This window comes from Bos mutus, chromosome 17 (assembly GCF_027580195.1).
Source record: "Bos mutus isolate GX-2022 chromosome 17, NWIPB_WYAK_1.1, whole genome shotgun sequence".
In the NCBI taxonomy this organism is placed as follows: Eukaryota; Metazoa; Chordata; class Mammalia; order Artiodactyla; family Bovidae; genus Bos; species Bos mutus.
The window spans coordinates 3,255,449-3,323,704 of NC_091633.1; the positions used below are offsets into that span (position 1 = coordinate 3,255,449).

Genomic DNA, 68,256 nt, shown 5'->3' on the forward strand with positions numbered 1-68,256 from the left:
TGCAGAGAAAGGGCTGGTTTTTCAATGTTGGAGAGGGGTTTGCAGATAAGCACAGGGAGGAGGCTGGGATGATCCGTGTGGTGATGGGTTAGAGGTGGTTACATCAGTATGAGTTCAGGGTTAGCTTAATACAGACGTAGATGGTTGCATCCAGAGCTAATGACAAGCACATGTGTACACAGCAAAACAGTATACACGAACATAACGTTTTGCTCTGTCAGCTGAGAGGGTCTAGAAGCAAAGATGCCACAGTGGCAATAAGATTACCAAGTGCCTAGGTTTTGGTTTATAAAAATGGCAGCCCACTCCAGTGTTCTTGCCTGGAGAATCCCAGGGACGCGGGAGCCTGATGGGCTGCTGTCTACGCGGTCGCACAGAGTCGAACACAACTGAAGTGACTTAGCAGTAGCAACCATTCTCCAACTAAAGAAACCAAGTTCCCCTGGTATATAAAAGGAACCAGGCTGATTCCAGGTTGGAATATTTTGAACGATAAAATAAAGTGATGTTAGACTATAACCAGGTCTTCCCTGATAGCTCAGCTGGTAAAGAATCCACCTGCAATGCGGGAGACCTGGGTTCGATCCCTGGGTTGGGAAGATCCCCTGGAGAAGGGAAAGGCTACCTACTCCAGTATTCTGGCCTGGAGAATTCCATGGACTGTATAGTCCATAGGGTTGCAAAGAGTTGGAATGACTGAGCGACTTGCACTCACTTTCACTTTCACTTCCCCTAGTATGGCTGACACCAGGACTAGGACAAGAAATATGCAAGATGAGTCTGGTGCATCTTATAAAGCTAGAAGGTAAGGAAGTGCGTGCACTCGTGCGCGCGTGCGCGCGCACACACACACACACACACACACAGGGATAATGTCAAAAAGATACAAAAGCAAACAGAAAGGGCCCCCTAGTGGCCAAAGCTGGAATATTTTGAACAAAAAAATAAAGTGATGTTAGACTATGGGAGAAGGCAATGGCACCCCACTCCAGTACTCTTGCCTGGAAAATCCCATGGATGGAGGAGCCTGGTAGGCTGCAGTCCATGGGGTCTCGAAGAGTCGGACATGACTGAGAAACTTCACTTTCACTTCTCACTTTCATACATTAGAGAAGGAAATGGCAACCCACTCCAGTATTCTTGCCTGGAGAATCCCAGGGACGGGGGAGCCTGTTGGACTGCTGTCTATGGGGTCGCACAGAATCGGACACAAGTGAAGCGACTTAGCAGCAGCAGCAGCAGACTATAACCAGGTCTTCCCTGATAGCTCCGTTGGTAAAGAATCCTCCTGCAATGCAGGAGACCCCGATTCGATTCCTGGGTTGGGAAGATCCCCTGGAGAAGGGATAGGCTACCCACTCCAGTATTCTTGGGCTTCCCTTGTGGCTCAACTGGTAAAGAATCTGCCTGCAATGTGGGAGATCTGGGTTTGACCCCTGGGTGGGGAAGATTCCCCTGGAGGAAGAAATGGCAACCCATTCCAGTATTCTTGCCGGGAGAAGCCCATGGACAGAGGAGACTTTCGGGCTACAGCCCATAGGGTTGCAAAGAGTCAGACACAACTGAAGCAACTTAGCAGACACGCATGCAGACTATGACCCAAAGTAAAAAATAAATAGCCATGAGTACATACTGATACAAATAAATGATTCAGTACATAAATTCTGACATACACTGAATGTTTGCATGTCCCCCACCCCCCGCAATTCATGTGTTGAAAACTGATACCTAATGCCACGGGTTTTGGAGGTGGGGCCTTTGGGAGGTAATCAGGAGCCATCATGAAAGGGATTAGACCCCTTATAAAAGAGATCCCAATAGATAAACAACAAGGACCCAGTGTACGGCACAGGGAACTACACTCAATATCTTGTAATAACCTATAATGGAAGAGGATGTTAAAAAGAATATATTAAAAAAGAATACACACACATAATAACTATGTATATATTTTACACATACATGTAAAATAACTGGGGTCTTCCCCCAAGTGGCTCAGGGGGAAAGAATCTGCCTGCAAATGCAAGATATGCAGGAGACAAGGGTTTGATCTCTGGGTCAGGAAGATCCCGAGGAGGAGGAAACAGCAACCCACTCCAATATTCTTGCCTGGAGCATCCCATGGACAGTGGAGCCCGATGGGCTACAGTCTGTGGGGTCGCAAAGAGTCAGACATGACTGAGCACATGAGTAAGATATAACTGAATCACTTTATTACACACCTGAAACTAATACATTGTAAAACAACTATATTTCAACTAAAAAAAATTTTTTTTTAGAAAGAGACAGCCCTCACTCCTTTAGCTCTGTGAGGACACAGTGAAAAGGTGGCTGTCTATAAACCAGAAAGCTGGCCTTCTCCAGACGCCAAATCTGTCCGCCCCTCGGTCGTGGACTTTCCAGCCTCCAGAATTGTGAGCAGTAAATTTTTGTTGTTTATAAGCTACTAATGGGATTTTGTTATACCCTTTGGACAGACTAAGACAAATGGGTGAGAGACAAATCTCTCACGCAGAACAATTTCCAGTAACGAACATAGATACTCTGCCTTCAAGGAGGGGAAGCGTAAGTGTGGGCTGTTCCGAGTGACTGCCTTCCAAAAATTACAGTGTGAAAAGGGGGTGGGAGGAACAGCATCTTTACCGGGGAGAAACTTGACAAGCACTGCCTTGACCAAATGACCAAAGCCAGCATGAACAGCGATAAATCATGTTGACAGCGCACACCCTCTTCAGGATGTAATGAGAATAGCACTTTGCCTCTGTGGTCCTCCTCCAACCCACAGTTTAACCATGAGTTAAAAAAAACAAAACAAATTCCAAAGACGGCACATCTACAAAATACCTGACCACGACTCCTCAAAACTGTCAAGGTCATCACAAACAAAGAAGATCTTAGAAACTGTCACAGCCAAGAGGAGACAGGACAACTAAATGTAACACGATGTCTTGGAATAGAAGGGAAAAAAAGGATAATAGGTTAAATTAAGGAAATCTGAGTAACGTATATTAATAATAAAGTATTGATATTGGTTCATTAATTGTAACACATACACCATACTGTTAGGTGTTACTATTAAGAGATTCTATGCTCTCGCTTCTGCTGCCGTGAAGGATCCAGGTTTGGTCCCTGGTCAGGGAACTAACATCCCACAAGTTTTAAAAAATAGTAATAACAATAAGAGAAACTGACTCTGGGGTACGTGGGAACTCTTTGTACTATCTACTCAATTTTTATGTAAAGCTAAAGCTGTTCTAAGGCTTCGCTGGTGGTTCAGTGGTAAAGAATCCACCTGCTAATTCAGGAGACGCAGTTTCCATCCCTGGGTCTGGAAGATCCCCTAGAGAAGGAAATGGCAACCCACTCCAGTATTCTTCCGGGGAAATTCCATGGACAGAGGAGCCTGGTGGGCTACAGTCATGGGGTCGCATAAGAGTCAGACATGACTGAGCGACTAGACAACAAAGTTGTTGTAAAAAAATAAAGCCTATTTTTTTAAAGGAGGAATTTCTTTAAAATGATCATCTCATCACTTGTGTGGACTTTGCAGGTACTTTTGCTCGTGCTCTTAAATAAGTCATGCCATGCTCTGGAGGGTCTACTGATTTTAAGCCACTTGGGGGTCTTCTGGGAGACTAGGTTAAAAGTGAAGCTATTTTACCAGTTGCTCAAAGACTCACTCACATCTTAATTTTAATTGTTCTTAGTGGAAACCAAAATCTTAGTATCATCTTTTTGAAGGTTTATCAAGTATCATAGTTGATTGATTTCTATTTTGTCTCAACCAGCCCTGTAATACTAATTTTATGCTTTATTTTACAAATTTAAATTGACCTCTGCTGGATCCATTTACTTTTATGCCTTGGTCCAAAAGAATCCAACTTATATTTGGCAGTTCTGTACTTGGCCCCCCAAACCCAACTGTTTTCTACCAGGGCTCAGTGACAAGCCAGGAGGGCTTTCTTCAATGGTGTATACATCTCTGCAGTAGATGGCATGACCTGCCTGAGAATTCCAGAGTTCTGCCTTGTGATTCACGCACTGGGGCTTGCCATAAGCTCCACACTGCCTCTTTCCCTCCACTGACTCCACCAACAGCACGGTGTCGGCTGGATCGGGTGGTCCAAGTGGGGGCACTGTTTGCTCTGCAGGCAGGACCTGCTTCAGAGCCCTGTCTTTACTTATCCTGCCTGATCAGCATGATATCAGTATAACAGATCAGTGTAACGCCTGTGGGCTGTTCCCATGATCGAGATCTCTTCAGACTAATATTATGACGGAAAGCAGGACAGTAAACATACCCCAACATGAAACTAGATGAATATTACTGTCCATGAAGATGAGAACTGTTTCTGATCCTCTTTTTTTGGGCTCAAGGTATGCAGGATCTTAGTTCCCCAACCTGGGATCGAATCCGCCTCCTGCAATAGCAGCACGGAGTCTTAACCACTGGACGGCCAGAGAAGTCTCTGATTCTCTTGTCTAAGGAAAATAATGCACTTGCTTAATCAATTTCAGGAAACCATATACCTAGGGCTTCCTGGTGGCTCAATCAGTAAAGAATCCACCTGCCGATACAGGAGACCCTGGTTTGATCCCTGTATTGGGAAGATCCCCTGGAGAAGGGAATGGCAACTCGCTCCAGTATTCTTGCTGATTTGCTCTAGCAATGAAACAATTTCAAGCACAGCAATTGTGATCAGGGCTATTACTTGCTTGAGTACACAGTAATCTACAGTCATTCTCTATAATCAATTCAGTTTCTGCAAATATCAGACTGATGAATTAAACAGAGATGTGATAGAGACTGGGCTTCCCTGATGGCTCAGCGGGTAAAGACTCCGCTTGCAATGCAGGAGACTCAGGAGACAGGTCAGGAAGATCCCTTGGAGGAGGGCATGGCAATCCACTCCAGTAGTCCTGGCTGGAGAATCCCATGGACAGAGGAGCCTGGTGGGCCATAATCTAACACACACTTGTGATAGAGACCGCCGCCTCTGCACCCTTTAGATCCTTCATAGTGGCACCAATCTCTGTCATTCTTCCCTCTCTCTTGCCCCCTTACTGGAACACTCCTCAGTCTTCTGCTGTGAGCACCACATCACTCTGGTTTTCCTCACACCTGTCTGGCAATTTCCTGCAAAATCTTTGAGTCACCTTTCCCTATCCAGTTTTCATTCATTTTCTGCTGTTTGTAGAATAACTAGATTTTTACTTTATTTTAGCTTTAATTAAAAGTATATATTAGGGCTTCCCTGGTAGCTCAGTGGTAAGGAACACCGCCTGCCAACGCAGGAGATATGGGTTCTATCCCTGACCCTGGAAGATCCCACATGCTGCGAAACAACTAAGCCCATGTACCACAACTATTGAGCCTGTGCTCTAGAGCCCTGGAGACACAACTGCGGAAGCCCGGGAGACCCTAGGGCCCATGCTCCACAAGAGAAGCCACGGAAATGAGAAGCACATGCACCACGGTTGGAGAGTAGCCCCTACTCACCACAACTAGAGAAAAGCCCATGCAGCAATGAAGATCCAGCACAGCCAAAAATAAATAAAATTATATTTTTCAAAAAGTACATGATAGAGGACTTCCCTGGTGGTCCAGTGGTTAAGACTCCACGCTCATGATGCAGGGGACACAAGTTTGAATCTTGGTCAGGGACTAATATCCCGTGTGCCTCAGGGCAACTAAACCTATGGCGCCACAACTAGAGAGAAGCCTACGAGCAACAACTAAGACCCAATGCAGCCCAAAGTAAATACAATTTAAAAAGAAAGTACATAATAAAACACACAGTTTTCAAAACAAGCACTGGCCCCTGCCTAATGTCTGTATTTACCTTTAAAGGGTGACTTCTACGACCAGGATGGTGCAGTGATAAAGAATCTGCCTGCCAATGCAGGAGATGCAGGAGACACGGGTTGGACCCCTGGGTCAGGAAGATTCCCTGAAGGAGGAAATGGCAAGCCACTCCAGTATTCTTGCCTGGAAAATTTCATGGGCAGAGGAGCCTGGTGGGCTACAGTCTATGGGGTCGCAAACAGTTGGACCCGATTGACCATCTATAACCACGACCTTGGGTCACGTCATATTCACAGGGCCTCAAATTTAAAATTTTGAGGCAAAATCCAAATGGAGTTTAGAAGCTTGAAGAAAGAAAACATCAAATTTTACAAATTTTATCTATTTCCCAGACCACACCACTTGGTATATTTGTATAAATCTTGTAATTATCCTGTGAGAACACAATACGAAATTTGTGTATACATATTAAAAGCTCAAACGTGTTAAATGTGCGTTTTATTTTTATTTTTTGGTGGCACCCCCTGGCATAAGGGATCTTAGCTCCTCGACCAGGGATCGAACCTGCGTCCGGTGCTGAGGAATTGTGGAGTCTTAACAACTGGGCCGCCAGGGAGGTCCCTAAATGGGCATTTAAAATATACAGAACACGAGTTCTGTAACTCTGCTTGGGCTTTCGTCATTTTTCAACCCTCTTCTAAGGCTCAGAAAGTATAAGCGGCCTCTCGAATCTCTCCACCTTTGTGAGGAAAAAAGTCGGCTTGTGTTCTACGTATACCCGGTAACAGCCGCTGGACACAAGGCAAAGCCAATAGCGGAGAGCAGCCTCATTTACCGCCCAGGCACCCTCTCAGACTACCGAGACTAGTTCCGACGACGCCCAGCAACCGCTACCATAACAACGCAACCCGCTCCCTCACCACAGAAAGCAGTTCCCCTCTGCATCCCAGAAGGCGCTGCGCCGCCTCTAAGCCTTCCGCCCCCTTCCATCCCAACATGCAACGGGGCTCTAAACGTCAGCGCGCGTCATCAGGATGGTTATAAAAACGCCCGAATATCCGCCTTTACTTAAACATTAAAAATGCCTGTAAGAGGCTCATAGATAGGAAAGAGGCCGAAAGATCAGTCTTAGCGATTTTTTTTCAGACGGTTTAGTTGTAAATTTCAGGAGAAATGTTCCATCTTTCCCTAGATTCGCTCAGGCACCTCGTTGGGCAGCCCGTGAAGGCCGGCGGCGTGGGGGCCTCGGGGCCCTACTCGGGGCACGTGTGGGAGGAAGTGGCGGTGTCTGTCCGCGCGGCGCCTGTAGACCATCCAGCGTGGAGCTATGGGAGGCCTGGAGAAGAAGAAGGTGATGGGCGAGAGGCCGGGGCAGGGGGCTGGGGCTGCCCTAGGAGGTGGGGGACGGGAGCGATGGAGCCTGGGGATTCCCCGGCCTTGGACCCTCGTGGGTGCAGAAGCGGCTGGGATCAACACGACAGGAGACAGCAGCCAGAAGGGATCCAATGATGGGCCGGGACGGCAGTACTCGCTGTGAAATCTGAAAAAGAAACCTGGGGTAGAGCTGCGAAAGAGAGTTGAGGTTACCAGGCAAAGCTCCACCCCAAAACAGGCCGAGCTGGCCTTTTCATTACTGAAAGTGATGAGCCGTATATAGAGCTCACCGTTTTGTCGAGTTCATCGTCTCTGAGACTAGTGACTCCCTTTTTTCGTTGAATCAGGCCTTGTTCTAGATATTGGGGATGGAGATATAAACAACCAGATGTGGTCCCTGCCTTGCCGGAGTTCAGTTTCTTGTGGGGAAGTTGGACAGTAAAGTAAACGATCAAATGAAATGGTCACAAACAAGCCTGGCAGGGGAAGTCTAAGTGCCAAGGTCCTTAGATGGAAAGGGTTCATTGTGTGCAAGAAATCAAACGATATCAGGATGGCCCAGGAATAAGTAAACCGAGGGAGGAGTGGGGCATCCGGTGAAGTTGGGGTTGAACGGGGACCGGGTCATGCAAGGCTGTCAGGCACAGTGAGGAAACGATTTTATTCAAAGTGCAGTAAGAATCAACTAAAGGGAGAGAATGTGATTTATTTTTCAAGGAGTTGTTCTTGTTTCTGTATGGAGAATCGTCTTGGTTGTAGGAAGAGATTAGAGAGGGGATGAGGAAGATATAGTTGCCTCAATTGTTTCTTTCAGCTTGAAAGTTTCTACCACAGATTTGTTGTTGTTTGACTGCACCTGGTCTCAGTTGCAACTTGAGGAATCTTCTTTATGGAATGTGATATCTTTAGTTGCCGCATGGCAACCCACTCCAGTACTCTTGCCTGGAAAATCCCATGGATGGAGGGGCCTGGTGGGCTGCAGTCCATGGGGTCGCTAGGAGTCAGACACGACTGAGTGACTACACTTTCACTTTTCAGTTTCATGCATTGGAGAAGGAAATGGCAACCCACTCCAGTGTTCTTGCCTGGAGAATCCCAGGGACGGGGGAGCCTGGTGGGCTGCCGTCCACCAGGGGCCGCACAGAGTCGGACGAGACTAAATCGACTTAGCATCAGCAGCAGTGAACTCTTAGTTGCATGTGGGATCTAGTCCCCTGACCAGGGATCGAACCTGGGCCCCCTGCATTGGGAGCATGGAGCCTTAACCATGGGACCACCCAGGCAGGTCCTGACTGCCAATTTGTTTTTAACCCAGCAGGCCTTGAACACCTAGAAAGTGCTTGCAACTGGAGCTATAAAGATACAAGATAGCAAACCTGAGCTTGAGACACAGATGGAGACATGTCAGTGGATCATGACAATTTTTAAGGCTGTGACATTTAAAATTTGACATTTGAGCCAGATAACTGTTGTGGGGAGGCTTACGCTGTGTGTTTGTAGGATGTTTAGCAGTGCTCCTGACCTCTTACCCACTAGGTGCCAGTAGCACCTAACAGCCCCAAGTGCAGAATCCATCCCCCTGTACACCCGGGGAGAAAAGTCACCCCAGTTATCTTTGATTATCTCCTTAAGATTTGAAGGACAAGAATGGTGACAGTATGGCATAGGGCAGTGGAAAACAGTTTTAACAAAAGCAGAAAGTCATCTTTGTGTCCCCAGGATTTGGCATGGGCCTGATCCCCAGTAGACAGGTAATAAATGTCTAAGGTTGTGAATGAAGGCAGGGCATGTTTTGTGACTTTGGGGTTAGTCATAACATACCCGTTAGGAGGCTACAGGCTTATCCCTTTAGAGCTGGACCTGGCCATGGAGGTCTATCCTGTTATAATCCCGCAGAAGACCTCGTTGGGAAAGATGTGCTTGGTTACATTAGGGAGCTGGTACAGTGTGCTGCTGGTCTGTTGGGATACAGAGCTTTGAGTGAGGCCGCATCTAGTGCTGCACACACCCAGGTGACTGCACAAGACCATATGGTCCAGAGGGCAGGTAGAGACCAGGCCTTTTGTATTACCCTCCTAGCGTCTAGCTAAATAAACACTTGGAACATAGCATAGGTCTTATGATTGTCTGTTGAATGAATGAATGACTGGGGAAGGAAGGAGGCTGTGTGGCCTAGATTGTGCATTTTCAACCAGACAGTGTCATCTTCAAGGGAACAGGAATTGGTTGGGGAACATGTTAGATATTACAATGATGTGTGCCCCTCTGAAGGACCACATTACTTAAAGAGATCTGTAGTATATCTATGGTGTTAACATTTTGGGAGGCTGTGAGAGAGGGTGATGAAAGGGGAGAAGAGGTCTAACAAGGCCTCCAGTGGTGGAAAGGGTGGTTAGAATGAAAAAGAAGTTGAGAACCCTGGCTTAGTGGACGAGGCACTCAGGCTCTGGACTGGGACCTAGGTCTGAATGCAGCCCCAGCTCTTAGAAAGCTGTGGACCCAGGTTCGTTATTTTTCTGAGCCTGTTTTCCCCCCGTGTGAAATGAGAATTTTAACGGCACCCACCTCACAGTGTTGTGGGGATTAAATGAAGTAGCGTGCAAGTCAGCAATCATCATGGTCGATACTTAGAGCTACTGCCAAGGGCTTGGCGTGGCACCTGCTCCACAGCAACCTCGCGGTGCCCGCATCACACAGATATGTGTGCCCTCCGTGCTGACAGCTGTAAGGGCCGTGCGGGCACGCTCCCTCCCCGCGGCCTCTTGGCCACGAATCCAGAGCAGTCGTCGCCTTTTGCATGAGGAATGTCCAGAAGTGGCTGTCCGTCACTGCAGCCATTGCTAATGGAGAATTGATTTTCCTCCCCAAGTATGAACGAGGTTCTGCCACCAATTACATCACCCGAAATAAAGCCCGGAAGAAGCTGCAGCTGAGCCTGGCCGACTTCAGGTGAGCAGTATGACCATTTTGCCTTCTTATCATTCGGGTGTTCACTGGAGTAGCGCTTTGAATTTCTCTCGAGGGCTTTTCTTTTGCATTCATAATTTGAGTGACTGTGGTGTAAGAAGCCTAGCTTTCAATCTGTCTCAGGTCTCAACACCCCTTTCTTCCTCAGCTTAATCATTCTAGCTTTTGATTTAAAGTGAGAGACGTGGGACTCTTCCTTCTAAACACTGAAACACTTAGAGGCCATTGTAGGGTTATTTATTGACCTAATATCAATGCTGTGTCCCAGGGAGTAGGGAGGTCTGGGGAGAGGGAGAGAGACTGGGCAGTAGCCAGTTGGGTGGAGCAGCCAGAATGCACAGCGTTTATTGATTAAGTTAATCATCTTAGACCAGTGTGATGCCCTAAAATTGATTGTAATAGCATCATCAAAGATTACTAATCACAGATCACCATAGCAAATATAATAATGAGGAAAAGTTTGAAATATTATGAGAATTAGCAGAATGTTTCAGAGGCACAAAGTGAGCAGATGTTGGCTCTGATAGACTTGCTGAATGCAGGGTTGCTCAAACTTCCAATTTTTTTTTTTTTTAAAAAGGCTGTATATGTGAAGTGCAGTAAATGCAGCACAATAAAACAAGGTGTGCCTGTGTGTGGCTGAAACACTGATTTCTCAGCAAGGCCTTTCTTGGCTCCCCTTGTAAAAGAGGTACTTGCATTGGCCCCTGTCCGTATTCCTGCTGGTCTCCTTTCTGGTGCCTCGGACATTTTGCATGTGTTTGTCAGGAACTTGTGACGGTCAGGCTCCTACCTGAGGATGTGAGCTTTCCCAAGGGCAGGGCTCCTGTGTTCTTGTTCACTGTGGTTTTCCAGGCCCAGTATGGCCAGTGCTCAGCATGTTTGCTGATAGAAGGAATGGCATTTGTCTTCCAGGCGTCTGTGCATCCTGAAGGGCATTTATCCCCATGAACCCAAACACAAGAAGAAGGTTAACAAGGGCTCCACGGCAGCCCGAACCTTTTACCTCATCAAAGATATCAAGTTCCTCCTCCACGAACCCATCGTCAACAAGTTCCGAGAGTACAAGGTGAGGCTGGGCTCCGGGGCCTGCAGGGGGCCCTTCCCAGTTCTATGGAGACCTGCTAACACTGATCTCGGGCAGGTTGTTTGATCTCTGTGAGCAAGTCTCTACAAAGGATGAGGTAATTCTACCTCCAAATTGTGTCGGGGGAATTGACTGAGCTCTTTCTGTGTGGAAATCATTTACACAGAACCTGGCCAATGATTAACACTTTACTTGTCATACCTTTCCCCTAGTTCTTTTGGGAAAAAGTAAATTAATTGCCTGTGAGGCAAAGATTGTAGTTTTTCGGGGTCTCTCTGGTGTATTTTCTGCTCAAAGAACCCCATCTGATTCAGGTTCTTTCTGAAATTGCTCCCAGGAGATCAGGCTTTTCATTCCACAAATAGAAACCATTAAATGCTTAAATACCATAGAGAAAGTAGAGATCTAATTATACCAAACACAAATAATTGAAAGTAGACTGCTGGTACTGTAGCCTTTGCCGAGCGACAGGGCCAGGCTGAGGGGTGCAGCTGCTGGTGGCCCTCTCCGCAGAGCCCACCAAGGTGCAGCTGGGGTTTGTGGCCTGAGTTCACGACAGTGGGCCCCTCGTGGGATTGGTCACTGCTCACGACCACAGTGGAGGGGGCCTCCGAGCATCTGGGGAGCACAGAGGACAGGCCTGCCCTGAAGTGCTCAGAGGGCGCCAGCTGGTCAGTGAAGAGGACTTCCCGGGGCCACCATTGGCCTCAAGTGTGTTTCCTCCTGTGGCCCAGCCCCACACGTGGGCACATGGCTTGTTTTCACAGACACACGGCTGGTGTTTCTGGCCTGATCTGGCCCTGACCTGCCTCACTTTTTGGTTGGAAAATAGGGCTGAAAATGTCAGACTTTCATGTAAACATGTGGAGTCGCACATCTGAGTGCTTATCCCTGTTCACCCATCAACAGTGTGGCAGGCTGGGTTGGGTTTGCTGCTCCGTGGAGGTGGCCGAGGGGGCAGATGGTGCCGGCAGACAGCCGTGGTTGGCTTCTGGTGGCCTCGGGAGTCCCCCCAAAGCCGAGCATCCCTCCCCCACAGAAGGGCTGTCCAGGAGCCTCTGGCCCGCATCAGCGGTCTCCTCCTCCCCCAGGTGTTCGTCCGGAAGCTGCGGAAGGCCTATGGGAAGAGTGAGTGGAACACGGTGGAGCGTCTGAAGGACAACAAGCCCAACTACAAGCTCGACCACATTGTCAAGGAGCGGTGAGCGGAGCTGTGGCCCAGCGCTGGGGGCACAGAGGGGAACTCGGCCGAGACCCCACCCCCAGAGCCAGGAAACAACTCCATGTTGCTCTAATGGTTGCAAGTCCACACGAGTGCCATGGGGGATGCTCTCTGTGAAGGGAACCGGATGACGCGTGAGTTACAGGCTGGTCAGAGGAGGTGTCTGCAGGCAGGCCTGAGACAGCCAGGGGAAGTGTAGTTCAGGAGGAGCAAACAGCGAGTGCATCTTGGTGAGAGAGCCAGGGTCCTGGGGCGCACACGTGCACGGTCAGCCCTGGGAGTGTGGCTCGACGCCTCTGATGTCAGCCGTTTCTTGCCCATCCTTCTCCACGGTCCCCCTCCGTCACTGACTAAATTGGGGGGACGCTTGGTAGTGTCTGGAGACACTTCCGGTTCTCATGACTAGGATGGCAGGGGGGTCTCCTAGTATTTAGGGGCCACAGATGCTGCCCAGCCCCCTGCGGCACACAGGGCAGCCCTCACCACCCAGAACAACCTGGCCCAAAGTGGCAGCTGTGGTGAGATTCAGAAACCTGGGGCTCCCTGAACGTCTGTCTTTCTCTTGGGGGCTGTTGGCCTGGGAGCACTCAGCTCCGGGCCGGATGGACTTGGTCTTGTTAGTCAGGCCAGCCCTGGGCCAGCCAGCTGAGCAGCAGCCCCAGCCTGGGAGCTCGACGGCAGGCGTTCTCACCCCAGCCCTGCGGCCGCAAGCTGGGCGGCCCAGGAACAGCTCCTGCTCCGAGCGGTCCTCCGCTAACAGAGAGCTGGCGAGTGTGACACGGCTGTCCTGTGGAAGGAATGCAAACAAAAAGGTGCACAAGAAAAAAGCAGGTGTCTGGATTCACAGGCGCACCAGGTGGCAGTGTGATGGCGCTCCCGTCTGCGGCACCCCTCCTCAGCCGTGGCTCAAGAATGAGTGGCGGGTGGTGTTTCTAGGAAGGGCTCGGTGGTGGGGGTGGTCTGTGAGGTGGAGAGCGAGGGGACCTGGAAACGTCCAGGGGCTGACCGAGGCGCGGGCCTCTGAACCCGGAAGCCGAGCGCCTCTCCTGTTGTCTCGCGAGAGGCCCCCGCAGGCCTTTCCTCTGTCTCGGGCTGTGTCTGAAGGCCCGGCGCCCCTCCTGACCCTCGGAGCTAAGCGGGCTCGTCCTGGTTCCGCGGTTCCTCCCAAGGCCACAGGGAAGCCGGTGCTGCCAGCCCCGGGGCGTGGCCCGGCTCCCCGTCCAGGAGATGGTGGTGGCCTGGCCGGGCCTGGCGTGGGGAATGGGGCCTCTGGGGTGGCTGACAGGTGGGGGCAGCGGGGTCGGAGGCCCCCCAGGAGCCCAGGCGGAGCGGCCTCGTGAGCGCCGCCCCCCGGCCGCGCAGGTACCCCACGTTCGTCGATGCGCTGCGGGACCTGGACGATGCCCTGTCCATGTGCTTCCTCTTCTCCACCTTCCCGCGGACCGGCAAGTGCCACGTGCACACCATCCAGCTGTGCCGCCGCCTGGCCGTGGAGTTCATGCACTACGTCATCGCCGCCCGCGCCCTGCGCAAGGTGAGCCGGGCCGCCGGCGGGGCCCTGCCCTCCCGCCGCCCGGGGGCCTCACGCCGTCCCGCTCCTCCGCAGGTCTTCCTGTCCATCAAAGGCATCTACTACCAGGCCGAGGTGCTGGGCCAGCCGATCGTGTGGATCACGCCCTACACCTTCTCCCACGACGTGAGTGTTTCCCCGGGGAGGGTTTGTGCGGGCCGTGGCTCCCTCTCCAGTTCCTAGAGGGAGTGGACGGGGAGGGGATCGTCCTGTCCTGCAGAGCCAGCTGGGGTCTTGAGTGCCGGCCGGATGGGGTGGTGAGGGTAGGGGGAGTGTGTGGTAAAAAGAGTCTGAGCCAGCCTGGCTGCCGTACCTGCTGGCTGGTTGGCCTCAGCACGTTCCTCTACCTCTCTGTGCCACGTTTAATAAGGGGCCTGCACTTCTAAGCCTTTGTCATGAGGATTTGAGGGAGAATAGCTCTCACAGCGCCTGGTCCTCAGGGGTCGCAGAAAGAAGAGTGAGCAGCGGCCAGGCCGAGTGCGCCTGTGTGCACGGACTTAACGCAGAGCCCAGCCTGCCTCCGACCCTTGGAGTCCTCACTCTGCTTTCTCTGTCTTTTAGACCGGGGGGGTTTGGGGCAGGATCCATGAGGGGAAATGCTGACTTGGTCTCCAGATGGGGGTTGTCAGCCCTATAGGGTCACAACTGATTTCTCGTGCGGTGGGCCCACGTGGGGCCTGCTTCCTGCTTCATCAGAGACCTGGCTAGATGGCGGGTTTGCTGGCCGGGGAGTGGGTGCTCCAGCCTGAACTCATAGTCGGGGTCCGCTGGGCCCCTCCCTGCTCCTTACTCTGGGCTGGGCTGGGGGGCCGCTGGCCAGAAGCCCTCTGAGGCCCGGCAGTGGGGATCGGCGGCAGCCTCCGTGGGTAAGAGGTGCTTGGCCCCCAGCAGCCCCTGTGTCTGCTCTGGGGGCCGGCGTGTGCAAGTCCGTGCTCTTCCCTGTTTATGCCCTGCCCCATCCCTCCTCTCCACCGTCCTTCCTGCCCACCCGCCCTCCTTCCTCAGCCCTCTCCTTCCTGCTCTCTGATGTCCCACCCCCGCGCTGCTCAGACTGGCCTTTGTCTGTCCCGCGGGGGTGAATAGGGCCCTATGGTGGCTGGCCTCCACACAGCTGGCGCTGGGGGCACGGGGGAGGGCACAGGCCTCCCCTTCTTCCTTCCTCTCTGGCGAGCTCACTGACGCTGCCTCCGCCTAGCAGGAGGATGGGGGCCCCGGGCTGGGTCAGAGCTGGGGCCCTCATGGCCCCCCCACCCCCGCACACAGCCAGTGCTGGGCTCCCAGCAGCAGGACCCAGGCAGGTAGTGGGGTTCAGGGGGCTTCCGGGCCGTGGGAGAGTCGCTGCTCACATGCCCCCAGGCCTCTGGAAGGACCGAGGTATCAATGGGGGGGCAGGTGGGACTGTGCTCTGTGTTTTTGCCCAGGCAGGTAGCATTTCTCAAGAGCACCCTGAGGCTGGGCCAGGTGGCCGCGGCCTATCCTGGGTCCTTGGGCTGTGCCTTTGGTTTGGGCCTGAGGCAGGGTCATTAGATTCTGAGTATTGGTCCCAAGGGTCCCACCAGGGCTTGTGGGTGCAGTGTGCCATCCGCCCACTGCCCCAACTGCCCCCACCCAGGCAGGTGGGCTGTTTCAGGGCCGCCTTGCCCAACTGGCCCCCAGGTGCTCACGGGCTAGCCCCAGAGAAGACAGTAAATGAAAACTGTGAGCTGGGCGGTGGAGCAGGCGTGAGCGACCTCTGCAGGGATGAAGTCTGACCTGCAGAGTGAGGGGGCAGTGGGCATCAGCCAGTCCTGAGCACCTCAAGACAAAGGCTTCCCTTTCTCACCACTAGCGGGGATCTGGCTCTGGCCTCCAGGACAACCCTTGGGACCCTTGTCCAGAGCCTGACTGGTACCCAGGATGCTCCTGGGTGGGGCCCCCTGGACTCTTCCCAAGGGGCCGAGGTCTGAAGGCAGGGCGGCCCTGAGGGCCCTCCTGGTCCTCAGGCAGCCAGAGCCGCCATCCCGGGTGGTTGTCCGTGTGCTCCTTGCACTGACACTGCCTGCACACCTGCGGTGTCCGCAGCACCCGACAGACGTGGACTACAGGGTCATGGCCACGTTCACCGAGTTCTACACCACCCTGCTGGGCTTCGTCAACTTCCGCCTCTACCAGTCTCTCAACCTGCACTACCCGCCCAAGGTAGGCCCAGCCTCTCTGCCCGCAGGGAGGTGGGGGCTGGTGGGGGCTGGGGCTTCCCCTTCCTCTGACCGTCCCCCAACCCCGTCTCCAAGCTCGAGAGTCAGGTCCACACAGAAGCGAAGACCAGCGAGGACACCTACGCGCTGAACTCGGAGAGCTCTCTGGAGGTGAGAGGGGCTTCTAGCGCCGGCCCTGCGTCCCCCAGAACCCAAGCCCACTGACGGCTGTCCCAGAGTGGTCAGTGCTCCCCCTCCCCACTCTGCCCTCACCCCTGCCTGCGAGCAGCGTCTCTACAGCCCTGCTTCTTTCCACAGAAACTGGCCGCCCTCAGTGCCAGTCTGGCCCGCGTGGTGGTGCCCACGGAGGAGGAGGAAGCTGAGGCGGACGAGTTTCCTGCTGATGGGGTGAGCGCTGTGCGGCCTTCTGGAGGCGGGCTGGGGGCCCTGAGGGGTTTAGGAGGAAGCTGGGGAGGGGCTTGTCTCCAGCTTCTGCCTCCCATGGGGCTGCAGGCGGGCCCAACAGCGTGAGCGGCCCCTCCTCTCGGCAGGAGATGGCGGCGCAGGAGGAGGACCGCAGGAAGGAGCTGGAGGCGCAGGAGAAGCACAAGAAGCTCTTCGAGGGCCTGAGGTTCTTCCTGAACCGCGAGGTGCCCCGCGAGGCCCTGGCCTTCGTCATCAGGTGGGGGCCTGCCTGTGCCGGCCGGGTCCCGCTCTAGACTGGGGACCCTGGGGGAGTGAACAGGTGTGTCCTGGGAGGGTGAGCTTGTGCCTGAGGACCCTTGTGGGCTCCCCCTGTGCCTGTAGGAGTTTTGGGGGGATCGTGTCCTGGGACAAATCTCTCTGCATCGGGGCCACCTATGACGTCACAGACCCCAGCATCACCCACCAGATTGTCGACCGGCCTGGGCAGCAGACCCCGGTCATTGGCAGGTAGGCCCCCGAGGCCCTCTTCCTCCGTGTGTTTGGGTTTCTGGGGGCAGAGATCTGCGTCCAGGGCCCTGCAGATGCAGCCGGGTCCTCGGGGGCCCCGTGACTCTTCTCCACTCTTGCCCTGCGCCAGGTACTACGTGCAGCCCCAGTGGGTGTTTGACTCAGTGAATGCCCAGCTCCTCCTTCCCGTGGCAGACTACTTCCCTGGGGTGCAGCTGCCCCCACACCTCTCACCCTTCGTGACAGAGAAGGAAGGAGATTATGTGCCCCCGGAGAAACTGAAGCTACTGGCCCTGCAGCGGGGCGAGCACGCAGGTGCGTGGAGGAGGCTGGACCAGGCGGGCTGGGCAGGCTCCTCCAGGCTGGCCTCGGCTCCCGGGGCTCAGCTGGCCATTTCCCTGGTTGGCTACGGAGGTGGCACCTTCCAGAGAACTGGGCAGTCAGTGGGGACACAAAACCTTGTAACCCCTCCTTGGAGTAACATGGCTTAGGAGAAGGAGGTGTTGTGTCCTGGAGTCTCGTGTCACTTGATGTCCAGGGCAACTGAGCAGAATGGTCTGGAAGTTTCCGTGGGAGGCAGCAGAGCTGAGGGGTGGGGGGCCTGGAGCTTGCTCTGAAGGCAGCTGGGCCCAGGGGGAGGTGCCAGGGGGCCGTGGCTGAGTCAGCCCTGCTCTGCCCCTGGAAGGTCTGTATGGGTGCAGGTTCTCACACCGCGAGGGGAAGAGCAGACCCCCAGGGTACAGAATTCTTGGTTCTTTGTAGGAAACTTGAATGAATCTGAGGAGGAGGATGAGGAGGAAGATGACGGTGATGGTGAGGAAGAGGGAGAAAAAGAAGAGGAGGAGGAGGACATGGAGGCTGATTCGGAGAAGGAGGAAGAGGCCCGGCTAACCGCCCTGGAGGAGCGGAGGCTAGAGGGGAAGACAGAGGCCCGGCTAACCGCCCCGGAGGAGCGGAAGCTGGAGGGGAAGACGGAGGCCCGGCTAACCGCCCCGGAGGAGCAGAGGCTGGAGGGGAAGGTACCGGGGTGTGGACCAGGGTCTCAGCCCAGGAAGCGGCCCCACGCCCACCCCCAGCCGTCTTGGTGCCAGAAGGGCGGGAGCCAGAGGGGGCTGGAGGTGGAGTGTGGGGTCAGCCTGTCCCCAGCAGCGTCTTCCCTGTGTCCCCAGAAGCCCAAGGTGATGGCAGGCACAGTGAAGCTGGAGGACAAGCAGCGGCTGGCCCAGGAGGAGGAGAGCGAGGCTAAGCGCCTGGCCATCATGATGATGAAGAAGCGGGAGAAGTACCTCTACAACAAGATCATGTTCGGCAAGAAGCGCAAAATCCGCGAGGTGAGTCTCCCCACCCCACCCCGCCAACCTGAGGCTCCAGATGGGGCCTCACAGATGAGCTTCCAGGCCTGTGGGCTCTCCTGGGCGGACTCTGGGCCAAAAAAAAAATTTTTAAGAGAGTACTGTGTACACCAGAACTTGAATGGGTGGGAAGGTGGCTCACACCTCATGGCCTTTACAGTGATCTGTAGTAACAGACCCCCAGTTTTCTTTTGTGCATGTACTAACACACGGGTGTTATTTGGGGGGCATCATGGCATACAGCCTGGAGGAGGGCATGGCAACCCACTCCAGTAATCTTGCCTGGAGAATCCCATGGACAGAGGAGCCTAGTGGGCTACAGTCCATGGGGTCACTAAGAGTTGGACACGACTGAAGCGACTCAGCACGCACACATGTGCTATACATACAGCACTTCGCTTTACTGTGCTTCACAGATGCAGTGTTTGTTAAAAACGGAAGGTTTGTGGCAGCTCTATGTGGAGCAAGTCTGTTTAGTACCATTTTCCCAGTATTTTCTCGTTTCATGTTTCTCTGTCACCAGTGACATTGGTAATTCTCACAATATTTCAGACTTTTTCATTATTATTATTGTAGTATGTGTGATCAATGTTCTTTGATGTTACCATCACTAAAGGACTACAGTTCATTGAAGGCTCAGATGGTGGGGAATATTTTTTCAGCAGTGAAGTCTTTTTTAATGAATGATGCTACTACACACTACTTAATAGACAACAGCAGAGCATAAACAGAACTTTTATGTGCCCTGGGAAACCAAAACGTTCCTGAGACTCTCTTTATTTTAATGCTTGCTTTTTTGGGGTGGCGGCTGGATTCAAACCCAGAGTATCTCCAGGGTCTGGTCTGCTTGAAGATCATTCTGCTGTGTTTCTCATTTAGTGTGAGCTGTCCATGGCATCATACAGTGCCTGCTGACAGGATTAGACTGTCTCCCTTTTCTGGTCATTCTCAGAAAACATTCTTGAGCACCTCTCCGTCTTACTTCCAAGTGTCTGTCTGCAGGATAAATTCTTAGGCATGTAATTGCCAGGAGGAAAGACCTACCTGTTTTGGAAATAGATCATGCCAAATGGCCCAGGCAAAAGACTGCTCCAGGCCAACCCCTCCAGCAGCTTCTGGTGAAGGTTTGAAAGGCCCTTGCTTCCCCATGCGAAGCGGGTCAATGGGGCAGTGGCCTTCAGCCCTGGGAGCCTGCGGTCCTCCTGGCTTGCTGGTGGCCCGTGAAGTAACAGAGTCATAAAGGGAGAGTGAAGACCCGGTTCCTCACCTGAGGCTCTTTGTATCAATTTGCTTTTTCCCCGTGACAATTTGCCCGTTAGCTTTTCTGGAAGCTCTGCTTTTAAGGGGTGGCCTTGATTAGGAGAAAAGGGAGTCCCCTTCCCGCCCTCCTCCCCCCCATCACAGCTTAATCCTCCCCTTCCTCCTTGCAGGCCAACAAACTGGCGGAGAAGCGGAAAGCTCACGACGAGGCTGTGAGATCGGAGAAGAAGGCCAAGAAGGTGCGGGCGCTGTGAGCGGTAGCGGCTTCTCATCAGGCGAGGCCAGCTCGCGGCAGCAGGACTGGGCACAGGCACCGGAGGGCCTGGGCGTGGTGACGGACCTGGACCACATGTTGTCAGCCCCCTCCCCCCTCTGCCGGCCCTGGCCTCCGCTCACACTCTCTGGCTGGGCCCACGGGCAGCCCCGGCCTCCCTTGGATAGCGCTCCCAGCAGGTGTCTGTGCAGAGGAGAGGCTTCTCTGTCTGGCCAGACGTCAGGCTCCCAGGAGCCAAGGGCCACGGGATGGGGGTGGGGAGCCCAACCTGCCTCTCCCTGACCGCTCCCATTCACCCTGGCTTTCCGCACCCTCTCCCCCACACTCGGATGGCCCCATGTGTGATGGGCAGAGGGTGGGGAAGCATTTGTTAATAAACAGCTGGAGTTGTGCAGCCAATTGAGTCCTGTGTTCACGAGCTTTCCTGGGGTTGGAGAAGGGCCACCCTGTACCCTGTGCTCCAGCCCTCGGTTCTCACTGAGAGGAGCCAGTCACTGCCAGACCCCTCTGGATGTCCGTGGACCCCACGTTCCAGCCTGGAGACCTTTCCTCTGTGAAATGCTTCCTCACATGTGAGCTGAGAGTGGAAATTCTGGCACCTTTGTCCCAGGCCCCTGTGGTGGGTTCAGTGACAGTGCTTTAGAGACTCGCTAGTATCAGGTGTGTGTGGTACACAAAGCGCTCAGTGCACCCCAGCGTGACTCATTTCCTGCTGCAGTCTGCCCCGGAGGTGAAAGCCAGTGTCTAAGCGTCTGTGGGGCCTGAGTGGAGGGGCCACGGCTTTACCTGGCGGGCTTGTGGGCAGAGCTGCCGGGGACCCCCAGTGTGGCTCTGCCAGCAGCCTGGCTTATAACCTAGGCCGGGCCATCCTTACAGCTTCCATTTGACTCTGGCAGTGCCCCGTCTGGACTGCTGGTACCTCATGGCAGAGCCAGGGCCAAAATCAGGGGGCATGGGATGGTCACTCAATCCCTCCTAGGTCAGGCAGGGAGATTCTGAGCCTGCCCCAGCCCCGCTCTGTCTACTGTAGGCCGCGTACTGTCAGGAGCAGGGCCGGGGGGGTGGGGGGGAGTGGGAGTTTGGAACTGGGCTTCTCCTTGCCCAAATCTGGGTGCCTGAGGGCCTTGGCCTTCCGCCCTTCACTCTGTAGAAGCGCCCGGGCTCTACAGAAGTCTTCAGGGCAGTGTTTTGAGCACATGCAGGGGGAGGCAGGAGCTTGGGCAGCCTCTCTGGCTGAGGCCGAGGAGAAGCCTGGGCTCCTGGCCCTCGCTGTGGGTGTCCAAAGAGAGCCATTCCACTGACATGCTTCCTAGTGGGGGAGGGGGGTCTTCTAGGGTCAGGGCCTCTGGAACCAAAGTCTGCAGCCCAAGGGATTACCTTGAGCGTGCTTGGGTGCGTGTGCACCCCAGCGCCGTGGAGGCTGGAGAGCCAGCAAGCCCATCAGATACGGAAAAGTTCCTGGCAGTCATGCTGATATGGAATTTTCCCCATTCCAGAGTCGCCCAGTAATGGCGGGGGCAGTGGGGCTCTGACGTGGCTTATGCCCCACTGGGTGACCGGTTGGTTTCACACTGCCCACAGCTGGAGCTGAGCATTCCCAGCTCCAGGGGGGCATGAGTCCCCTTCCTTAGGCCTGATCCTCTGGGGTGAAGAAGGAAAGCCTAGGACTGGGAAAGGTCAGATCCTGAGTGGGGTGCCCACATCCTGACGCACTGTGCCCTGCTGGGGACCTTGGGGAGGTGGGGTCAGCCCCTACTCCTCTCATCCACATTTCAGATGCCAAAAAAACATGTGTCCCCAGTTTGCGCTGATTCTGGAGCCAGAGGCTGTACCTTCCATTGAAGATAAGCAACTAGAGTGGCCGCCTCCTCCCCAGAGCTGGGCTGCCCTCACCATCACCACGCCACCCCGTTCCCCAGGCACCCTCGAATCCCCTCCGGGGCCGGGAGATCGGCTGAGCCTCAGGGTCCGGCGGCGGGACAATGGCCCCGTTGGCGCATCCGAGACAAACGCGCCTTGTTGGGCCCGCGGCGGGGGCGCGACGCTGCGCCCCGGCGCGCTGAATGCGGCTTCTGTGCGCCCGGGCGGGCGCGGAGGGCCGGGGAGGGGGCTGGGGCCCGGGGCACCCATTGGCCGCGGCGCCGGGGGGGCCGGGCCAGGCTGGCGGCCGCACCTGGCCGGAGCGGGTGCCGCGGCGGCGGCGGGGGCGGGAGCATGGTCCAGGCCCGGCCGAGCGGGGGGACCCGGCGGGTACGCCCCGCCGCCTTAGTAAGCGCCCGGGCGGCGCGGCCCGTGGCCGAAACTGCACGCCAAGCCCGAGAAGGACCGGGACAAGGTATGTCCTGGGGGCCCGGCACCCACCACCAGCTTGCACCCTGCCTCAGTCTACCCCCTGGGGCCCGGCCGCGCTGCTCCACGCCCCGGAACTGGGGCTGCGCGCGCCAGACGCTGGACCCGAGAGGTACTCTACCGCTCCAGGGTCCGTGCGCCCGTCCCGGCTGACAGAGGGTGGGAAGACTGGAGCCTGATGGGGAGCAGGTTGGTGCTCACCCGGCCCTTGTTTCTTCCCCCGGCTCCTGTTTCCAGGGTTTACCCAGTTCCTGACTTGGGGTGGGTGGGGCGGGAGCTGGGCTGGAGCTGGGTGTTCATTAATCATTAATCTTGGACACGGTGCCAGAGCCCTGGGGGGAGGAGAGGCGGGGATGTTCCCTCTTCCCACCAGCCCTCCCCAGAAGAGGGGCGGTCAGAGCAGGGGCTGGGCATCAGGATAAAGGCTGGATCCCCCCTGCCTGTGGAAGGCCTTGTCCTCTGCCACTTAGCAGGCAAGGCCACGCAGGAAAGACGTGAGGGAGTGGGACAATCTCTGGGGTCCGAGAAGGGTCCCCTAGCTAAGCCAGCAATTCCCATGTTTCCTGGACCAGTGCTCAGAAAGGGGTCCAGCTTGGTCTGCCCACCTTGGTACCAAGCCGGTGCTTTGGTAGCAGCATAGAGAAAGGCTGTGGTCCCTTCCCAGTGGGGACCCCCTCCCACCTGCACAGAGCAGGAGAGGTGCCGGCACACCTCTGGCTGCAGTAACCCAGAGCAGCGGGAGGGAAGGCGAAAGGGCGGCAGGTTAGACACTTGATCACCTGGGTTGCCCAGGTGACAGGCGCCATGGAAATCCTCAGGAGGACGGTCCAGATGGGAGAAGGCCCTTTACGAAGGCCCAGAGCGGGCAAGGGCATGGGCATGGGCAGGCCTGAGCCCAAGCAGTCGCTATGTGGCGGCACTGTACCTTACCCCTCGGAGGAGCCGTAATTACTAAGCCTGGGATCCCAGCGGGGGCACTGAACTTCAGGCAGATTTGGGGACTTTCCCAGAGTCGTACAGTTCAGATGTGGCTAAACGGACTCCAAATTCGGAGACGTGCCCGAGGCCCTGTTTCAGGACCCCAGCCTTGCTCAAGATCTCTCTCTTCTCTGCCCCTTTTTTGGGGTCCTAGCCTCTTCGAGTTGCCATGGCTGCCCCCAGCCCCCAGCTCAGGACCCCTCCCCCACGTGCCCCCCTAGCTCCCAGCTCTGCCTGACACTTGAGGGGTGGGCAGGCTGCTACCCTGGGAGCAGAGACAACAGAGCCCTGTTCTCAGCTGCCACCTCGGGCCGCTTCCTCCCTGCTTCTCACTCAGGCAGAGCCCTTCCTGAAGGAAGCGCCCTAAGGACAAAGAAGCGTGCCCGGCTCTGGTGCATCCCTCGTCTGATGGGCGGGGGTCTGATATTGGACGCTGTGGGTCCAATCCAGCAAAGGGAGGAGTGTGTCCCTCCCTCTGGGCTCTAAGGGACTTGATCATGTCAACCGGGTGAAAGCGGCGATGATTAACCTGGGAGAAGGATACACAGATGTCGGGATTCCAGGCACGGCAGCAGGCTTGTGAAGGGTTTTTTGCGCCCCTCGGACTGAGCAAGGAATATGGACCATCCCCATTTAGGAGCCATACCCCACTCCAGACAGGGGAGGGCACGAGGGAGCAGAGCGCCCATAGGGGTCAGCAGGCTGGGGTCGGGGGATCGCCTGTTGAGGAGCGATGGTTCAGAGGAAATGGGGGTCCAGAGGAAACCTCTCTCCTGCCCGCCAGCCCCAGGGCAGCGATGAGGTGTGGCTTGGGCACCCCCAGTAATATTGATCCCAGTAATGCCCAGACTTGCCATGGGACTCCAGGCAAGTCCTTCCCTCTCTGTGCCTTGGTTTTCTCAGATGTGAAATCTGGGACGTGAGGACCTTGGCTCTCGAGCATGGGAGGGATGTGGGTGCTGGAGTGGGGAGGGTGGCCCCAGGAGACCGCATTGGCGGGTGCTGCCTCTCCTGCCTGGTGGGTCTAGAAGGGTCAGGATAATAATCCGAGGTGTGTGCAAAGGGCTCCGCATGCCCCATCCCGTTTGATCCTCATGGAAGGTCATGGTATCCCCATGTGGTAGAAAACCTAGGTTCAGAGAGGGGAGGTCACCTGCCCAAGGTGGCCCAGCTGGGGAGTGGTGGAGCCAGATTTCTAGCCAAACTTCTCCAGGATTAATGAGGCGGGCGGGCAGATCCAGGGCATTGTACCTAGCAACTGCTCAGCTCCTTTTGAAAAACCTTTATATTTTACATATTGTTATGCAAATAAATGCATGACATACCTTTTTAAAGAAACATTTCAGTCACGCTAGAAGGTACAGAGGGTGGTACTGCCAATGCCCACACACTCACCTCTGGAGTTCTCAGGAGTTCTGAAGCTGACTGACCGCTGGGTTAACCCGTGCTGCGCTACTCTTCAGTTAGGGCTGTTTTGGGGTGACTCAAATCTGTCATCAGGAGGGCTGGTGAGCTTGTCTGGATAAAGCAACGTCGGAAGACCTGTGGGCAGAGCCTCAGAGTGCCCACCGTCACAAAGCTGGCAGGTGACACCAAAGGTTATCTGTTGAGGTTGCAGGTGTGGTTACCATTAGGAGTCATGGAAACAGGTGACTCTGCAAGATCAGAAAATCTTCTGAGTCATCAAAGTACACTGACCTCTTCTTAGTCAGCTGCCAGACCCCCCACCTAGCTGCAGCCATCCCCCCAGCCAGGTGGGGGCGGTAGGAGCAAGCCGTCAGGGCTCCTTGACACGTTCGGAGGTGGTTCTGCAAGTTGAAATGTCTCTCTGGCGAGCTTCCCCTTCTCTACTCCAGCACCCCAGCGCAGAGAGTCTCAGAGAGGAAGCTTCCAGATTCTCGCAAGTCAGTCCCCCAGGGCTCCTGGATGGAGAGCCAGCCTTTCCATCTGCCCCTTCAACTGTGTGGCTCACACTTTCCAGCTTCTTCTCTGTCCCACACCCTTTTGCTGCTTCTCCCCTGCTTTTGGACACTGAGGTTCAGAGAGGGAAGCCTGCCTACCGAGGTCACGCAGCGAGGTGGGGCATGGTTCAGACTAGCCACGGTTCCCTCCTCCTCCAGCCAGCCGGCAGTTTTTCAAAATGGAAATATTGTTATTTTTCATGTTTTTCCAGAGTAATACAGACTCTTTGTAAAAACAAAATTATCTGTGTGTGAATATTATGTGTGTGAAAGTGAAAGTGAAGTCGCTCAGTCGTGTCCGACTCTTTGCAACCCCATGTAGCCTACCAGGCTCCTCCCTCCATGGGATTCTCCAGGCAAGATTACTGGAGTGGGTTGCCATTTCCTTCTCCAGGAGATCTTCCCAACCCAGGGATTGAACCTGGGTCTCCCGCATTCCAGGCAGACGCTTTAACCTCTGAGCCACCAGGGAAGCTTATATGTGTGTAGCTATGTATTTTTTTCCCACTTTATTATATGTTACAGACATAATTTTCATGAATACATATGGGATCATTGGATGTATGTCACATAATATATTCTGTAAAATATGTGTTCACTTAGGTGGTGGCGAGCCTTAGCTGTGGCACGCAGGATCTTTGCCACAGCGTGTGGGCTTCTCTCGACTCGTGGCACACAGGGTGTAGAGCACGGGGGCTCAGAGCCTGTGTACTTAGTTTCCCTGCTCCTGGGCTGAGTTCCCCGGCCAGGGATCAAACCTGCATCCCCCGTATTGTAAGGCAGATTCTCAACCGCCGGAGCATCAGGGAAGTCCCCATTACATGGTACGTTCAACCATCCCCTCCTGTTGGACACTGAGGTTGTCTCTGTTTTGCTCCTTCGCTAAACACCACTGCAATGGCCTTCCTCGTGCTCCGTGTCAGATCTCGTTTGTCCTCTTTGAACAAATTCCCACAGGTGGAAGTGCTGGGTCGGAGGCTGGACACTTTTAGAACTACGGTATTTGCTGTCAAATACGCATCCTGAGTGGGGCTTCCCTGGTGGTGCTAGTGGTAAAGAATCCGCCTGCCTGGGCAGGAGACGTAAGAGACCGGGGTTCGATCCCTGGGTCGGGAAGCTCCCCTGGAGGAGGACACGGCAACCCACGCCAGTGTTCTTGCCTGGAGAATCCCATGGACAGAGCTGCCTGGCGGGCTACAGTCCATGGGGTCACAGAGTTGGACATGACCGAAGCGACTTAGCACACGTGTACAGACACTGTATGTACGAGCACTGTAGGGAGAGTCTTTGTGCTCTCCTCTTAAAATCTCCTCCCGTGGCCCTGTGAGATTCCCTTCCAACCACAGGAAACAGCTAGCTCTAGGCCACCCTCCCTCTGCCAGGTCCCTGTTCCTATATACCCACTGAACACACGGTGATGCCCATCGGTGGGGGAATGGGTTGAGAGGTCAGTGCTTCTACAAAATGTTCTGTAGACCATGGCTTTGGGGGCCCTTTATCTCCTTGAGGGCAGGGGGCTCTTCCCCTCCCTGTTCCCATAAGTGCAGAGTTCTTCTCCTTCCTCACGTTTTCCCTGGTGACCCCATCTCCTCTTCCGGCCTCAGTTCCCACCTCTGTCCCCATGGCCCCCAGCCTCTCTCGCCCAAGATCTCGCTCTTGCACTCAAAGCAGAGGTTCCTCCTGCACTTTGCACATTCTACAGGCACCCAGTACATCCCCCAGACTCAATGTATCCTAAACTGAAACTGACATTGTCCCCCTAACCCCAATACTAAACCCGCCCCTCTCTTAGCCTCCCCTTCTCAGGGACTAGCTCCACACCCAGCCAGCCAGTCACCTCCAGCAGGAATTCTTTCCCCCCACCTTCACACCCCTCACCCACCGAATGCTGTCCATGCCATGATCTACAGGGGGATCCAGTCCATCCCCAGACTTCCCCCTGGTCCAGGTCCCTTCAAATCTGCACAGCCGTGACCACCACCATCTAGGTGTGCCTGCTTCTCCCACTCCTTCCCACCTCCACAGCTCATTCTTCATCCAGCAGCCTGATGGGAGCCTCATCTCCTCGCTCCTCTGCTGAAGACCCTCCTAGGGCTCCCCTTGCCCACAGGATCCAAGCCAGATTCCTTAACACACTTCCCGAGGCCCTGCGTGTCCTGCCTGCCCCTGCCCCCATTCTGGCTGTGCTGCTGGTCTTCTTGCTCACGCACCCAACCTCTGACAGGCACATGTACTGGACATTCCCAGCCAGGCTAGCCATTTGTTAGCTTCTCAATTGCCCTGGGCCTTTGCACATGCTTTTCTCTCTGTCCGGCTTATTCTGCATTAGTTAATGCTAGCCGCTGAAACAGATAAGCCCCAAGTTGGTTTTGTTTGTGTTTTGGCTGTACCAACTGCTTGCAGGATTTCTGATCTTCTTGTGGCATGCGGGGGGTCTTTGATTGCAGCGTGTGAAGTCTTAGTTGCGGCCTGTGGGATCTAGTTCCCTGACCAGGAATTGAACCTGGGTCCCCAGCGTTGGGATCGCAGAGTCTTAACCACTGGTCTGCCACGGGAGTCCCAAGTCCCAAGTTTTAAAAGGCTTATTAACACAATGGCAGTTTTGTTGTCATTTTCCTGAATTTAATCAGATGTTTGATTATCAGAAATGCAGAGATCCGGGTTCCTCCCACCTCCCGGCCTTGCCCATCTCCAGACCCACTCACTAGCAGGTGGGAAAGGAGATCACAGAGATTGGCTCACTTACCCTCACCAGCTGTCATTCTGCTCATATTCCATGGCCAGAATTCAGTCCCATGAGAACACTGAGCTGGAAGGAAGGATGGGAAAGGCAGTTTAGCCACGTACCCCAAGGAGAAAGGGAACTAACTGCCTTTGGAAATAGTAAAGCACGCAGCAGCTTCTGCCAACAGAGTCCCCTACCCCAGGAAGTTCTCCCTGGCCACCCCCGCTCCCGCCCCTCCAGGCTGGATCCGGTGTGTTCTCTGCACCAGGAAGCTCTGCCTGTGTGTCTCCATCAGAGCACCCGCAGCTGTCTGCCTGCACCTCTCTCGCCCCCTGCCCTGAAAGCCTGGGCTCCGTGCACTGGGCAGCCTGCACCCCAGTGCTGGGCACTGTACAGGTGCTCAGTCAATACCTGCAGAACACCTGTACTGCTGGCTCAGTGGTGGAGACTCCACCTGCCAATGCAGGAGACACGGGTTCGATCCCTGGCCCGGAAGGACCCCACATGCCCAGCAGCAGCTAAGCTCCTGGGCCACAGCTGTTGAGCCTGTGCTCTAGAGTCTGGGAACCGCAGCTACTGAGCCCACGTGCTGCAACTACTGAAGCCCGAATGCCTGGAGCCTGTGCTCCACCTCAAAGAGAAGCCCGTGGGCCCCAACTAGAGAGCGGCCCCGGCTTGCCACAGCTAGGGAAAAGCCCACGCAGCCACAAAGACCCAGCACGGCCGAAAAGAAGCAAATAAAATTATACAAAAAAGAAATTTTCCCATGGGGGCAGAACCAACCAGAGTCGGTGTCACTGACACTTGGGAAAAGCCCCCTCTGGCAAGGCTGCAGGCACAGCTCCTGCAATCAACACTTGCACTCTGGAAGGCTTGGCTCCATGCAGCTCTTCTTTTTAAAATTTATTTTATTGAAGTATAGTTGATTTACAAGGTTGTGTTAGTTCCTGGTGTACAGTAAGGTGATTCACTTATACACACACACACACACACACACACACATATTCTTTTTCCATATATATATTTTTTTACATATATATTTTTTCCATTATGGTTTATTACAGAACATGGAATATAGCTCCCTGTGCTATACAGCAGGACCTTGATGTTCATCCATTCTATATATAATAGCTCGCATCGTCTAATTCCAAAACATCTCTCACTTTAGAAAATGCTTTTATTCATGTCTTTTCTTCATACTTCCCGAAACTGCTTACCAGTTCAGTTCAGTTCAGTCCAGTCACTCAGTCGTGTCCGACTCTTTGCGACCCCATGGACCACAGCACGCCAGGCCTCCCTGTCCATCACCAACTGCCAGAGTTCACTCAAACTCATGTCCATTGAGTCGGTGATGCCACCCAACCATCTCATCCTCTGTCATCCCCTTCTCCTCCCACCTTCAATCTTCCCCAGCATCAGGGTCTTTTCAAATCAGTCTTTTCAAGTCAGTTCTTTACATCAGGTGGCCAAAGTATTGGATTTCAGCTTCAACATCAGTCCTTCCAATGAATATCCAGGACTGATCTCCTTTAGGATGGACTGGTTGGATCTCCTTGCAGTCCAAGGGACTCTCAAGAGTCTTCTCCAACACTACAGTTCAAAAGCATCAATTCTTCGGCGGTCAGCTTTCTGTATAGTCCAACTCTGACATCCATGCATGACCACTGGAAAAACCATAGCCTTGACTAGACGGACCTTTGTTGGCAAAGTAATGTCTCTGCTTTTCAATATGCTATCCAACATATCTGCTTATCTAGCATATCTAGTATATCTGCTTTTTAATACGCTAACTGCTTACCAAACATAGCACCAATCAGAGTAGTGTTTGTATTGTAGTTTTTTATAAAAGCAATAAAAAGATCCAAAGTGCTTGAGATATCCATGACAGCCATGGAGTCATATTTCTTAATTACTACATCAAGATGCTATTGTTTTATTGAGTTGCCCTTGTCTCAGATGTTAAACTCTCTTGACCTGTTACCGTGTTGTGATTAAAAGAGGAATTTGCTTTGAATCAGCGCTTGTTGGTTTTTCGATATTCTATACCACAGCTCAGTGGGTAAAGAATCCGCCTGCGATGCAGCAGAAAGAAAAGGTGTGGGTTTGATCCTTGGGTCGGGAAGAACCGCTGGAGAGGGAAATGGCAACCCACTCCAGTATTCTCGCCTGAAAAGTCCCACGGACAGAAGAGCCTGGCAGGCTACAGGCCGAAGGGTCGAAGAGAGTCGGACACGACTGAGTGACTAAACCCGTGCACACATACCGTTCACTTTTTACGAAGCCTTAATAAAAGGGCTGGCAGAGAGGAAGCTGTTCGGACGGTTGTGTCTCTATTGCAGTGAGTTTTAAGTTGTGGGTCACTTATAACTGAAAAACTGGCTACTAGTAACTTGTTTTCATGTCTAGCCTCTAGACTAATTTTATGGGAGAGGAAAATGTACATTTCTGGAACCAAAATTGCATATAAAATGAACTGGTGTTGACGAGAGGGAATTTCATCTTTGTTTTTCTGGATATAAATGAATACATAATAAAAAAGTACAAGTCTAGGTTATACTACACTGAAATTTCCCTCTATCTCTCCCAATTTATTTTATAGTCTATTCCTTTGAGCGTCACTGGATCAGAAGTTTCCTTAGGCATCTTCTATCATTCTCAAATAATTTTCCTAACAAAACTCTTATTGGGTGATCATTCGCCATTCTAAAATGAAGTTTTTGTATGGTAAGTGCTTGTGGACATCGAACCCCAGCTAAAGGCTGGCTAGTAAAGAACAGTATGAAAATTAGTTCAACCAAATTAATTGAATCAAATTATACAATGCACTGCATACACTGGCTACTAGAGCAGTGTTGTTGTCAAAGAGAAAATGCAGTGATCAAATTCCAAGTAGAAATATTAAGAGCAGAAGCAATGAGTAGATTTTCCCTTATGCTTGGCCTCAATCCACTAGGACAAGAACAATATTTAGAGATATGAAAATTTGAGGTTAAAATAAAAAGGTTTGCTTGGCTGCACCGGGTCTTAACTGTGGCATATGGGATCTTTGGTTATAGCACGTGGGATCTAGTTCCCTGACCGGGGTTGGACCTGGGCCCCCTGCACTGGGAGTGTATCCTCTTCCCCGCTGGATCACCAGGGAAGTTCCCAAACTTGCAGTGCTTTATTTTTCCAAAACTCTATGTTACTGATACATATGTGTGTAAATAAAATATTTACTTGGCTCTTCTTACTAGATTCCCACTCCTCTCACGATTTCACTTCTTGCTCAAAAGCTTGCGCTTCACTCCCACCTGGATGAGGATCTTACATCTGCCCCCCTACCTCCCGATTCTGGGCTTGTCACTTGCTCTCCTTGCGCCTCAGCTTTCTCGTCTACGGTACAGTGGGGGATAAAGAGGGCTCCCTGCAAAGGTTATGAGGGTGCGTGATGCATGGCGAGTCCCGAGCACAAGACTAGACTCTGGTCCAGAGTCCACGCTCCTAAACCTCGGTGTCTGCTCTTTGATGCCAGCCCTGGACTCGGCTCAGCCCCCAGGGAGAGGAGGACTCTGGGCTTCCCCTGTTCCGTGGAAGCTGGGCGGGGCTCTGGGGGAAAGAACGCTGAGCACACAGGGTCACATGCCTGCTGCTCCTTCGGAGGCACTGGCAGCTGCTCGGTTTATGAAAGTGCTCGCTGTGGCATCACTGACTGTCACAGTAGTGATTATGATCAATTGATGGCGATACTTTGGTCCCTAAAGCCCCACGCATGGGCCATGGTGGGGCTCTGGGCATCAGTGTTGAAGGAAGGATTTAGTGGGGTGTAGCGGGGAGGCTTTTCTGGGCACCCTCTGTCCATGAGCAACGCTGAGCAAGGATGAGAGATTCCAGTGCCTGGGCTGAGCCTGAGGGCCCCTAGACCTACCTGTTCCCACAGAGACTTTGGGAAGGATCTGCATCTCTGATCAGCCCAGATCCCTGGAGGCTGATCCAGGGGTGTCCTGTGCCACCACCTCACTGGGGGTGAAGGCAGGAGAGGCACCATTTCTGTGCCTTTTTGATGAAGAACCTGGAGCTCAGAGAGGTGAAGTCTCATCAGACTCGTCCTCCAGCCCTGCTCAGGTACTTTGCCTCCAGGGCACCATCCAGGTTGAGGTCCTGGCTCTCTGGGCTCTCCCAGCTTTTAGACCAACCTTGGTCTCCAGTCGTGCCTTGGACATCTCTAAGACCTAGAGTTTGGCAAGTCCGTGTTTTGACTCTGGTTCTGTCTGCTCATGGCTAATTGTGTGACCTTGGACAGGTGAATTCACCTCTCTGAGCCTGGGTTTCTTTACCTGGGGAGTGGCTAACGGTAGTACCTGACTCAGAGGGCAGCTTTGAGACTTAACATGAGATGTGATTGGAGAAGCAGTTAGTTTCCCCTCTCACCTGCCTTCGTGTCCCTCCCATGGCCTTCAAGCCAGTCCCAGGCTCTCTGCAGGGCTCTGCGGCTGCCTGTGTCCTTGGGCCAAGGACGCCGGAGACCTTGCTGAGCCCTGGGATGGAGGAGCTGCCGGGCTGCTGAGGTCCAGAGAGGGTCGGGGGGAACCACCCAGGGGGCAGAGGGCCGGGGCAGCACCCACAGTGTACAGGGATACTACAGGGATATGCCACCTGCTCTCCCCAGGGAGGGAACTCATGAATATTCACGGCCGCTGAAGCAAGAGGGAGCCAGCCAGCACACTCCTGGGTGTCATTGGAGCGTTCCGGTTTCCCAGTGACCGCAGAGGCAGCCTGGGAGTCAGACGTGGCTCAGGCAGGGAGAGGGAAGGGGCAGCCAGACCTGGCCCCAGGTGAGTGTCTTCCTCTGCCCTGCGCACGGCCCCTGGGGGAGCAGGATGTCCTGGGATGGAGGCCTGCCTGCTGGTGGCGCCCTAGGCTGGAAGGCTCATCATCCTGGGCTTGGGGTCCCTGTGTGGATGCTGCGGAGGATGAGCCCCGTCTCCCCTTCGTTCCCTGGAGTCTGCTGGTCCAGCTGAACAGGAGGAGTGCTGGGTCTGGCCGGGAGCCAGCCGTCGGCACACACGGAGGGCGATCTGGCTGGGGTAACCCCGGAGGACAGGAATAGAGGGGTGGGGTGGGGAGGGGGGCGGTCTGCCCTGAGTGCCTGGGACTGTCCCACCACAGCAGAGGAGGGAGACTCAGGCTCTAGTCCTGTCTTTGCCACTGCTGTGCTGTGTGACCTTGATGGGGGCTCTGCCCTCTCTGAGCCTCAGCCTTCTGGAGGCACCGTTTTCCAAGGTGGAGGCTGGAAGGCTTGGGCCGTGCTGCGATTGTCCTCGGTACCCCAAGGCCTTAGGCTTCCCTGATGGTTCAGTGGTAAAGAATCTGCCGGCCAGGAGACACGGGTTCGATCCCTGGGTGGTGAAGATGCCCTGGAGGAGGAAATGGCAACCCACTCCAGTATTCTTGCCTGGAAAATGCCACGGACAGAGGAGTCTGGCAGACTACAGTCCACGGGGTCGCAAAGAGCTGGACAGGACTGAGCAACTAAGCCGCCACCACCACCTCATGGCCTCAGCCCTGGGACTGTCAGCTGCCTGCAAGCCTCGGCCTTCTGTGAGGTCCAGCTGTGCATACCCTTTCCCCTCGGGCTGGGGCTGGGCGCGTGGCACGCTGGGCAGCAGCTGCCACGGACAGCCGGGAAGATGCACACTGCAAGCCAACAGACCACAGCTCGAATCCCAGTTGTGCCCCCTGCTTTGTGACCCAGAGCCTCAGTTTCCCCACCTGCAAAACAGGGGTGATAGGGAGGCCTGCCTCCGAGGACAGCGGGGTGGAGTCAGTAAGATGCTCTGGAGAAGCCCCGTCCCAGGGCCTGGCTCCTAGAGGGGCTCAGAAGTGAATCCGAGGACAGCGGGGTGGACTCAGTAAGACGCTCTGGAGAAGCCCCGTCCCAGGGCCTGGCTCCTAGAGGGCTCAGAAGTGAATCCGAGGACAGCGGGGTGGACTCAGTAAGATGCTCTGGAGAAGGCCCGTCCCAGGGCCTGGCTCCTAGAGGGGCTCAGAAGCGAATCCGAGGACAGCGGGGTGGACTCAGTAAGATGCTCTGGAGAAGCCCCGTCCCAGGGCCTGGCTCCTAGAGGGGCTCAGAAGTGAACCCAGAGGGTGGCGAGGCCCAGGGCCCAGCACCTGGCAGGGCAGGGCCCTGCTGGTTTTGAGGACTCCAGAGTGGGAAATGAACGAATGCATGAGGGAAAGTCCTGATGGGGGTCGGGGGCGGGCCTGGGCGGGGCCAGGCAGAGCCTGATTGGTGGTCCTGGGAGGCTGGTCTGCCCCCTGCTGCCTGACCTCTCCCAGAGTCTCACCAGCAGCCTCCCTGAGTTCCGGAAGGTGCCCTGGTGAGTGGGCTCCTAAGACAGGGGTGGGCCCTGAGGGGAGTGAGTCAGAGGGCAGCAATCCAAACCCCTCCACATTTGAAAGTCAGAAACAGATGCCCAGGGCTCCACTCAGGGCTTGGGCTCGAGTCTGAGGTTCTGGCCCAGCCCAGGACTGCCCTGTGGGACCCCAAGGAACAGGAGGCCGGTGGGGGCGCTTGAGGTGGGGGGCAGATTTGCGCTTGGTTGGCAAGGGGGACCCACCCCGAGAGTGACAAGGACAGGACTTTGAGCAGGTTCCCACTCTCTTTGAGCGACAACTATGTGCCAGTCACTTTGCCTGGTCCATCTCTGGGGCGGGGCAGGGAGAGAGCTAGCACCACCAGCTTCCCCATTTTAGGATGAGAAACTGGGGCTCCAAAGGGTTCCTGTGGTTGAAACCCGGGCCTGGGGCTCCCGGGTCAGCACCTCCCTCCCCTAGGCCTCTCTGTGACCAGACCAGCGCGAGCTGACTTTCCCCACCTTGCAAGCTTTATCTATTCTTTAAATATAGTAAATACACATTATTGCCTTTTTCTGATTAAAAAGTAATATATTCTCTTTAATAAAGAAATCCAACCCTTACAGAAATGCCAAATATAGAAGAGTATTTGCTCATATACCCCCTCCCTAGCTATGCAGAGGATACCACTGTTAAAACCTAGAATACCCTCCAGGGGTGTCTAACTGGGTCTGTGTGTATTTACCATCACCTATATGGATTTGGCGGCATGCTGTCCCAGAACTTCTTTTTTCATGTTAGTAGGTCATGGTGTGTTTTTGAGCCAGTCCATTCAGCTCCACCTTGGTTTTCTTTTTTTTTATCTGTTAAAGCAGGTACAGATGCCTCTGTCTGGGAATGGGCTTTGGTTTGTGCAGTGAATTCCCTGCTGATGGACACTGACATGGTTTCTTTTTTTCTGACCAAACTGCTGTGAACACCCTTACTTGGGTGACTTTCCCCAAGTCTTTCTGAAGAAGAGTTAGAACTGGGAGGGTTTCTACAGTCTTCCTTTGAAAGGAAAACCCTCCGGAAACACTCTCCTTCCCTCCCGACCCTGTCCACCTTGCCCACCTAAGAGTGGACAGAGATATGTCCTTGTCACCAGGGAAGCCAGGTTCCCTCCGGCTAGTCCTTTCCTGTGAGAGCACTTTCTAGATGATCAGCGGGGGGCTGAGGGACTGGTCAGGTAGGCCTGGAATGCCCCTTCTCTGGGAAAGGGTTGTGGGTGCCTCCGGTCACTCTCCCAGGGGTTCTCCTCCAGGCTGGCTGGCTGGCCTCTGGCCCCAGGGTCAGTGGTGACTTGCCATGTGTGATCGCGGGCGGCATGGATGACCTCTCATGGCCTCCAGCACCCGGGGCCCAGTGCAGCACGGAATGGAAAGTTTGGGACCTTGGCTTTGCAGCTAAGGGGCCATGAGAAAGTCTGTGAGTCCCAGCTCTGTCCTGGACCCGCACAGCTCTGCCTGAACAGCCCCCATTTCAGCTCAGGCCTCAGCCCCCTGCTGACAGGGTCACCACAGTCAGACCTAAAACCTAGCCCCCAAAAACCAGGAAAAGTGAAAAGTGAAGTGAAGTCACTCAGTCGTGTCCGATTCTTTATGACCCCATGGACCGTAGCCTACCAGGCTCCTTCGTCCATGGGATTTTCCAGGCAAGGGCACTGGAGTGGGTTGCCATTTCCTTCTCCAGGGGATCTTCCCAACCCTGGGATCGAATCCGGGTCTCCTGCATTTCAGGCAGACGCTTTACTGTGTTGAGCCACCAGGGACTGAAAAGTAAGACCAGGCTGCTGCTGAAAAAGGCTGTGACCAAGGGAGAATTTCAGGGTGAATGGGCCGCTCCAGCTCCTGGGCTGCCTGCTACTCAGCCTGAGGTCACAGACTGGTCTCAAGGCACACAGGTGCCCCCTGTAGACACAGTCCAGCGGTTCCCTGCTGAGAGCTGGAGCACTCATTCGGCCCCCGGACATCTAGTTAAATCTGATATTCAGAGAAATACTGAATAATTTTTAGTATAAGTATATCCTAGGCATTATTTGGGACATACAGATAACTAAAACATTTGTTGTTCACCTGCAATTCAGACTTAACCTGGTTGACCCAGCCTGCCAGCAGCTGGAGAAGAGGCAGACATGTGGGCAGAGGCCTGTGTGAGCTGAGTCTTCTCCTTCCTCACGCTGAGCCTCAGTTTCTCCACCTGGTCCCCTACAGACCCCATGGGAACAGGAGCCAGTGTGGAGAGACAAGGAGCTCAGCCGCTCACTGGACGGCTGGGAAGGGTGGCAGGGGGGCCAGGCAGGTTGGCTGAACCTTCAGAAAGATGAGAGACTCAGGCCCCAGGGCCCTCTCTGTAGATACCCCTAGCCCAGGCCTGGGGGTACAGGGCACTAGGAAAGGGTCTTCTTTTCCTTGTTTTATTTAGACGATTTCATTATGAAGCCCAGAAAGGTCTACAAAAAAATAAAACGGATAACACCCATATACCCACCACTCAGCTCACAAATGAAAACTGACCCAGGCAGCAGAACCTTCCCCTGCCTCTTGCCCCAGCCTTTCTTGGCGTTGGCTTTGTCCACCGTGTCCATCTGCAGCCCAGATGCTGTCCTTATCTGGACTGCTGAGGTGGGGGTGGCCACAGAGCTGGCAAAGGCAGGTCCCAATGTTAAAAGCTGCCTCTCAAGCCAGCCTGGCCGGGGATGGTGGTGAGGGCTCCCTGGGGCCGGCCTCCTAACACGTGCCCTGTTCTGCACCCCCTCTCCCACCCCCTGCAGGTGTCTGAGATGCCGCTGCCACAGAAGAAGCGCTGGGAGTCCATGGCCAAGGGGCTGGTGCTGGGAGCGCTCTTCACCAGCTTCCTGCTACTGCTGTACTCCTATGCCGTCCCCCCGCTGTACACTGGCCTGGCTTCCACGTGAGTGGCCCTGGGGGCAGCTGAGGGCTGAGGGTAGCAGAGGGTTGGCTCCCAGTCTGATAACAAGGGCTACCTCCTGGGTGGCCACCCTGTGCCCGGGGCAGAAGTCCCACTGAAGGCAGGGAACTCACTGTGGAACCCCAAGCCTCAGTGTCCTCATCTGTGAAGTGGGTGTGGTAACAGAGCCGGACATGGAGCATAAGAATAAAATATCACCATCTGCACGGTGGGCTCCAGCAGGGCCGGGAGGTGGGGATGCCCAGTCCAAGAGCACTCGGCTGGCACAGGCCTGGATTCAAACTGCGGTCTGCCTGCCTCCAAGCCTGGCTCCTAACCATGAGGTCATCCTGCCTCCCCATTGGGCTGATCACCTACCCAAGCCTGTGCCCTTAGTTGGAGGTATTAAGTCGAACTAGAGGAAATGCCCATTTTTGCATGCAGGGTTTCATGTGGTCTAGCCTCATACGAACTCATGATGAATGTACATCACAGTGGCCATGAATGAGACTTGTTCTTGTCCTCACAGCAACACCACAAAGAGGGTTACTGTCCCCATTTCACAGAAGAGGAAAGTAAAGCCAGATAGGCCAAACCACTGACCTAAGCCTTGCAGCCTGGAACACAGGCCCATCTGGTCCCCCAGCTCCCTGACCATGGCGAGTCCCTGGGGTCCCCCCCCCCCGACTCCCAGCCACCTGCTCTGTAGACCCGGGGTGGAGGGGCCGGCAGGCCGATTCCTGAGGCTCTGCCACCCCTCCATCCCCAGCAGGACCCCCGAGGGCGCGGCACCCTGCTCTCCGGCCCCGAGTGAGCCAGAGGCTCCCACCTCGGCCAACGGCTCGGCGGGAGGCTGCCAGCCGCGGCGGGACATCGTGTTCATGAAGACGCACAAGACGGCCAGCAGCACGCTGCTCAACATCCTGTTCCGCTTCGGCCAGAAGCACGGGCTCAAGTTCGCCTTCCCCAACGGCCGCAACGACTTCGACTACCCCGCCTTCTTCGCGCGCAGCCTGGTGCAGGACTACCGGCCCGGGGCCTGCTTCAACATCATCTGCAACCACATGCGCTTCCACTACGACGAGGTGCGGGGCCTGGTGGCGCCCAACGCCACCTTCATCACCGTGCTGCGCGACCCCGCCCGCCTCTTCGAGTCCTCCTTCCACTACTTCGGCTCCGTGGTGCCCTTCACGTGGAAGCTCTCGGGCCGCGACAAGCTGGCCGAGTTCCTGCAGGACCCCGACCGCTACTACGACCCCCGCGGCTACAACGCCCACTACCTCCGCAACCTGCTCTTCTTCGACCTGGGCTACGACAGCGACCTGGACCCCAGCAGCCCGCAGGTGCAGGAGCACATCCTGGAGGTGGAGCGCCACTTCCACCTGGTGCTGCTGCAGGAGTACTTCGACGAGTCGCTCGTGCTGCTCAAGGACCTGCTGTGCTGGGAGCTGGAGGACGTGCTCTACTTCAAGCTCAACGCCCGCCGCGCCTCGGCCGTGCCGCGCCTCTCGGGCGAGCTGTACCGGCGCGCCACGGCCTGGAACGTGCTGGACGCGCGCCTCTACCGCCACTTCAACGCCAGCTTCTGGCGCAAGGTGGAGGCCTTCGGGCGCGAGCGCATGGCCAGCGAGGTGGCCGCCCTGCGGCGCGCCAACGAGCGCATGCGCCGCATCTGCATCGACGGCGGCCGCGCGGTGGACGCGGCGGCCATCGAGGACTCGGCCATGCAGCCCTGGCAGCCGCTGGGCGCCAAGTCCATCCTGGGCTACAACCTCAAGAAGAGCATCGGGCAGCGGCATGCGCAGCTCTGCCGGCGCATGCTCACGCCGGAGATCCAGTACCTGATGGACCTGGGCGCCAACCTGTGGATCACCAAGCTCTGGAAGTTCATCCGGGACTTCCTGCGGTGGTGACGCCGGGGCCCCCGCCGAGGAGGGCCCGGCGGGGGTCCCGCCAGCCACCCCCCTGCGGCCCCTCTTGGTGCCACCCCAGTTCCTGGGGTGAGGTGGGGCTGTTCTCAGGGGTGCAACCAGCCAAGGACTGGGCCCACGGCACACAGGGCCTAACTGAGATCAGTATTTGACTAATTAGAGTTGTTTTTTTTTTTAAATTAAATCCCCCTACCCTCCACCCAAAAAGAATGTTCTATTTTCTGGCTCCCCTTAAAGGGGAGACTTCAGAAGTAAAAGAATTTGATGTGTTTTTGTTAATCAGCCTCAGTGGTGCTGACTGGCGCGGCCCTGATGTGTGTGTGTGGGGTGTGACTGGTGGGGATTTGGGAACCCCAAGGGAGAGCAGTCCTCTGCCTGGAAAATCCCATGGATGGAGGAGCCTGGAAGGCTGCAGTCCATGGGGTCGCTGAGGGTCGGACACGACTGAGCGACTTCACTTTCACTTTTCACTTTCATGCATTGGAGAAGGAAATGGCAACCCACTCCGGTGTTCTTGCCTGGAGAGTCCCAGGGACGGGGGAGCCTGGTGGGCTGCTGTCTCTGGGTCGCACAGAGTCAGACACGACTGAAGTGACTTAGCAGCAGCAAGGGAGTGCAGTGGGCACCTGTGGACAGAGCCCAGGGGTTCAGAGCCCAGGGGTGGGGCGGGGTTTGGTGTGTATCTGTCACATGCTGAAGCCCTTTGTGTTTGAAGGACTCCCGTGAGGTCCCAAGATCTAGAAGATCATGTTGGGGGGGGTGAGTGTGTGTGCGTTAGAGTGACAGGGAGGTGGGGAGCACTTAGCAGACCCTGGACCCAGGCTAAGGGCTCCTCCTGCAATCTCATCAGTCCTCACAGTAACCCTTTGAGATAGGCGCAGTCGCCATCCCATATACCATGTGGGATTGACCTTCTGAGAACAGAAGGGAATTGCTTGCAGGATGAATCAGACCCCGGTACTAACCCATCTCCCCAGGATCCCAACTCCTTTCCACAGCCAATGTCTGTTCACCCTGTCCCTGCCGGCTCCCTCTCCCCCACTGACCTCTCCCGGCTGCCTCATCCTCTGCTTGTGCTCCAAGCCTCCCTCAGTCCTGGATTTCCCCCTCTCATCCTAGGGTTCAATTATACAAAAAAAAAAAAAAAAGGTATTTATTAGCTGTCGGTTGTGCACCCCAGCATTGAGCTGGTCCTGAGCAGACAGCAGTCAGCTAGATGGCCCAGGCCCTGCTGGAGCTCAGGTCCAGAGAGCAGCCATGCACGTCAAGTATGATCAATCAGGGTGGGGATTTGTCAGCTCAAACCACCTGCCTCCCTCAGCCTCCCCAAGGGGACAAAGGCCCTTCCTTAGGTCTCTAACCAGGAGCCAGAAGCCAGATGTGGAAGGCAGAAATTGCAGCCAGGAGACTCTTGGAGACCTGTTTGTGCCAGGCTCCAAACCAAGTGCTTATATATCTTATCTGAATATGTACAGCATCCTACCTTTAGAGACCAAAGTTCAAAGAGGTTAAGTGACCTTCCTGAGGTCACACAGCTAAGAGTGCCAGGGTCAGAATTCGAAGCCAAATAAGTCAGCCCGATCGATCACTCACCTCCCTGGGCTTGAGTCAGTCCTTCCTGGAGTGAGCTTCTGGTCCAAGCAGGGTAGGAAGGAGTGAGGGTGACCGACTGTTTCAGTTCCTGGGGCCGACCTGGTTTCAGCCCTGAAAGCTCCACACTGCAGCAGACGCCTCAGTCCTGGGCAACCAGGACTTCCGGTCGGCAGGGACCAGTTTGACCCCACCAACCGCCTGGGGCTACTGCCTGCACCCTCATAGTGTTCCTTGTAGCAAGAGATTAGCACACCCTCAGAGTCTTTATTTTATTCATAAGGAGAGATATAAGCAAAAATAAATAAAACTGACAATACCTAGGTGTATTTGCAGGAAATGCTGTAACTGACCCCACATTTATTAGAGAATTTTCCCTCCTTTTATTAATCAGAGAGAGATGTGACCGAGTGCAATATTATAACTTTCTGGCTCGTGGAACCCCGTAATTCTATTTCCCTGGAACCCTAAGGGCCTAGAAATGCCAATAATAATCTGATATATTATTTCATTATTTATTATTATGAATATTGGCACTTTTAGGCCCTTTAGGGGATCCAAGGAGAACAAATCTGGCCGTTAGTAGATGCTAAGAACATAAATTACTTTATTAGCATTGATCATCTGCCTGGTTTGTTTTAAAATCAGTACAGTTCTTAACTCATGTTAACATAATTAACATTTTGATAATGAGTAGTTGCCAGATACTGAGCAACCACCCTGTGCCCAGCACTGTGCCCTGTGGGAACACGCACAATACCCTTTGCTGCCCCGAGAAGGTGATGGAGACACAGAGAAGCAGAGCCACCAGCCCAGGGTCACCCAGTCAGCCAACCATAGAGGCAGGATGCAAACCCAGGTCAGTCAGCTGCCAAGCTGGTGCTCGCAGCCCCCAGACCTTCAGCACCATTCCAGTTGGCCACCTCAGCCTCAGGACTGAAGGGCTTTTCCGTGGCCGGAAAAATAGGTCTCCAAGCGGCTCTGCAAGGGGGTCGCCTTCAGGAACCGGGCTGCTCGTGCTACACCTGGACAGCAGAGGGCGCCATGCTACCAAGTTCAGTCTCGGCGGGTTCTGCCGTTACTGGCCAGTGGGGGCGACCCGTAGGCCAGACCCGTGAAAGCCAAGCAGGGATCAAGGCTGCCCCGGGGGGAAATTCAGTGAAACTACTTGTTCCTCTCTGTTAGGGGTTGAACTGTATCCCCTGAAAAGACATGCTGGAGTCCTACCTCTCAGTTCCCTATGACTGGCATTTGGAAACAGGGTCTTTGTACATATAACAAGAAAGACGAGGTCCTCGGTGTGGACCCTAATCCAACATGGCTGGTGTCCTGATGAGACGTGGACGCGTCATGTGAACACACACGGACGCACACGGACCGCGCCACGCGAAGACAGGCAGAGGCTGGCGTGACGCAGCTGCCAACCTAGGAACGCCAGGGTGACGGCCACCTCCGGAAGCTAAGAGGCAATGAAGGACTCTCCCAGAGTTTCAGAGGGAACGTGGCACCGCGATTTCAGACTTCTAGCCTCCAGATCTGTGAAAGAATAAACTCCTGTTGTTTGAAGCCACCCAGTCTGTTGGGACTTTGTTAAGGCAGCCCCAGGACACGAACACACTCTCCCGGGTCAGGACTCTGCCCCTCACCTGGGCCCCTCCTTTCGTCCCTCCCTCAGGCTCGCCCCTAAGAGCCACCCTCCGCCTGTAGCCTGAGGCCATCCTCTGCTCCGAGCCCCTCCCCCACCACGGTCCCTGCATCCCCTTCACAGAAACCAGGCAGCCGCATGCCTCTGGGGCTTCGCACATGCTGTTCCTATGGTGTAAAGCCCCCTTCCCTTTGCAGGCCTCACACTGTTACGTGTTTTCAAAGCACGCTCTGCCTTCTGTCTCTGGGCACCCTTCTCTGACAACCCAGCCTCCAGGTTCAGGCTGGTTCAGGGCCTCCAGGCTGCACATCTCAGCTCGGCTAGCCCAGGGTCAGAGCCGTGGATCTGCCTGTCTGCGAGGCCCCTCCAGGCCAGGGCCTGGGTCTTATGGACACAGCCAGCCTCCGGTGGCCAGGCCAGGGCCTGACACACAGTCAGCTCTTAATAAATGTTGAAAGACAGAGGAAAGGGTCCAGTGATTAGGATTCCACACTTCCATGGCAGGGGGTGGGTGCAAATCTTGGGACTAAGATCCTGCAGGCTGCATGGTCGAGAAAAAGGAAAATAGGGAGGAAAATGGGAAGGAAGAGAAGAAAGGAGGTAGGGAGAAGGTGAAAAAGAGGGAGAGAAAATAGGGCAGCGGGAAGAGAAGGAGCTACTTCACCCTTGAGGGCCTACTCCACACCTGTCCTAACTGACCTGGTCCTTATCCCTGCGGAGGCTAACACCTTAGCCAAGGTACAGGAGTGCAGGGCTGGTTTCCTTAGCAGAGAACTCACATGACCCTGGGGGGGGCCCAGTCAGGGGGCAAGTTGAGGCAGGGAGTCTGAAGAGGGGGTGCCCCTCGGCAGCCACAGGCACCAGAGACCCATATAAGAACCGAAAAGGGAGAGGCGGCCCCTTCCAGCTTCCCTTGCCATCACTTCTTTCAGATCAGATCAGATCAGTCGCTCAGTCGTGTTTGAGTCTTTGCGACCCCGTGAATCGCAGCACACCAGGCCTCCCTGTCCATCACCAACTCCCGGAGTTCACTCAGACTCACGTCCATCGAGTCAGTGATGCCATCCAGCCATCTCATCCTCTGTCGTCCCCTTCTCCTCCTGCCCCCAATCCCTCCCAGCACCAGAGTCTTTTCCAATGAGTCAACTCTTCGCATGAGGTGGCCAAAGTACTGGAGTTTCAGCTTTAGCATCATTCCTTCCAAAGAAATCCCAGGGCTGATCTCCTTTAGAATGGACTGGTTGGTTCTCCTTGCAGTCCAAGGGACTCTCAAGAGTCTTCTCCAACACCACAGGTCAACAGCATCCATTCTTCGGCGCTCAGCCTTCTTCACAGTCCAACTCTCACATCCATGCATGACCACAGGAAAAACCATAGCCTTGACTAGACGAACCTTTGTTGGCAAAGTAATGTCTCTGCTTTTGAATATGCTATCTAGGTTGGTCATAAGTTTCCTTCCAAGGAATAAGCGTCTTTTAATTTCATGGCTGCAGTGATTTTGGAGCCCAGAAAAATAAAGTCTGACACTGTTTCCACTGTTTCCCCATCTATTTCCCATGAAGTGATGGGACCGGATGCCATGATCTTTGTTTTCTGAATGTTGAGCTTTAAGCCAACTTTTTCACTCTCCACTTTCACCTTCATTAAGAGGCTTTTCAGTTCCTCTTCACTTTCTGCCATAAGGGTGGTGTCATCTGCATATCTGCGGTTATTGATATTTCTCCCGGCAATCTTGATTCCAGCTTGTGTTTCTTGCAGTCCAGCGTTTCTCATGATGTACTCTGCATATAGGTTAAATAAACAGGGTGACAATATACAGCCTTGATGTACTCCTTTTCCTATTTGGAACCAGTCTGTTGTGCCATGTCCAGTTCTAACTGTTGCTTCCTGACCTGCATACAAATTTCTCAAGAGGCAGATCAGGTGGTCTGGTATTCCCATCTCTTTCAGAATTTTCCACAGTTTATTGTGATCCACACAGCCAAAGGCTTTGGCATAGTCAATAAAGCAGAAATAGATGTTTTTCTGGAACTCTCTTGCTTTTTCCATGATCCAGCGGATGTTGGCAATTTGATCTCTGGTTTCTCTGCCTTTTCTAAAACCAGCTTGAACATCAGGAAGTTCACGGTTCACATATTGCTGAAGCCTGGCTTGGAGAATTTTAAGCATTACTTTACTCGTGTGTGAGATGAGTGCAATTGTGCGGTAGTTTGAGCATTCTTTGGCATTGCCTTTCTTTGGGATTGGAATGAAAACTGACCTTTTCCAGTCTTGTGGCCACTGCTGAGTTTTCCATATTTGCTGGCATATTGAGTGCAGCACTTTCACAGCATCATCTTTCAGGATTTGGAATAGCTCAACTGGAATTCTATCACCTGCACTAGCTTTGTTCGTAGTGATGCTTTCTAAGGCCCACTTGACTTCACATTCCAGGATGTCTGGCTCTACGTGAGTAATCACACCATGGTGATTATCTGGGTCTGGTGATGATCTGGTGAAGATCTTTTTTGTACAGTTCTTCTGTGTATTCTTGCCATCTCTTCTTAATATCTTCTGCTTCTGTTAGGTCCATACCATTTCTGTCCTTTAACAAGCCCATCTTTGCATGAAATGTTCCTTTGGTATCTCTGATTTTCTTGAAGAGATCTCTAGTCTTTCCCATTCTGTTGTTTTCCTCTATCTCTTTGCATTGATCGCTGAAGAAGGCTTTCTTATCTCTTCTTGCTATTCTTTGGACCTCTGCATTCAGATGTTTATATCTTTCCTTTTCTCCTTTGCTTTTTGCTTCTCTTCTTTTCACAGCTATTTGTAAGGCCTCCCCAGACAGCCATTTTGCTTTTTTGCATTTCTTTTCCATGGGGATGGTCTTGATCCCTGTCTCCTGTACAATGTCACGAACCTCAGTCCACAGCTCATCAGGCACTCTATCTATCAGATCTAGGCCCTTAAATCTATTTCTCACTTCCACTGTATAATCATAAGGGATTTGTTTTAGGTCGTACCTGAATGGTTTAGTGGTTTTCCCCACTTTCTTCAATTTAAGTCTGAATTTGGCAATAAGGAGTTCATGGTCTGAGCCACAGTCAGCTCCTGGTCTTGTTTTTGCTGAGTGGAGATAGAGCTTCTCCATCTTTGGCTGCAAAGAATATAATCAATCTGATTTCGGTGTTGACCATCTGGTGATGTCCATGTATAGAGTCTTCTCTTGTGTTGTTGGAAGAGGGTGTTAGTTATGACCAGTGCATTTTCTTGGCAAAACTCTCTTAGTCTTTGCCCTGCTTCATTCCGTATTCCAAGGCCAAATTTGCCTGTTCCTCCAGGTGTTTCTTGACTTCCTACTTTTGCATTCCAGTCCCCTATAATGAAAAAGACATCTTTTTTGGGTGTTAGTTCTAAAAGGTCATGTAGGTCTTCATAGAACCGTTCAACTTCAGCTTCTTCAGCATTACTCGTTGGGGCATAGACTTGGATTACTGTGATACTGAATGGTTTGCCTTGGAAACGAACAGAGATCATTCTGTCGTTTTTGAGATTGCATCCAAGTACTGCATTTCAGATCCTTTTGTTGACCATGATGGCCACTCCATTTCTTCTGAGGGATTCCTGCCCGCAGTAGTAGATATAATGGTCATCTGAGTTACATTCACCCATTCCAGACCATTTCAGTTCGCTGATTCCTAGAATGTCGACGTTCACTTTTGCCATCTCTTGTTTGACCACTTCCAATTTGCCCTGATTCATGGACCTGACATTCCAGGTTCCTATGCAATATTGCTGTTTACAGCATCGGACCTTGCTTCTATTACCAGTCACATCCACAGCTGGGTATTGTTTTTGCTTTGGCTCCGTCCCTTCATTCTTTCTGGAGTTATTTCTCCACTGATCTCCAGTAGCATATTGGGCACCTACTGACCTGGGGAGTTTCTCTTTCAGTATCCTATCATTTTGCCTTTTCATACGGTTCATGGGGCTCTCAAGGCAAGAATACTGAAGTGGTTTGCCATTCCCCTCTCCAGTGGACCACATTCTGTCAGTTCTCTCCACCATGACACGCCCACCTTGGGTTGCCCCACGGGCATGGCTTAGTTTCATTGAGTTAGACAAGGCTGTGGTCCTAGTGTGATTAGATTGACTAGTTTTCTGTGAGTATGGTTTCAGTGTGTCTGCCCTCTGATGCCCTCTTGCAACACCTACCATCTTACTTGGGTTTCTCTTACCTTGGGCGTGGGGTATCTCTTCACGGCTGCTCCAGCAAAGCGCAGCCAATGATCCTTACCTTGGACGAGGGGTATCTCCTCACCACCGCCCTTCCTGACCTTCAACGTAGGATAGCTCCTCTAGGCCTTTGGCAAGCTCTTATTGAGCACCTGCTGTGTACACTGTGGGAGTGCTTGTCTCAGACAAGTACCTAAGGCATGCAGGTCCCATGCACACACGAGCCCCCCGTGTCCTGGTTTTGGGCTCTGGCTTTCTTGTCCGGAGCTGGGGCAGCTGACTAGCCAGGAGTCCGCTGTCACCCCTCACCCGAGGCCAGGTGTGACCCAGCTCCAGGCGACACATCCACCTGCTGGATCTGGGCCTGGGAAGTTCTCTCCTCTCCCCTGAAGCCTCGTGCCCTCAAGGCTGTGATGAGTCACGGGCAGTTGCTCCAGACACATGGGGCGGCCACTGGAGCCTGGGACACACAGTGAGGTTCCAGGCCTCTGTCGGGGGTGAGTGGTGGCCTTCCTGGCTCAAGGAGGCTCCTGCTGGGAACACAGGAGCCGGGGGTGGGGGCCCGGAGGCAGGGTGGAGAGCAGCCCCTGGGTGTGTAACGACAGGCGGTGTCACCTTTCAACATGCTGTGGGGCAAGTTTCGCTGCCCTTGTTTCACAGAGGAGGATGTGAATCCAGGCCAGTCAAGGGTCAGTGCCCTAGGCACCCGGCAAGGAATGACCTCGGCCAGGAAGAGAGGACAGGCCTGGCAGGAAGGGGTGGGGCTAGCAGCTCAGTAGAAGACAGGAGAGCCTGCAGGGAGACACACAGTGGGGCCTGCACTCAGGACCAGGGAGCCGGACCCCACACCGCCGTGGGCAGCATGAGTGGGCAGGTGGGTGACCTGAGCCCCTCGCAGGAGAGGGCGCTGGCCCAGGTGAGTGTGGCAGGGGGTGGGGGAGGGGAGAGTCCTACACGGGCCTCAGTTTCTCCTAATGCCCCAGGGGCCCCTGATTCCCTCTGAGCTCTGTACCCCCAGGTCTCTTCCCAACTCTGAGGGTCTTGGAGACCAGTGTCAGCACCAGCGCTATCCGATAGAAACATAACGTGAACCACAACTGCAGGCCACCTTTATCACTTCAAAGTGTCTAACAGCCACATTACAAAAGGGAAAAGAAACAAGTGAAATCAATTTTGATAATATATTTTGCTCATTTACTTTTGGCCGGATCGTAGGGTCTTAGTTGCCGGACCAGGAACTGGGCCTCGGCGGTGAAAGCCATGTCCCAACCACTGCACTGCAGGGGAATTCCCTGTAATATATTTAACCCGATAGAGCCAAGTTGTTATCGTTGCAACAACGATATGTAATCAATATGTAATCAGTTGCCACAACCTGTAATCAGTATAGAAAGGGTCGCTGAGATGTTTCTGGTACTGTCTTCAGAATCCTGCGTGTGTCTCAGACTCACGGCAGATCTTGATTTAGACTGGCCACGTCTCAGACATTAGTGGCCACTCTACTGGGCCCCACAGGTGAGCGCTGCTGGGGTGGCAGGTCCCAGCATTAGCTATGATCTGGGGGACGCAGGAGCGGGCACGCGTCCTTTCTAGCTCGTTGGGGTCTTTCCCTCGGGCTTGAACACGGCAAGTGAGGGCTCCAGGCACAGTCGCTCACCTCAGTAGCATGGAGGGAGGCCCTGAATCCTGCCGTTGAAGAATTCTACATCTGAAAGAGGGCAGATTCCAGCTAGGCTGGGAGAATAAGTCTTCTTACAAGACAACTGGGGTCAAGGATTAGGTCCAGGGGCCTCTCTGGCCGTCCTGTGGTTGGGACTCGTCGCTTTCACTGCCAAGGGCCCCGGTTAGATCCCTGGTCCAGGAACGAGGGTCCCACAAGCCCCGTGGCTCAGCCAAAAAAAACAAACAGAATTAGGTCCAGATCTTGGCAGAGCAGGTCATGTGAGCCTCAGATTCCTCCCTTGGGCGGGGGGATGGGTGTACTAGCGGTATGATTAGCTCAGGGCCAAACACTCTCTTGTGCTTCTTTCCTTCTTTAAATATATGTTAAACAAAATTCTTTCTTTGGCTGAGCGGGTTCTTAGTTGTGGCATGCTCGGTCTTTGTTGCAGCCTGTGAGATCTCCTTCTCTGACCAGGGATCAAACCCAGGTCCCCTGCGCTGGGAGCTTGGAGTCTTGTCCACTGGACCACGAGGGAAACCCCTTCCTTGTGTTTCTGAGGACAGAGGTTATCAGCTCATTTGGGCTGGGGGGCCCAGAGCTAGTTCTTTGACCCTCCTATTTGGAGTCGAAGGAGACTGAAATGCAGGAAGAGGAGAATGACTCAGGCCAGACGGCACTGGGACTGCTGAGTCCTGGTCCAGATCCATGAGTCCCCAGAGCTGGCTCTGTCTCAGAGTCGTGACATTCACACAGAAGTGGCACCCTCAGCCCCTGGAGAGGGCTGGGGCCCAGCTAAACTGCCCCATCGCCTCCCGGGGGCTGTCTGCAGAGGGTCTTCTCAGGCTGGGTGGAGTCACCCCTCATTCAGGCCTGGATGATGGGGTGTGGATCAAACACACCATTTGCCTCTTGCTGTGTGACGCTGGGCAAATTACTCCACCTCTCTGAGCCTAGATTCCATGTCACCTACCCTCCCACCTGAATTGACCTGGGGGCTCCCTGAGGGTGGAGAGCTGGGCCCTTAGGAGGACCCACCCTGCCCCCTTGGGTGTCAGGGAAGAGTCAGCCCTATAAATCTCATTTATTCCACATTTCAGGGAATCCCCTGGCAGGTGCAGAGGTTGGGACTCTGCAATCTCACTACTGAGGGCCTGGGCTCAATCCCTGGTTGGGAACTACGATCTCACGAGCCTCATGGTGCAGCCAAAATAAAAAGGAAAAAAAAAAATCTGCATCTCATCTTCTCTTTGGGCAACTGGTTCATCATCACTGTCCCATTTCGCAAAGGGAGGAAGGGAACTGTCGTGACTTGGCCCAGGCCTCGGCTCCCCCAGCACAGGTGGGCCCCCTTTACTCAGACACCCCGTTTCCCGCGGGCTCTGCAGGCCTGTGGCACCGGCCTGTCCCCTGCGGCCGTGGGGTACCGTGCGGCCCTGCCCACCCGGGTCTCTCCCCGCTCTGCCCTCAGTTCCGGGAGAACGTGCAGGATATCCTGGCTGTCCTGCCCAGCACCGATGACTACTTCCTGCTCCGCTGGCTCCGAGGTGAGCATGGACGGTAACATGAGATGAAGGTCAAGGGCATACGAGGTCTCTCTTGTTGTGTCACAAGTTGCTGCAAATCACAGGCACTGGAAGCAACCGCAAATATGTATTATCTGTGTACACAGTTTCTGTGTACAATTTTAGTTTCTGAGTAAGTATCAACAGATATAACCTAAAAAACAAAACTTCATTGGCATCCTCAATGATGTGTGAGTGGAAGAGGCTCCTGATTTACATAATTCCTGGCTCTGTGATTCCACCAGATACAGAGGGTCTGATCTCTTCAGGGTTTTAGAGCATTAGGAAAAGAACCCTGGGCACAACATGGTCCCCAGGGCCCTGACGGTGGCCATGGATGTGGCAGGGACTCCATGTGCTATTTCTCTGGACACCTTCTCTTCCTAGCTTCCTCTTGGGTTGTGCCTTCTTTCTCTACTGCCACCACCATGGCCCACCCAGGGGCACACCCACTGCTATCAGCCCAGGGAATCAGGGAGGCAGGAGGTAAGGGGGCCGGGGGGCCCTCCCAGCCCCCGGGTAGCCACAGCCTGACCCTTCCAAGGCAACCCCCAGCACTGGGCACCCAGAGCCTTCTTCCCTGAGCTCTTTGACTCTTCCAAGCACCTCTGAGTGGACAGTACCCCAGAGGCCAATAACCCACCGAGGGGCACAAGCTAGGATCACTGCCCCCAGGAGTCCACAACCACCACCCTATCTCCTCCTTGCAGCTCGGAGCTTTGACCTGAAGAAATCAGAGGCCATGCTGCGGAAGGTGAGGGCAACACCTGCCCGGCCCCGTTTCCTGCCCTTTGTGGCAGCTTAGCTCCCGGGCCAGGGATTGAACGCGGGCCTTCAGCCATGAAAGCCCAGACTCCTAACCACTGGACTGCCAGGAATTCCCTGTCTTTTCTTCTTTCCATCCTTCTTCCTTCCTTCTTTCTTTCCCTCTTCCCTTCCTTCCTTACTTTCTTGCAACGACCATTTATTGCACCTCAAAGTGGAGCCTCGCTGCTTCTCGCACTGGGGAGAGTGCAGTGGTGGAGAGAGAGAGAAAAGAAACCAGATCAATAAATAGACAAGGCAATTTCTGAGAGTGGAAATTGCAGCCAAGACAGTAAGGCAGAAAGAAGTGAGGGAGGGCAGGAAGGCCTTCCTTGCCGAAGGGCGATGTGTTGGCCCCGGCACGAATGCCCAAAAGGAGGCAGCCGTGTAATGACTGGAGACAGGGCAGAGCCGTGCAAAGGCCCTGAGGTGCGGGCGAGCTGGAGTAACCCAGGCGCACAGGAGGTTGTGCCCTAGAGAGAAAGGGGAGAGATACAGCTGAGTGGGTGGCCCAGGCCCATCCCCGGGGACCCAGCAGGCCACCTAGGGAGTCTAGGCTTTTGACTAAGGGTGACTGGCAGCTGGGGTTAGGGTTAGGGTTAGTCTGACCCTGCTTGTGGGGCTCCCTGGAAAGCCACGTGGGGACAGGAGCCTGGGGACCAGGAGGGATGACTCAGGGAGAGGCAGCTACGGATGCGGGCTTCACGTGGTCCTGAGTGTTTCTGTCCTCATCCGTGTCAGACCCCGTCTCCTCCGTCCCCCTTGCATCCCCACCCTCAGTTCTGGGTCCATGGAGCCCGGGATGCCCTGGCGGGCCCTCAGTGGTTGCCGGCAGCAGGGCCTGGCCTGGCATCCCTGGGTCCCCGCAGACCCTTTGGCTCAGGAGGGGTCTTCAGCTGCGCCCCACCCTCCCTTGACTCTAGCACATGAAGTTCCGGAAGCAACAAGATCTGGACAACATCCTCGCGTGGCAGCCCTCAGAGGTGAGCCCCCAGCGCCCTGCCCGCCCCAGACCCCGGCTCTCCATCAAACCCGCCCCCACCGCCCAGCCCTGCTCTCTTGTGCATCCATCCAGGTGGTCAGGCTGTACGAGCCCAGTGGCTTCTGCGGCCATGACAGGGAGGGTAGCCCCGTCTGGTACCACATCATCAGGGGTCTGGATCTCAAGGGCCTCCTCCTCTCCGTCTCCAAACAAGAGCTGCTCAGATTCAACTTCTGGAGCCTGGAGCTGCTCCTGCGAGACTGTGAGCAGCAGAGCCAGAAGGTGGGGGTCCCAGGGCCCCCCATCCCCCTGGGCCGCCGAAATCTGGCCCCCTCCAAGACAGCCCCCAGCACTGGGCACCTGCCTCCCTGAACTCCTCGGCTCCTCCCAGCACCTCCGAGTAGACACGGTTCGGGTGACCTGCCTTCCCAGGGGCAGACGATGGGAGGGTGCCCCTCGGGACGGCCCTGTCTCCCTGCACTTGGCTTCCCGGCATGAAACCTCCACGCCAGGATGAGCCAGGCCCAGCCCTACTTCCTGTGGGCTGTGGGGGGCACAGACCCTCCTGGGGTCTCACCTCTCAGCATTCCTTTGCAGTTGGGGAAGAAAGTGGAGAAAATCTCGACTGTTTTTGATTTCGAGGGGCTGAGCCTGAGACATCTGTGGAAGCCAGGAGTGGAGCTCATCCAGGAGGTGAGGGAGCCCTACCCAGGGGGCTGGGTGTCCCCTCGCCTAGGTCTCTGCCCCTCGCTTGCTGGTGTGGGCTGTGTGTGGGGAGGTTCTCTGACTCCACCCACAGTTTTGCGGCTCTTTTTTTTTCTTTTTTAAATATTTATGTATTTATTTATTTTGGCTGTCAGATCTTTGTGGAGCACAGACTTCTCTCTGGTTGAGGCTTGTGGGATCTTAGTTCCTTGACCAGGGATCCAACCCACGCTCCCTCCAGTGGAGGGTGGATTCCTGACCCACTGGACCATCACGGAAGACCCTGCAGGGATCCTTTCAAACCCGAAGTCTCTTAGGGCTGTGCCAAGCCACAGCCATCACCTCAGCATCACCACCGCACGTCCGGGAGGTCACAACCGCAGGGCTTGGTCCCCAGGCTGGTCAGGGTCCCCGTGGGTATCCCTTCCCCTCTTATACTCCCTCCCCGCTCACCCTCTCTTACCTGGGAGGGGGCTGGGAGCAAGTCATCTTCAGGGGTCCTGAGGAAGGAAGGGAGACCCTGATAAGGTCTGCCTCCGCCGGGGCAGCTAGCCTGCCTTTTCTTTCTGCTCAATCCAGGATAGCAGAGAACCTAAAAATTTTAACATTTCAAGAACCACCACGAGCGACTTCCCGGGCGGTCCAGTGGTTAAGGTTCCACGCTTCCAGTGCAAGGAGCACAGGTTCAATCCCTGGTTGGGAAACGAATCCCATAAACTGTGCGCCGAGGTCCAAAAAAAAAAAAGAACCACCATGAAAACATAATAAATTGAGAACACCAGACTCAAAAGGCCACGTATATTCCCTTGATATGAAATATCCAGATTAGGTGAATCCATAAGAGACAGAAAGCACGCTGGTAGTCAACCAGGGCTGCAGGGAGTGGGGAAGGGTGACTGCTATGGTTCGGGGTTCCTTCCGGCGTGGTGAGAATATTCTGCAACTAGACGGTGCTGATGGTTACACAGCCTGGTGAGTACACTGAGCCACTGAACTCTACACTGTGAAAGGGTGACATTTATGGGATGTAAATTACATTCCAATTACAAAAAAAAAAAGCCATGCCTTGCCACTTTGAATGTTTCTTATCCTGGAAGCATTTTGTTCCCAAAGCCACATAGAGGGGAACCTTCCAGGGACCTGACTGAGGGGGATTTTTTTGGTCTGCAGGAGGTGGGGTCATCCCCTGGAAATCTGTCAAGAATTTGCACTCATGGCTTCGGGGGGCGTGTCTGAGACAGGGACCCAACAAACCGGACAGGGGGAGTTCCTCTTGTCTGGGAGGCTTTTGGGGTGTCTGGAGAGGCCTCAGGGGCCTTAAGGGGGCGGCATTTAGGCACCTGCATCTTGTGCATTGACCTGAGTTTGACCCTACAGTTTTTCTCAGCACTTGAGGCAAACTACCCTGAGATTTTGAAGAATTTAATTGTTGTGAAAGGTGAGTGAAGCAGTTCTGCATATGCATAAGTGGGGCTGGGGGGCGGTGCAGGGGACAGGGAGGCAACGAGGCAGGGAAAGGAGACCCCAGGAAACCCTGAAACGGTGCCTGTCTCAGCCCCCAAGCTCTTCCCAGTGGCCTTCAACCTGATCAAGCCGTACATCACTGAGGAGACGCGCAGGAAGGTGCTGATCCTTGGAGGTGAGTGGGCAGCTCCTTTGCAGCTCCAGAACCTGGTCTGAGGGTGGCTCCTCCGCAGACCTGAGGGTTCCCGAACACAAGGGCACCAGGCTCGGGAACACAGCTGCTCTGGGGGACCCACTCCCTTAGGCAGCAACTGTTGAGGCCAATGTGTCCACCTGCCAGAGGGCTGAGGGGCCAGGAGGGCTCTGAGAGACCCCAGAGGCAGCCTATGTGAGGGCCCCCAATTCTGGATTGAGATGTGAATTTGAGGGATGACTTTGTCTGTTATGAGCTGCAGGTGGGCTGAGTCACCAGCTCTGTCTGGGTCTCAGGTTCCTCAGGCTTCCCTGTAAAATGGGGAGCATAAGAGGCAGGTTTTTCAAATCACACATGTGCTCAGCTGCTCAGTCGTGTCCAACTCTTTGCGACTCCCTGCACTATAACCTGTCAGGCTCCTCCGTCCATGGGATTCCCCAGGCAAGAATACTGGAGTGGGGTGCCATTTCCTTCTCCAGGAGATCTTCTGGATCGAGGGATTGAACCCCCGTCTCCTGCATTGGCAGGCGGATTCTTTACAACTCACCTGTGAGTTGTTCTTTACAACACCACCTGTGAGCTGCAAGTGGGCTGAGTCACCGGCTCTGAGTCTCAGATTCCTCAGTTTCCCCCCATAAAATGGGGAGAAAAAGATGCAGGTTTTCCAAATTACATACCTGATAAAATTTGGAAATTTAGAAAAATATAGAAATATATCAAGAAGAAAGAGTAAATCCTGTCTCTCAAGGAACTATTATTAACATGTACTATCTTTTCAAAGAAATTCATTTAAAAAAAATGGGTTCATACCACGTTATACTCTTTTAGAACCTACGTTTTTCACATACCATGTGATAAAGTTTATTTTGGTAAAGTCCAAAATTTAGGTTTTTTTTTTTTTTTTTTTTTACCATTAGGGAAGAGTGAGGTGTGAAGATGCTTATAGATGAATCTTTGTACACGTCTTAATTTTTTTCCATAAAATAATAGCCTAGAAATGAAGAGTTCTTTTCCCTTAAAGAGAATGCACGGGAAGTCTGTCTCATTTCTGTGTCCGCACTGCCCCAGGGCATGCTGGGAGTTCACCTCTGCCTCCTCCCACTGTGCTCCCATAATGCTCTCACTCCTTTGTGGACCAACCTTGGCTTCTCAGAGCAGTGTTGGGGGAGGAGGGCTGATACACCCTCCCCCCAGTTCTGAGAGTGCTGGAGCTGCAGGAGCTGAGGGCAGGGACTGACTGGAAGGCTGAGTTCAGTCTCCGAGGGAAAGGGAAGCCCAGGGTAGACAAGCCCCTGCTCAGCCTCACGCTCCAGGAGACACTGATCTGAGTCCCTGCAAATATGGTGGTCCAGTGGTTAGACTCAGCGCTTTTATTGCCGAGGTCCCGGGTTCGATCCCTGGTCAGGGAACTAAGATCCCACAAACTACATGGCATGGTCAAAAAAAAAAAAAAGATGCCTCATGGGCCAACACCTGGACGGATAGGGGTGGGTACCAGGGCTGAAGGGGCAGGAACTGGTCACACAGACACTGTGGACCTAGATTTTCTTGGCTTCTGTCCTGGAGGCGCTGAGAGTATGTGGGAGGTAGGGGGAGGCTGTCATATGGACAGGACGGCCCTGGACTTGGCCCCACTTCCCTCTGTTGAGCCCCCGATCCCCCCACAGAGCCCCACTTTTGTCCCCACAGGCAACTGGAAGCAAGAGTTGCTGAAATTCATCAGCCCCGACCAGCTGCCCGTGGAGTTCGGGGGGACCATGACCGACCCCGATGGCAACCCCAAGTGCCTGACCAAGGTCCGGTGCCCAGAGGACGGGGAGGGAGGGGAGATGGCCGTGGTGCGGTGCCCGCTCACCACCCTCGCCTGCAGATCAACTACGGGGGCGACGTGCCCCAGCATTACTTCCTGCGCAACCACGTGAGGGTGCAGTACGACCACCAGGCGACCGTGGGCCGGGGCTCCTCCCTGCAGGTGGACAACGAGATCCTGTTCCCGGGCTGCGTGCTCAGGTGGGCACGGCGCCCCCCACACACACCTGGTGTGGTCGGGAGGGGCCCGGAGCCCAGGCAGGTGGCGGTGAGTGGGGCCCTGTCCCCTGCAGGTGGCAGTTTGCGTCGGACGGAGGGGACATAGGCTTCGGGGTTTTCCTGAAGACCAAGATGGGGGAGCGGCAGCGGGCCGCGGAGATGACGGAGGTGCTGGCCAGCCAGCGCTACAACGCCCACATGGTGCCCGAGGACGGGAGCCTCACCTGCACGGAAGCCGGCGTCTGTGAGTGTTGGCAGGGATGGCTCCTCCTGGACCTGGGCGTGGGGGGCAGGTGCACTGCGTGCATCAGGTCCCACCAGGCAGGGGCCCTGGCTCCGGGCTCTCGGGTGTGGCAGTGGCACCCAGGTCTAGTACCTGCACAGGAGGGCGAGGTCCCAGGTGGGCGTCCTCTCTGAATGTCTGTCCCGCCGACGCAGACGTCCTGAGGTTTGACAACACCTACAGCCTGATCCACCCCAAGCACATCAGCTACACCGTGGAGGTGCTGCTCCCGGACCAAACCTCCCTGGAGAAGATAGAGAAATTCTAGACAAGCCTCGCGGCTCCCACACCCTCCTCTGTGGCCTCTAGGTCCGCAGTGAGCTCACAGCCTTCCCTAGCCAGACTGCCCTCCAAGCTCCCCAGGAACGGGGATCCTACCGAGCTGGTCCCAGCCCATCTGTCACAGTGGGTCTGCATCTTTGGAACTGCGGGACTGTGGCAGCCAGCAAAGCAACAGAAACTCTCCAGCCGTGTGATTCAAGCTCAGAGAAAACTCGCGGCCCCTTTTCTACCAACCAATACTGAGTCGGGAGTTCCCGTTCTGAAATACATCGTGTTAAAACAAAAAAATGTGCAGGGCTTCCCTGATGGCTCAGTGGTAAAGAATCTGCTTGCCAAAGAGGGAGACACAGGTTTGATCCCAGACCCGGGAAGCTCCCACATGCCGCAGAGCAGCTGAATCCGTGCACCGCGGCTACTGAGCGTGCGCTCTGGAGTTCAGGGGCCGCAACTACTGAAGCGTGAGCCCCGAGAGCCAGTGCTCCGCAAGAGAGCCCACCACAACCGGAGGCTAAGCACCGCAACCAGGGAGTGGCCTTCCGCTCGCTGCGACTGGAGGATAGCCCACGCACAGCAGTGAAGACCCAGCACAGCCAAAAGTAAATAAATAAATATTGTAAAAAAGAAAGAAAATGTGAAATATAATATGACCGACAGAACTGGAAACAATTGCCATTTAAAAGATAATGCATTACTCATAGTTCCCAAGAGGAGAGGGCATGGATGCCACAGGGGATCACCCGGAGAAATGGTGGGTGGGCGTGGGTGGGAGGGGGGTGGTCATGAGGTGGAAGGAGGGGGAGGACCTGCGGGCAAAAGCCTTTGTTATGGTTTCCCCGGAAGGAATGGGTGAGGCGGGGTCAGCAGGCCTAGAATTGGCTATTTTGGGTGATTTCCTCAGGCTCTGGGGTCAAGGGGTTGTCCCATTTGTCTGGAACCTGGTTCTGGGTACCAGTTGCCCGGAGTTTGAGCCTGATGCAGGAGGAGGCTGGAGTGTGGGCTCCGTATTTGAAAAGGACACTCGTGGGCAAGACTCTCTCTTGTTGTTCAGTCGCTCAGTCGTGGCCAACTCTTTGCGACCCCACGGACTGCAGCTCGTCAGGCTTCCCTGTCCTTCACTATCCCTCGGAGCTTGCTCAGACTCACGTTCAACAAGTCAATGATGCCATCCAACTGTCTCATCCTCTATCGCCCCCTTCCCTTCCTGCCCTCAGTCTTTCCCAGCATCAAGGTCTTTGACTGTCTCTCTAGGAACTGGCTATCCCTGGGAGGGGTGGTCCCTCCAGGGTCAACAAAGCCCCAGGTGTCAAAGCATCAGAACACAGAAAATAGGAGACGTGATTAATACACTTGCCTAGCAAGCAGCTGTGCCGCTGCCCCTCTGAATGCACATTCCTTCCCCATCGAGAAAGAAGTCTTGGCTCACACGCTCCCTTTCCTAGTGTGAGGGTATCTAAGAATTGGTTCACCTGCTCAGCCTCCATCTTCTCGGGGACTCCCCTGGTGGTCTAGTGGCTAAGACTCCAACTCCGAGTGCAGGGTGCCTGGGTTCGACCCCTGGTCAGGGAACTAGATCCCTCATGCTGCAGCTGATGTCCCTGAGTCACAACCAAAACCTGAGGCAGTTAAAAAAATAAATAAAAAAGAAAGAAATTGCATTTTGTTTCAACAGAGTTGAGTTCAGTTTATGCCAGTCTCTCTTCCCTATTTCGATAGCTAATGCTTAATAAAATCCATCTTTACCTCTTTAACTAGCGTTTGACTTTGTTTATCTTTGACACTACCCAGCCAGACACGGTTGCTACAGGAAGTGTCCACCCTTGTGGAAAGCTCTACTGAGCAGTGTGTACATCGTGGGGTGTACGAGGTGGCCTTCTGAGGAGAGGAACACCAGAGACAAACTGAGCCTTCATCTCAGAAGTCATCCTCCAGAGAGCCCCACCAGTGAGGCAGGGTAGAGAGAAATCGGACCAATGATCAATAAAAATGGGAAAGCATAGAAAGATATTTGAGAAGAAGGAAAGGGCCCTTCTAAGTTGTAAACGAACAAACCATGAATAAAAAGTGTAAACTTTCAAAGTCTGATCGAGGTAACAAGTGAACTTGAGCTATTGATAGTAAATTCAGCCTGATAACCATCAGTTCAGGCTTTAATCACCTTGGGAGAAACCCCCAGATATACGCCACCCAATCCAGAGTTAATTGGCCAATAACTCAAAGCTTTGATACCAAGAAATATCTAAAACATTTTACTTTTCCATTTGGATCTATGGAGATTTAAAGTTCCAACACAACAGTGGAAAACGAATATTGAAATTTAAAGATGTCAAAGAATACAGTTGTAACCCAAGGACTACACCAAAGGAAGGTACGGAGACAAATAAATGGTTGCTGTTGCGTCCTAAGTCGTGTCCAAGCCTTTTGCGACCCCATGAACTGTAGCCCATGGGGCTCCTCTGTCCATGGGATTTCCCAGGCATGAATACTGGAGTGGATCGCCATTTCGTTTTCCAGGCGCTCGTCCCAACTCAGGGCCTGAACCTGCATCTGCTATATTGGCAGGTCTAATACCTGCCAAAGGTATTCTCTGGACACCAGAGAAGCCCAGGAAACAAGAAAGAATCAATAAAGCAGTTTCAAGTGGGATGTCTCTAGAACAAGCTTAAATAAAACTGTAGTAACAATTTTTGGATTCACTGGGTTTCTGTATTTGCTCTTTGGGTATTTGAAGTGCTCAAAACCATCAGCTGTAATGAATTTGTAGTTTACAGGTAGGGTATAATTCCCATGGATCAGACACGGAGTAGCTCTTTGATGATTCCCCAAGTGAGGTTGTGACAGAGCTCTGGTCTGGTACAGAGTCCAGGCTCTGACCCGCCCCAGCTCACTGTTCGCTCCCCCACGCTCCCCACCCACCTCCACCACAAATTTGTGCAATAACGTCCTGACCAGTGTTTCTTCTCTGAACATCTGCCCTGGCCAGGTCACCCTTCACACCAGGCCACCCTTCAACACAGGCCCTGGGTTATCTTCCTGCCGCAGGAGGAATCACATCCGTGTTTTCTTCGAAAAGCTTCAAAGGCCACCGCCCACTCTGATAGCTCATAGGCATAGTCCCCAGCGTGGCCTGACCTCAGTCTTTTGAGCCCCCTGCCCTTGGAGTATCCCTCTTCCCTTTTGCCTCTGGAGGCTTCTTTATGCAAACCCCTCCATCTAGAACATCTTCCTCCTCTTCCTGTCTTAGAGGCCCAACTCAAATACCACCTCCTCTGGGGGACATTCCAAGACCTCCAGAGCAGTGGTCTTGCTCAGACTTCTATTAGAACCCTCTATCTTCAGGCAGCCAGGACAGATATTGGTTAAGGATACAGGACTTGGGTGCGAATAAGGGTTCAAACCCTGGTTCTGGCTCTTACCAGCCTGTGAGGCTCAGTCTGGCACATGTGAAATGGGCACGTGGATCCAAAGATGAGCAGCAAATATGACCCATGCCTTCATGGGGCTGACAGTTAAGGGGCTGAATCAGATGTCAAACCAAGCCATGTCTACTGAGAGCAAGTCTCTGCAACAGAGGAGCAGGGGTCTGCCTGAGCATTTAGGAGATGGGAAGGAGACGGGGAGGCACGAATAGGCAGTATGGGAGGAGCAGGGAAGGGAAGTGAGCTCAAGTCAGAAGGAATGGCATGTGCAAAGGCCCTGTAGCAGGAGGTAGCAGCAAGGGGAGACAGGTAGCTCCACACACACCCTATTTGGTCATTTGTGGTTTGGAAAGGCCAGGTCCCTCTTGTCTTTTGTAGGAGAAGAAAGATAGGCATCCAATTATGGCCCCTGATCTGCCTCTTTCCCTGGTCCCAGGTCTTTGGGGGTCGTGGGTCAGAATCCCCTTGGCCACCTCTCTCTCTCCCAGGCTCTTGTGGCCATCTCCGTTTCTAGGGTATAGATGATACTGGGGGTATGGTCATGTAAGGTCCTGTCTTTCCTGGGGTCACCCTGAATTGGTTGGAAGAGTCAAGGAGACACTCCCCCAGCTGCCCTAGAGCCTAATCTCCATTTCCCAGGCAGGCCCAGGTGTGAGGCTGCCCTGCCTTGGGCATCTGAGTCAGGTGGACCTTCTCTCTCAATCCCTCCACCTAGGGTGACCCAAGCCAAGCCCTACATTCCTAGAGGAACATCCAGCGGCATTTGCCCAGCCTAGACATCCACAGAATGGGATCAGTTTAGCCGTGATGGGGGAAGACTGGGCAGGAGCTCCTGGCAGAGCTGATCTCATGCCAACAAATGGAGATGGCCTTCACCGCACGGGCTTCCCTTCAGTTAGCAGGTTACAGGTGTGAATGAGGACTGCGAGCAGGGCCCCTGAGAGATGCCAGGAATTTTAGGAGCAGCTGGGAGGTGGGAGGGATAGATTCTGCCGTGAGTGGGCTTGGAGGTGAGGGATCGGGGTCACATACCGTGACACTGCCATCATCATAGCCCGGCTTCTGGGCCCATGGGTCAGGAGCACCAAGGAAATGAGCCAAGTTTCAGAAAGTGGGAGGAGACAGCACATTACATAAGAGGGGATCCGGCTGCCTGGTGCCCGGATGGGTAGAATGGAAGTCCTCTATGCCCAGTGATGGCTCAGGCTCGGGGCAGGACACCTGTACTGCGTGGGAAAAACAGGGACTCAACGTTGACCTGGAACCATCCTAGGCAGACAGAGGCTTAGCAGCTGGCCCTGCACCAACTGTCTAGATTCCAACCCTGGCTTTGCTGCTGGCCGAGTGTGAGACCTGGCGGGGAGGGGTTTGGTTTCAGTTTTCTCACCCATAAATGGGAACAGTCGTAGGACCAACCTTAGAATGTGTCCGGATGAGACGATGCTGGACTGTCCATACGGCAACCACTGTCCACCTGTGTTAATTGGCTGGACTACCTCCACAGAGCACCCAAACCGAGAGGCTTCAGCAGGAGGCTTATTGTCTCATAGGTCTGGAGGCTAGAAGGCCGGGATCAAGGGGCCGGGAGGCTTGGTTCCCTTTGAGGACGGGGCGGGGAAGAATCTATGCTCTGCTTCTCCCCTAGCTTCTGGCAGTTTGCTGGCTGTCTTTGGTGTTCTACGGCTCATATATAGAAGCATTGCCCCAACCCCCGCCTTCATCTTCACGTGGCCTCCTCCCTGTAGGCATGGATGTACCCAAATTCCCCCTTTTCATAAGGACATTAGTCATGGTGGATTAGGGGCCCACCCCACTCCACTCTGACCTCATTTTAACTAATTACATCTGTAAGGACCCTGTTTCTTAGATGCTGGGAATTAGGATTTCAATGTATGAATTGGGGGGCAGACACAATGCAGTCCGTAACGCCACAAGTGGGGAGTTCCCTGGCAGTGCAGTGGTGAGGACTTCTTGCTTTCACTGCCACGGGCCCGGGTTCAATCTCTGACTAGGGGACTAAGACCCTGCAAGCTGTGAGACGTGACCAATAAAACCAAACCAAAACAGACAGGGGCTTCTCTGGTAGCTCAGTGGTAAAGATTCTGCCTGCCAATGCAGGAGACATGGGTTTGATCCCCCATCAGGGAAGATCCCTTATGCCTCGGAGCAACTGGGCCTGTGTTCTAGAGCCTGGGGGCAGCAATGACTGAGCCCACACGCCTGCCCCCTAGAGTCTGAGCTCAGTGTCAAGAGAAGCCCCCGCAACGAGAAACCCCCGCACTGCAATGAAGAGTAGCCCCGCTCGCCGCAACTAGAGCAAAGCCCACGCAGCAAGGAAGACCTAGCAAAGCCAAAAAGAAATAAATACATGAATGAAAATGTAAAAACAAGCAAACAGAACACCGTATGTGGCTGGTCCAGCATTTGAAATGAGGCTGGTTGGAGTTGAAATGTGCCACCCAAAACGAAGGCTGGACTTCAAAGACTTGATCCAAAGAAAAGAAAAGAATGCACAATCAGCTCAGTTCAGGCACTCAGTAATGTATGACTCTTTGCAACCCCATGGTCTGCAGCAGATCAGGCTTCCCTGTCCATCACCAACTCCCAGAGCTTGCTCAAACTCATGCCCATCATGCTGGTGATGCCATCCAACCATCTCATCCTCTGTCGTCCCCTTCTCCTCCCGCCTTCAATCTTTCCCAGCATCAGGGTCTTTTCCAATGAGTCAGTTCTGCACATCAGGTGGCCAAAGTATTGGAGTTTCAGCATCAGTCCTTCCAATGAATATTCAGGACTGATTTCCTTTAGGATGGACTGGCTGGATCTCCTTGCAGTCCAAGGGACTCTCAAGAGTCTTCTCCAACACGGCAGTTCAAAACATCAATTCTTCAGTGCTCAGCTTTCTTTATAGTCCAACTCTCACATCCGTACATGACTACTGGGAAAACCATAACTTTGACTAGACGGACCTTTGTTGGTAGAGTAATGTCTCTGCCTTTTAAAAGCTGTCTAGATTGGTCATAGTTTTTCTTCCAAGGAGCAAGCGTCTTTTAATTTCATGGCTGCAGTCACTATCCGCAGTGATTTTGGAGCCCCCAAAAATAAAGTCTGTCACTGTTTCCATTGTTTCCCCATCTATTTGCCATGAAGTACAGTGATGGGACCCAATGCCATGATCTTAGTTTTCTGAACGTTGAGCATTAAGCCAACTTTTTCACTCTCGTCTTTCACTTTCATCAAGAAGCTCTTTAGTTCTTTGATTTCTCTCACTATTAACTTATTGATTAAATAATGATTTCATTTATTAAGCATATCGATTATACACCAAAATGATAATACTTCGGAGGCATTATCTTAAATAAACTGTATTATTACAATTAAAATTTTCATGTGTCTAAATTTTAATTTAATGTGTTTAAACTTTAAGTCTTTACATTTTAAAGAACTTAAAATTACCAATGTGGCTCCCATTACCTATTAAACAGCCTGAACTAATATTTACAAAGCCCTTAGGGCAGGGCCTGGCCCATAGAAAACACTGGCAAAGTGTTAGTTAAATAAAGACTTCTCTTCAGAGGTGGCTTGTTACCTGTGGTATTTAAAAACTATGACTTCCCAAGGAGTGAGAAAAGTTGGGGACACGTCTCTTCTCTTGTCTGCCTTTTCTTTTATTTAGTGGAGTTTGTTTTACATTCTGGAAGCATAGGGCTCCCCACGTGGCGCAGTGGTAAAGAATCTGCTGCAATAGAGGAGATGCGGGTTCGATTCCTGGGCTGGGAAGATCCCCTGGAGGAGGAGGTGGCAACCCACTGCAGTATTCTTGCCTGGAAAATCCCCTGGACCAGGAGTCTTGTGGGCTGCAGTCCATGGGGTGGCACAGAGTTGGTGACGACTGCGCACTGAGCTCACACACCACACGGCGTATGTCACGTGGTCCTGCCTTCTCCAACTTGTTTCACGGTATTTTTTCCATGTTGCTATAACGTCTTCATCATCATATTAAGCGCAGTGGTTTTCTGAAAAATTGTTTCCAATATTCCTATTAACCACAAACAACTTTAAGCTGGAAATCTTTTGTTAGTTAGGATTATTATTGGGTAACGTGGTAAACGATTGAAGGATTCTAATAATAGGTATTGTCCGTAGTTTCTAGAAAAGCTGAAGTGGATTTGCAGTCCTGCCAGCAACATATGAATGTCTCCGTTTCACCAACTTATAACGAAATTTATTTTCGTTTTTAAAGCGATTTTGTGTCTGTGTGTTTGTGTGTGTTTATTTTCTTTTGTTGCTGATTTGTTGGAGGAAAAAGCATGTCATTGCTTGTATACAAACTCCTTTGGTGACCTGGAGGTTAAGCATTAACCACGTGATTATTGCCTCTGTACATTCTCTCTTCTGATAATTGGTGCCTTGCGTCCTTTGGCCATTTTTATCAGTTTGCCTGCCTTCTTTATAATGGCGTTTCCCAACCTTTTTTGGAACCAGGGACCAGTTTCGTGGAAGCCGATTTTCCCACAGACCCCAAGGGGGTGGGGGTGGTTTCAGGGTGACTCAAGCACATGACAGTCACTGTGCACTTGATTTCTGCTCTCGTTACATCAGCTCCACTCAGAGCATCAGACGTCAGATCCCGGAGGCTGCGGACCCCTGCTTTATGAAGATGTCAATTTCTGTCCCATTTTATTTTTTCCCAAATTAGCCAATAGTGACTAAATGCCTGAATTCCATTTCTTGTTTCACAGATTTTTGTATGTTTATGTAGGCAAACCAATTGATCGCCCTTTGTGATTTCTGTCATTGTTTTTAAGTGCAGACCATCCCCTTCTAGAAACGTGGTAAGCGTCGCTTCTACTTTCTTTTAGCCTTTGGTAATTTCTTTTTCTTTTTTCCTTAAGATTTAAAATCCTTCCAGGACAGTACTGCCCAAATGAAGTATAATGCAAGCCACAAATGTGAGCCACACATGTAATTTTAACTTTTCTGGTCCTCACATTCTTACAAAGTGAAAACAGAGAAGGCAGAGAGCACAGAGGATTTGTAGGGCAGTGAGCTTGTGAATTTACTCTCTATGGTACCACGATGGTGAATATGTCATTATACATTGACCAACCCATAGCATGTACAACACCAAGTCACTGATTGTAATCAATGTCCCTGCTGGTGGGGGGCGTCCACGGTGGGGGAGGCTGTGGGGTGAAGGGACGGGGGGATATGCGAGCTCTCTATACTTCTTTCTGCCCAATTTTGCTGTGAATCCAAAACTGCCCTTAAAAATAAGTTTATTAATTAAAAAAATTATAGATTATTAAAAGTGAAAAAATGGTGCAATTAATGTTAACAATATATTAACCCAATGTATCAAAAAATATTACTTCAAGATGTAATCTGTATAATAATTAATGAGCTATTTCATTTCATTTTGGAGAGTGCTGTCTTCAAGGTCTGGTGTGCATTTCACAGTTACAGCTCATCTCCATTTCAACTAATGACAAGCCACGTTCCCAATGCCCGGCCACACGTGGCTGGTGGCCACCAGCTTGGCCAGCAAAGCGCAGAACGTGGTTTGACTGCAAGTGATGACAGAGGGTAAAGGTTCCAGTGACCAGACTAACCACCCTCTTCCCCTTCACCTCCCGCCTGCTCCTCTCCCTCGAAAATTCCTGCCCAAGCAACCTGGGTTTTCTCACCGTCCCTGGTGACCTCTGCCTGGCTCTCGGATGCCGCCCTGGACACCTGTGGCAGCTGCCCAGCACCTTGGGCTTCCCAACCCTCCACCACCCGCCCGGGGCTGCCATCTGCTCACTGACACCTTCTAGTCCCAGCCTTTGGGCTGAGGAGCTCACCCTGGGGAGGGAGCGTGCATTTTTAGCTCTCTATCCCTGCAGGGTGAGTCTCGACAGTAATAACTATGATTAGGAGCCCATCCTGGGTTGCCTTATGCAATCCTCCGGATCTTTTTTTTTTGGCCAAACCTCAGGGCATGTGGGATCCTAGTTCCCCAACCAGGGATGGAACCAGCACCCCCTGCACTGGCAGAGCGGAGTCTTAACCACTGGACCACCAGGGAAGGCCCTCCTCCAGGCTGTCTTGAAGGCTGAAACCATTCTGCATTTACCGGAGCTCCTACGGGCTAGGGAGCACAGGCAAGCACCCAGCCTGTGGTCAAGACCAGGGGCAGGTTGGCAGAAAGGTACGCTACCACCCGGAGGGGTGAACCAAATTTATTAAGTTTGTTGGGAAGGAGATCTGCTGTGATCCCTGAAAGTTGCCCACGTGTCTCTGATGCCCCCCTGTCTTGCCTGTCCCTTGGGACCCTGTGGAAGCCCCTGGGATGAGGTCACCGGGAGGTGGGAGGAGCCTGGTGGCCCTCCCCACCCCCCGACCCCCGCCTAGAGTCTGTGCTCTGGGATCCCTCTGGAGCAGGTCACCTCCCTGCCCCGGGTAGGGTGTGCCTTAGCGACTGTGGGAAAAGTCCCTGAGCGGAGGCGCAAAGCTGGCGGGAAGGGTCGGGGAAGGAGGGGTGCTCTCCAGGCCGTGGGGGCGGGACCAACATACGACCCGCCCAGCAAAAACAGCCCAGGCGGCGGGGAGGACAGACTCGTCCTGGACACCGGCGCTCAGGGCACCATGAGCGGCCGAGTTGGGGACCTGAGCCCCGAGCAGCAGGAGGCGCTGACCCGGGTGAGGAACTTGGGAGCGGGGAGGCTTGGGCAGGGGGCGAGCAGCCCCCGGGGCACAGCCGCGAAAGGGGACCCTGGAGAGTGGGCGTCCAGACCTTCGGCTCCAGCGCACAGGTTGTCCAGGGAGCTGGGCACCCACCTGGCCCAGGAGGCCCCTCTCTGGGCCTCTCTGCGACTCAGTCCCGCTCTCCACCTCTGCCGGCACCTGTCCCTTGAGGAAGGTGGAGGAGGGCGGCCCTGCCTTTTGCACTGAGGCAGCCTTGGGTAGACAGCCGCCCAGGTCTCCTGCCCAGATTGCAACCTTTATTTGTTTGGTTTCTCTCTGTGGCTTTCTGAATCCCCAGGCGGCAAGCCTTCTCCCTATTGTTAATGTTTTCATTAAAGGGAAATGGGCGGGGGGATTGGTGCTATCAAGACAGCCTTATGGGACTCACCTAAAGTGAAAGTAAAATCACTCAGTCGTGGCCGACTCTTCGGGACCCCACGGACTGTAGTTTACCAGGCTCCTCTGTCCATGGATTTTCCAGGCAAGAATACTGGAGTGGGTTGCCGTTTCCTTCTCCAAGAGATCTTCCCAACCCAGGGATTGAACCCCGGTCTCCCGCATTGTAGGCAGACGCTTTACTGTCTGAGCCACCAGGGAAGTCTGAGCCTCACCTGGTAGTGTCATAACCATGAGGAGGTCTTAGGTGCTACAGCATTAATTCTGTTTGCCAGGAATTCCTTGGCAATCCAGCGATTAGGACTCACTGCTGTGGCCTGGGTTCAGTCCCTGGTCAGGGAACTAAGATCCCACAACCCTGTGGCATGGCCCCCCCCTCCCCGCCGCCGTGGTCCAGCCCCGGCTGATCCAGGGTATTCGAAGGAGAGACTGCCTAGGCGACTATTTATATGCTAATTAGAGATACAAAGAGTAATAGAATGAGGATAGCTCAGTAGGAAAATTCAGTGGAGAAAAGAGGCTGAGTAGCTCGGTTTACGCGGGAGACCAATAAAACTTCAAGACAAGAAGTTTGCACCACTTACGTAGGCCGCAGGCGCCCTCTCGAATAGCGGAAGGTGCCTCACCCTAGACACCTTCTCGAGTGGGTCTTAGAAGCCCAGGCATAATTAGTAAGCGTGGTGGGTTCCGCGCTCCAGATGGATACTTCAGCCAGAATGTGAAAAGAATGACATGGGGAGACCAAGTGCTGGTGAGCAAGGCCCGTAGCTTTATTTTCAACAGGGGCTTATATACCCTAAGTTACACATAGAGAATAATAGGGGATGCAAAGTCAGCAGTCTTTGATTCTTATCAAAACCCAGGGTTTCTTTCCTGCAAATTTATCGTATACAAATGGTTTAGGTGATTTACATCATCTTCTGGCCAGAAGGCCTATTAACATTTTATGACTCTTGACAAGAACTTATCAACAAAGACTTATTTTCTCTAAGAGTAATTATTTTAAGGTTTGGCGCCATCTTCCCAAGATAAAATTGCATTCCTATAGGGT

General features: G+C 53.6%; 4 protein-coding genes and 1 non-coding gene across 8 annotated transcripts in view; 4 read left to right on the forward strand and 1 right to left on the reverse strand.

The window, feature by feature from the left end:
- The first annotated feature begins 7,013 nt into the window (after nucleotides 1-7,013).
- PES1 (pescadillo ribosomal biogenesis factor 1) lies at nucleotides 7,014-20,418 on the forward strand. The gene is made up of 15 exons (XM_070385851.1): nucleotides 7,014-7,157; nucleotides 10,050-10,129; nucleotides 11,063-11,216; nucleotides 12,326-12,435; nucleotides 13,819-13,990; nucleotides 14,063-14,152; nucleotides 16,088-16,204; nucleotides 16,297-16,371; nucleotides 16,519-16,608; nucleotides 16,752-16,882; nucleotides 17,008-17,133; nucleotides 17,264-17,448; nucleotides 17,896-18,152; nucleotides 18,303-18,464; nucleotides 19,916-20,418. Exons 1-15 carry the CDS (start codon nucleotides 7,134-7,136, stop codon nucleotides 19,997-19,999), a joined length of 1,857 nt encoding a protein of 618 aa, XP_070241952.1. The 5' UTR covers nucleotides 7,014-7,133; the 3' UTR covers nucleotides 20,000-20,418.
- A 5,289-nt stretch (nucleotides 20,419-25,707) lies between these two features.
- On the reverse strand, nucleotides 25,708-25,779 carry TRNAS-GGA (transfer RNA serine (anticodon GGA)). The gene has a single exon. It is a non-coding gene; the product is annotated as a tRNA-Ser (tRNA).
- Nucleotides 25,780-32,634: 6,855 nt separating this feature from the next.
- Nucleotides 32,635-39,469, forward strand: GAL3ST1 (galactose-3-O-sulfotransferase 1). Of its 2 annotated transcripts, none has more exons than XM_070385562.1 (3): nucleotides 32,635-32,846; nucleotides 37,184-37,323; nucleotides 38,090-39,469. In XM_070385562.1, exons 2-3 carry the CDS (start codon nucleotides 37,193-37,195, stop codon nucleotides 39,231-39,233), a joined length of 1,275 nt encoding a protein of 424 aa, XP_070241663.1. In that variant the 5' UTR covers nucleotides 32,635-32,846; nucleotides 37,184-37,192; the 3' UTR covers nucleotides 39,234-39,469. The 2 variants fall into 2 exon arrangements, with proteins under 2 accessions (XP_070241663.1, XP_070241664.1); XM_070385563.1 differs by having other exon boundaries at nucleotides 32,636-32,846; nucleotides 38,093-39,469.
- A 7,916-nt stretch (nucleotides 39,470-47,385) lies between these two features.
- Nucleotides 47,386-59,164, forward strand: LOC102275171 (putative SEC14-like protein 6). 3 transcript variants are annotated; one of them, XM_070385853.1, is made up of 13 exons: nucleotides 47,389-47,617; nucleotides 49,462-49,703; nucleotides 49,833-49,908; nucleotides 50,637-50,680; nucleotides 51,654-51,713; nucleotides 51,806-51,994; nucleotides 52,310-52,405; nucleotides 53,795-53,855; nucleotides 53,973-54,056; nucleotides 55,764-55,870; nucleotides 55,945-56,084; nucleotides 56,177-56,346; nucleotides 56,541-59,163. In XM_070385853.1, the coding sequence occupies exons 4-13, from the start codon at nucleotides 50,669-50,671 to the stop codon at nucleotides 56,651-56,653; spliced, it is 1,032 nt and encodes a 343-aa protein (XP_070241954.1). In that variant the 5' UTR covers nucleotides 47,389-47,617; nucleotides 49,462-49,703; nucleotides 49,833-49,908; nucleotides 50,637-50,668; the 3' UTR covers nucleotides 56,654-59,163. The 3 variants fall into 3 exon arrangements, with proteins under 3 accessions (XP_005887585.2, XP_070241953.1, XP_070241954.1); XM_005887523.3 differs by lacking the exon at nucleotides 49,462-49,703 and having other exon boundaries at nucleotides 47,386-47,617; nucleotides 56,541-59,164; XM_070385852.1 differs by lacking the exon at nucleotides 49,462-49,703 and having other exon boundaries at nucleotides 47,387-47,575; nucleotides 56,541-59,164.
- A 7,447-nt stretch (nucleotides 59,165-66,611) lies between these two features.
- LOC102274704 (SEC14-like protein 4) overlaps nucleotides 66,612-68,256 on the forward strand; it is a 15,866-nt gene continuing 14,221 nt past the window's right edge. Inside the window, exon 1 of the mRNA XM_005887521.3 lies at nucleotides 66,612-66,764. Coding sequence (XP_005887583.2) covers nucleotides 66,711-66,764 — 54 coding nt within the window. The 5' untranslated portion in view covers nucleotides 66,612-66,710. The remainder of the gene's footprint in view (nucleotides 66,765-68,256) is intronic.

Coding starts and splice junctions, on each gene's coding strand:
- PES1 (XM_070385851.1), top strand. CDS start 7,134: ATGGGAGGCCTGGAGAAGAAGAAG. Junction 13,991..14,062: donor CCGCCCGCGCCCTGCGCAAG/GTGAGCCGGGCC, acceptor GCTCCTCCGCAG/GTCTTCCTGTCCATCAAAGG. Junction 16,883..17,007: donor GCCCTGGCCTTCGTCATCAG/GTGGGGGCCTGC, acceptor CTGTGCCTGTAG/GAGTTTTGGGGGGATCGTGT.
- GAL3ST1 (XM_070385562.1), top strand. CDS start 37,193: ATGCCGCTGCCACAGAAGAAGCGCTGGGAGTCCATGGCCAAGGGGCTG. Junction 37,324..38,089: donor TACACTGGCCTGGCTTCCAC/GTGAGTGGCCCT, acceptor CTCCATCCCCAG/CAGGACCCCCGAGGGCGCGG.
- LOC102275171 (XM_005887523.3), top strand. CDS start 47,564: ATGAGTGGGCAGGTGGGTGACCTGAGCCCCTCGCAGGAGAGGGCGCTG. Junction 54,057..55,763: donor GAAGGTGCTGATCCTTGGAG/GTGAGTGGGCAG, acceptor TTGTCCCCACAG/GCAACTGGAAGCAAGAGTTG. Junction 56,347..56,540: donor CTGCACGGAAGCCGGCGTCT/GTGAGTGTTGGC, acceptor CCGCCGACGCAG/ACGTCCTGAGGTTTGACAAC.